The sequence below is a fragment of the Rutidosis leptorrhynchoides genome, chromosome 11 (assembly GCF_046630445.1).
Source record: "Rutidosis leptorrhynchoides isolate AG116_Rl617_1_P2 chromosome 11, CSIRO_AGI_Rlap_v1, whole genome shotgun sequence".
In the NCBI taxonomy this organism is placed as follows: domain Eukaryota; kingdom Viridiplantae; phylum Streptophyta; class Magnoliopsida; order Asterales; family Asteraceae; genus Rutidosis; species Rutidosis leptorrhynchoides.
This window is the reverse complement of record NC_092343.1, coordinates 134,237,384-134,309,472: the sequence shown is the minus strand read 5'-3', so window position 1 is coordinate 134,309,472 and position 72,089 is coordinate 134,237,384. Positions and strand designations below refer to the sequence as shown.

At 36.6% G+C, this 72,089-nt stretch overlaps 3 protein-coding genes across 3 annotated transcripts; 1 reads left to right on the top strand and 2 right to left on the bottom strand.

Annotated features, from left to right (window-relative positions):
• The first annotated feature begins 16,794 nt into the window (after nt 1–16,794).
• On the top strand, nt 16,795–17,824 carry LOC139874965 (uncharacterized). Its single transcript, XM_071862352.1, has 2 exons — nt 16,795–17,447; nt 17,551–17,824. The coding sequence occupies exons 1-2, from the start codon at nt 16,795–16,797 to the stop codon at nt 17,822–17,824; spliced, it is 927 nt and encodes a 308-aa protein (XP_071718453.1).
• Nucleotides 17,825–43,404: 25,580 nt separating this feature from the next.
• Nucleotides 43,405–63,646, bottom strand: LOC139874963 (receptor-like protein kinase FERONIA). The gene is made up of 2 exons (XM_071862351.1): nt 63,569–63,646; nt 43,405–43,872 (listed from the first exon to the last, which is right to left on the bottom strand). Exons 1-2 carry the CDS (start codon nt 63,644–63,646, stop codon nt 43,405–43,407), a joined length of 546 nt encoding a protein of 181 aa, XP_071718452.1.
• A 7,831-nt stretch (nt 63,647–71,477) lies between these two features.
• LOC139874962 (probable serine/threonine-protein kinase PBL28) lies at nt 71,478–72,080 on the bottom strand. The gene is made up of 2 exons (XM_071862350.1): nt 71,679–72,080; nt 71,478–71,522 (listed from the first exon to the last, which is right to left on the bottom strand). Exons 1-2 carry the CDS (start codon nt 72,078–72,080, stop codon nt 71,478–71,480), a joined length of 447 nt encoding a protein of 148 aa, XP_071718451.1.
• Nucleotides 72,081–72,089: the final 9 nt, after the last annotated feature.

The following is a 72,089-nucleotide window of genomic DNA, read 5'->3' as shown; positions in this document are numbered from 1 at the left end:
ATGCGAAACATACAAACTATGAACTCACCAACCTTTGTGTTGACACTTGTTAGCATGTTTATTCTCAGGTTCCCTAGAAGTCTTCCGATGTTTGCTTATATGATAGACAAGCTATGTGCATGGAGTCTTATATGGCATATTTTTCAAGAAAACGTTGCATTCACCAATTCATCATCATGTACCTTATTTTGACTGCATTGTCAACGGAAGTACTATTGTAAACTATTATATACGGTGATTGTCTATATGTAGAAATTATCAGATGTCGAAAACCTTTGATTTAAATATTCATTTATGGTATGCCTTTTCAAAAGAATGCAATGTTTACAAAACGTATCATATAGAGGTCAAATACATCGCAATGAAATCAATGAATGACGTGTTCGTCCATATGGATTTGGAGCGATCGTCACAATATCTTTTTCCTGGTGCCACTCATGTGAGTGGGATGCTGAATTATCAATAATTTTGTGACCTTCAGTTGCGGTTTTCTTCATAATGGAACCACCAGCTGCTGTGTCGATGTCTTTTTGTGTAGCAACATTGCATCCTTGGTAGAATATTTGCACTATTTGATAAGTGTCTAAACCGTGTTGAGGACATCCTCTCAATAACTTTCCAAATCTTATCCACGCCTCATATAATGTTTCATTTGGCTTTTGCGTGAACGTAACAATTTCTCCTTGAAGTCTCACGGCTTTAGATGCCGGAAAGAATTGTTTAAGAAATTTCTCAACTAAAACATCCCATGTGTCAATCGCTCTTTCCGGTAACGATTCTAACCAATCTTTGGCTTCTCCCTTTAAAGTCCAGGGAAACAACATGAGATAGATCTGTTCATCCTCAATTTCTCTGATTTTAAATAGAGTACAAATCCTATTAAAGGTTCGAAGATGTTCGTTTGGATCTTCTTTTGGCGTACCACTAAATTGGCACTGATTAGTTACCATGTTTAGGATTTGTCCTTTGATTTCGTAATCTGACGCATTAATGTCTGGTTGAGCAATGGCGTGACCTTGGCCTGTGCGTGTGGCTCTCATTCGATCTTCCATACTTAGAGGTTCCTAATTTTCCATGATTGAATTTGTTAAATCTGAATCACTAGAGGGTTCTGATTTAATGGTTTCTTCCTCGACAACATCTGGTTGAATGATTGGTGGTTCAAGAGGAAATATTAGCGGTTCAGGATCTCTGAATTGTCCTTGAATATCCTCCGAGTTCTCAATTGTGAGGTCGGGTTCAAAAAATGGATTATCGAAAATTTGAATTGGAGTACTCGTTCGACTAGATAATGATTCTAAAGAAAAATCAATGGCAACAATATTGGCTAGATGTCTTGATCGGGTTACAGATGGTGAACGTATGAAAAGTGGTGAACGTCTTGCTTGGTGCATTCACTACTTAACCTATTACAACTAAGAATAATCTAAAACTTATAAAACTAACTAATTTATTAATTTAAAAATTTTTAAAAAAAATATTTATTATATTTATTATTTAAACTAATCTTATATTTTAATACTAATTATCCTAAAATATCTAATTACTTAACTTAACAATTAAATAACCTAAATACTTATTATTAATAAAGTCAAAACCTAACTACTATTATTATTAATTAAAACCCTAAATAAAACTTTAATTATTATTAATTAAAGTATGATGACAGCACATGAATTCATTAAACTAAAACTTGCTTGTCCCAATATCAATTTTTGACCATAAAACTTGCTCGTCATTCAATATTGTCCAATTTTTTTTTTTTTTACATACCCTCTAATGCATTAGAATGCATGTATATATTAGTTACATGAAAAGCCTCAATTATTCCCTGCTACTTTGTCTTATTTTTATTGTTTTTCATAATTTTAATTAAAATTCGTGCACTAATTGACTGATTCCCAATTCTGTGTCAGACATACTCCCAATTGCGAGATGTGTTGGATTCGAACAGTAAGTTTTTTTTTTCTGTTTTGTGACCCTTTTTTTTATTGAAAAATATGGTTAAAAAAAATATGATTGACAAGGAACTTGAACGAATTTAGCTACTAAACGACAAAATGATGTGTTCCTTGTCAATCATATGTTAAATTTGTACTAAAATTATCTAAGTCTTTTATATATTTACAAATTAAATCCTAGATACCCTAGTTGACACAAAAAGTTCCCCGGCAGCGGCGCCAAAAACTTGATGTCTGTTTTAGGGGTGGCGAAACGGTTATCAGTTTTATATTATTTACTACAGGAAATTACCTAAAATTAAACTAAAACACACTAGGCAAGTATACCTATCGTATGGTAATATAGCTAAGGTAAAGTCCGGGAGGTCGATCCATGGACACTTTTATTAGGTGCTTTACTAGGTTATCTAGGTAAATTAAGTAACTAAGTTAGATTTAGTAATATATAGTAATTATACGTAACTTTGGGGGGATTTACCGTTTAACGACCGGTTTGTCTTTTTGGCTTTTCTTTTTAATTTAAACAACAAGATAATAAATTTAAACTAAATTATAGCAATGAAGTAAATAAAAATTACTGCGGTAAATAAATATTACTTTAACTAAACGAGATGAAAATACAATAAAAGAGTATTATGCTTATTTAACTTCCTTAGTTACGATGTTTGACTTTTACTTTTTTACTTTTTACCCTGGGTTAATTTTCCTTGCACCCGTAGAATATTTAATATGTCCACCTGGAGTTGTCCAGCGCAGTCCTATAATTACAAGCATCAAATGCGAGTGTCCTCGTCATTCTATCTTGTAACCACAGTTAAATATTCTAACTAAATACTATTTAGATGGTTTGACGCGGTTGTCACGTATGTCAATAATTACACCAGTTGTCACTGAATGTAACCCACCTTAATTTTAACTAGTCTTTTAACCATTAATCCATTCACGTGTCCGTTTCAATGAATAATTTACCATATATGTAAATAACCCGTTCTCCGTGTCCGGTCAACGTATGTGATTATTTATACATATAGTAAATTATAAATAGTGGTAATTTAACAAGTTGTCACTTAATTATTTTACCATACCCATTAATAGTTAAAACCCCAATCTCCCTTAAGGTCGTTCTTTATCTAAATATTAATCGTTGTACAAATTAAATCAACCTATTTTCTATTTTTAGTCAAACATAATAACTACTTGGGTTAAATAAGCATAATAATAAATTAGCTACTACACATGGTAAAAGGATAAATAAAACTTACACAAAAGTTCTTGGCTTCTATTAATTCAACGCGGTAGAAAACTTCAAATTACAACACCCGTACAAATTTATAATACAGTACACAATCTGAAACTTGGGAAAATGGAATATAAATCGGATGTGTGTGTGAGAATGTTAGTCAACTTCTTTTACTCTTGGAACTTGCTTAGCTCCCTTGTCCCCCCTGTGTGTGTTCTCTTTATAACCCAAATGCTCCATCATGTTGTCCCATAATTTTGTTTATTTATTCAAAGTGTAAAATAGTATGGAAACCACTTTCACTTGTCCCACTCTCTAAATTTAATATTGAAAGTAACCACTTTCACCTAATATTTTTATTATATTTCTTGGTGCTGTATCTTTAAAAAGCAACAACTCAATTTGAGTTTCCATCTTTGTGAATTATTACTCCGTATATCATCATAGCACTTGACAACTATCTCCATTATAAATTCTTTTGTAATTTTATAAAGGGAAGTTGGCATGATCTGGCCAAACTATTGTCACTCAAGTCTTCTTTTGATTTTATTAGAGCTCCTTAAAATAGCCACCAATGATGATTTGTAATTGTTTATTTACTCATGGATACTGTGTTAGATCCCATCAAACTGATCCAGACATTTTGTACATCTTGGAGTATAATTTGTACATTGAGCATTTTGACTGTTCTCTTCTTTGAATCTTCATTTTCGCACTCCGTCTTCACTTTTAGAATATTTATACATTTACAACCGAAAAGTGATACAAATACAAATACAAACTTATTATTTTGGACTGATATTGCGCCTAAATATATGTTCATTTTGAGCAATATCAATTACGAAGTATTTGTCATGCTTTGAAATGCGAAAAAGCTACACCTTGACGTTTGTGATACTATTCATGCGCTGCTTCAATGACATCCAAGTCATTAGCACCACTTTGCCAAAAAAAAAAAAAAAAACCAATTGATTGTAAATAGCAATAAAAACTTTGTTATCTCTTGACATTTTTGCCCATTTTTCGGTTATTTGATCGTTGTTCCTTTTGAGATCCGCGACAATATTATAGTCGTCTACAACCGTATTCCTAAACGACTCGTACGTTTGGTTTGTTCCAATTTTCGGATTTTCGGTAACATTAAGCCAACGTTCCGCCAAAATTTCTTCTTCTTCCGGAGTCCAAAGCATAATTTGACGTTTCGGCCGTTCATTTTCTTCGGACACTTTAGCTTTTCCTTTTCTTTTAATTTTTTGTTTTTCGGTTTCGGGTTGTGTTTCGGGTACGGTTTCAAGATTGGGTTGTGTTACATATTGTGGTATGTATGAGAGTTGTTGTTTTTGTGAATAGAATTGTTGTTGGTTAATAGGAAATTGTTGTTGTTGTGAATAATATGGATTCATGTTTTGATATTGTTGTTGAAATGGTAGTTGTTGTTTAAATGGTAGTTGTAGTGGTTGAACAAATTGTAATTGTTGTTGAATGGTAGTTGTGGTGATTGAACAAATTGTTGTTGTAGAGAAAAACTTGTTTGACTTTGGGATGAATTACTTGCTTGATTCGATGACGAAAAATTGGTGACGGGATTGGATTGTTTACCAAATGGTTGAAGAAATCATTATTTTGAGACATTTTTTTAAAGTAATTGTATGAAATGAGTGTTAAGAGTGTATAGTATATATATACATATAAATGGTTTATTAATTAAAAAAAAACAAAAAGTAGCTATTTGAGTCAAAAAGGAATTTCAAAAATTCAATTGGGCCCCACATTTCTGTCTGTTAACGCTCGTTGCAGGCCTCACTGGCGGAGCGCTGCTTATCTTTGGTGGTGGATGACGGTCTGTGAACCGGTGCGGTAACCAAAGATAGCGATCCGCCTCAGGGAACCAAAAGCATAAAATGTGTAGGTCTTTTAGTCCTCGTTAGGTTTGGGACCAAAGTGGTAATGATTTAAGACATGTGGTGAAATGTTCTTACCCAACTAACACCAAATATTCAAATGTTAACAATATGATATGCTAATCTACAAAAAAAAAAAAATAGTTCGTGCATTTATTACGTTAAATTTCAAGCCTATCGTTTCTTATTATATTTTTTTTGAACGGCAAATTTTATTAAGCTTCTAGCTAGAAACTAGAAGCAACAAAAGAACCACAAACACAATTACATAGGCTTTACAAGCCTAAGAGTTCCACGAGATATTATCTTTAGTTCTACAGAAAATATTCTAATATAATCAAAAATATCCTCCTTCTTCACCCTTTTATCCAAAAAAATCACATCATTCCTGAAACGCCATAAACCATTGCAGCAACCACAACTTGAAGTCTAATCTTCAATTGGGCAGATGCAGCCCACTGCAACAGCCACGAAATACAATTGGCCCAATTATCAAACATAGGAAAATCAATAGCTAACCACACTTTTATTTTTCTCCAGGCCTCTTTTGATACCACACATGAAAACAAAATGTGATTAACATCCTCTATTCCAGAGCTGCACAAAGGACATGATAAACTTTCCAGGTAAACATATCGAAGCCATAGATTAATTCTTGTTGGAAGCCTATCAATAGCCAAACGCCAAAGAAAAATATTAACCTTCATCGGAACTGATTTACACCAATACGTACTCAAATTCAAGGATGGAAGCAATCCATTATCAATCACCCTTCGAGTACCTGCTACAGAAAATACACCCTTATCACAATTGTGCAGTAGTGAAAAAGAAGCCTGGTTGAGAACATTGATCACATCATTAATCATTGATTCATTGCGGCTACCCAGATTATTTCGTGTCCACTGCCACCTCCAACCAGTCGCATCCCTTCTATCTAAAACGGTGCAATTTCGATCTGAGTAAAATAATATGTTTAACCTCTAACAAAGTGGAACGGAACCAATCCATACATCTGTCCAAAACTTTATTGTGTTACCATTCCCAAGTTTATATCGAATAGGAGTATCAGGTAGTAGTTTATTATCTTGAGCAGCTACAACATATTTAATCATGTTCTTCCAAACTCCAGTCATACTATTATTAAGACTGTCAATACCACCCTTTGCACCATGTATAAATTTCTTATTACACTACCAGACTGTATAAGTAATGGCTAAATATTACATTACATTCCTAAAACAAAATATGACAATATTAGTATATTACTGTCAAAATAAGCTACTAATAAGCTACCGAAGATCCTGAGTAGAGCTCTGGTTATTTATATGGAATAGAGCTCTGTTTATTTATGTGAAACAAACTTAAATTTTGATTATTACATTCTTACCTTTTAAAATCATACGCATTGAACTTGTTAACCGGATAAAACAAAAATGAGCGAACAAACATGAAAGTATATAGCCTACATCAGAACAAATCATTTTTGTATATAACCAACATCAGAACACAAAAGAAAGTATATAACACATTTGTAGCCATATAAAATTTAAAAAAATGTTAAAAAATTGATTTTACCGGTTTAGCAGGTAAACGGTCACCAATAGCCTATATTAGAACACTTTTTGAAATTATGTGACCTATACTGGTAATTTATTGGGTATATAGCCTACATTGAAAGAAAAGTGAAAGTATATGGCGTATTTATAGCTTTAACCTATAACTTTATTAGAATAATAAAATATTTACAACATAGACCTATAAACACATCATTTGGATCGAGAGGAAACTATTTAAAGACTTGAAGGTTCGGTGTAATCTTCAATTTTGGATCGCAAATGAAGTTAGATCAGAGATGGCCCTCTATTTCGGAGGGGTTGTCCAGTTCTAGGTTAGCATAACGGTAGCTTCATCTTCCCAATTAGCACGATCAGCAACTAACTTGCTTGTTAAGAATCCATTCGATACAATCTCGGGTATTTGTCTTTCAAAGGGACTTCACCACACCATTTGTCATTCCAAAAACTTGTTTCTCGACCTTTACCTATTATTTTAACAAACGCATTAGACAAGTCACATCCTAACTTAGTTAGGGTGTGTTCGATATTTAAGACATTAAACCATGTTCTACCAGAAAATTTTTTAAGATTGTTATCATTGTATGGGGTAATGCAACCCAACCCACCATTTTTTTTCCCCGTAAATTCTTTTAGTTATACGAACCCAAAAAGCGTTATTGTTAGTGAGGAATCTCCACCACCATTTTGTTAAAAGTGACCAATTTTTATGTTTTGGGGAGCCAACATTTAAGCCTCCCGAGTCATATGATAATAGGATTTGTTCCCATTTTACCCAAGCCAGGAGTGTCAAAATGTGTTCGATCAAATTATTACGTGACATGCGTTGTTCATATTCAACTCTTTCGTCCACGACCGTCTCGGGATATTTTTCTGGTCTTCCGCGATAGTCTTCTTCGAGGTCGCATATATTGCGTTCGTTGTCTTCGGTTATCATGTGGTGTAGTATAACACAAGTATACATGATTCGTCATATCTTGTTGATGTAAAATGATCTTGCGGTTGCCCAACGACCTTGAAGTACACCGAATGCTCGTTCGACGTCTTTTCTTGCGGCTTCTTGAAATTTTTTAAACTTAAATTTTTTTGGTTCGATTGGACATTCAAACGACTTGACAATTGTTGTCCACTCCGGGTAGATTCCGTCCGTAAGGTAGTATCCTTTTTTATTTTCTTGACCGCTGACATTGAAACAAGCCTCCGGAGCTCTATCATCCATTAAATAGTCGAACAAATCTGATTGTTTGAGAAAATTGATATCATCATTCGAAGCCGTTAGACCAAAGAAAGCGTGCTAAATTCACATATCGTAAAGCAATGGCCTCGAGCATTATTGTTGGACCTTCGTGAACCCCCTTGTGTAATGACCTTGCCAGGAAACCAGACAATTTATCCAAGGCCAATGCAGACAATATAAACTACCCAACATTCCAGGGAAACCGTGAATTTCCTCATGTTTAGCGTGCAATCGGCGAACGTCTTCTTCTATAGGTTTTCTTAAATACTCACGCGAATATAGATGAATAATACATTTACAATAATCATCCAAACAATCATACGAAGTTTGTTGGCCCATATGTAAATATTCACCAAATGCATCGGGTGTAATTCAGTATGCCAATTGACGTATGGACGAAGTGCATTTTTGATCAATATTAAAACCGAGTACGCCCATAGCATGATAACGTTGTTCAAAAAAAATGAAAATATGGTTTTAAAGGAACTTCATTGCAATTTGTAATGGCATAACAAATACGAAGAAATAACGATCTGCTCATTCAGAACCGCCTCCTGAAATAATTATCGGAAAAAGTTGGCTCATTTGAAAAGTAGTCGTTGAACAAATTATTTACGGTATTAATATAATTTCTTCTCAACTGACGGCTTCTAATAATTCTTCGAGAATTTTTAGCTTCGTCTTCTTGGTTTAATATATCGAGTGAATCGAGTACATCATTTTCCGTTGTAACCCAATTCAATCAATTCTTGATCGGAGTTGGAGTTTTCACTCGAGTCATCGGAAGAAAAAGAAGGATCCATTTGTTTAACTTTTTTGAAAGAAATTTGAGTGGAAAGTGTATTGATTGTGTGATAAAAATAAATAAGATGTGTATATATTTATAGTGGTGAAAGTGGTTTATTTAAAAAAAATTAAAAAAAAAAAAAATAAACCGTCAAAGTTACCCAACAGATGTATTCAAAATTAATTTGTTTTTTTTTTCTTTTTTTTTTTTACTCCCCAACAATCATTTGATTTAACAAAACGTGGGCCTCACATAAATACCGACATCATCTGTTGTTGGTATAGCTGGCGCGTCTCTTGACACGCTGGTGCCGGGTCCACACCATTTGTTGGCGCTGGTGTTATACCCGACTCGGGTAAGATGGGGACTCGCCTAATGTCATTTGTAAATATCATGAATTTTAGTAACTTGTTCCAGTTAAAATTTTTAGCAACAGTTCATTATTTTTTATATTTTTTATAAATTGCAAATTTTATAAAAGACAACAACCATAATCTCAATTGATGTTTTTTTTTTTTTTTTTTTGTTTAATGATATTTTTTTATATCTTGTGTTAGCATTCTCAAGTGCAGTCGTCAGCACGGAAGTGGTTGCAAGTGGCCTTACCAAGTTGTATGGCGTCGTACACCACTCCCTTTCGGATGACCATCCTTTCGCTTTCTAGTAATCGAAACCCCAACTGCAATTTCAGATTTGGATGTATGTTTCGCGGTGATTTCCGTTTAACTTATTTAGGGTTTCTAATTTGTGATCCTGGTTTTTTGATTTACAGGTCATCAATGTCAGAATTGATGATGTGTATATATGTGGCTAAAAAAAGATGATTACGTAGAGATTAACGAGCTGCCACGTAACGACATGTGCTGATGTGGACGTCTATGTGTGATGCCACAAGGTACTAACATGCTGACTCCACGTTCTATCTTTAGTTGTAAGTTAACAGTCTCTTAATTACACAGAACCTAACATTCGATCAAAATCCCTTGTAAATCTGCACATCTATTTAATCGAATTTTCTAATTCTCAAATTCAAATTCAAATTCAAATTTAAAAATAAAATAAACTAAAATTGGTTATTTAGTTTAGGGTTAAAGTCATAAATAGACCATATACTTTTATTTTTGTCTCAATGTAGGCTATATACCTCGAAAAATACCAATGTAGGTTAGATACTCTTTGTATCGATGTACACAAATTTAACAAGTTACCTGCTAAACCGGTAAAGTTAATTATTTAACATTATTTTTTGCATTTTATATGGCTACATATAGGTCATATACTTTTAGTTTTGTTCCGATGTAGGCCATATATTTTCAGTTTTGTTCCGATGTAGGTTATATACTTTCAGTTTTGTTCCGATGTATCACCAACGTTATTCTCCACGTAGGATGCCATGTCATCGTCTAGTTGTTTATCCGGTTAATAAGTTTTGTTCGTTCATATTAGTACACTTTATGAAAGTATATAAGATACATTGGTATTTTTTGAGGTATATAGCCTACATTGGGACAAAAATAAAAGTATATGGCCTATTTATGGCTTTAACACTTTAATTTAATATCACGTTGAAATAAGGTTTTGTCAAGTTTATACATATGCACATAAAAACACTCAACATATACAATCAATCCATCAATTGATTAGTTAATTCCTTCTTTGAGAATCCATGTAGCCATCATTTCTTGATTTGTAGTAGGAGAGCTTCTGTATCACATCTTTAAGTGTAGTGTTCTGGTCTGTGCTCATATTCCATACAAATGGCTTGTAGGATTTGGGTAATGATCCCAACATTAATAGTGCTAAGTACTCCTCTTCTATTATCACATCTGTTGGAGATATGGAGAACTTTAAACAATTAGAGGGAAGATTCTAGGAAACTCACACGAAGCTTCCACGAAGTTGTTAGAAAACTCACATGTAGCTTCTACGAAGTTGTTAGGAAACTCACATGTAGCTTCCACGAAGTTGTGAGAAAATTCACATGTAGCTTCCACGAAGCTGTCAGGAAACTCACATGTAGCCTCCATGAAGCTGTCAGGAAACTCACATGAAGCTTCAAGGAATTGTTTTTAGCTTACTCCTTAAATCATTTTATAAATAGACCCTCTTGTAACTCATTGTAAACACAACCACAAATATTCAGTAAATACATTCTCTAGTTGGTCCGTGGACTAAAGCAATCACAACGATTGCATATAACCACGTTATCTCTTGTGTCGATTTACATTTCTTGCATTTATAATCTTTCGTTCATTAAGTGGGTTAGTAAACTTGTAGAATTACTATCGGTGAGTGATCTTGTTGAATCACTTGTGTTGTTTTGGGTCCTAATATCCTTACAACTGGTATCAGAGCACAAGGTTTCGTTAAGGGAACGATGACGGAAGACGGAAAGTTTAGAATCGACCGATTCGATGGGAGAGACTTTGGCTTCTGGAAGATGCAAATTGAAGATTACTTGTATCAAAAGGAGCTACATCAACCTCTGTTAGAGACCAAGCCCGAAAGCATGAGCGATGCCGATTGGACGCTTTTGGATCGTCAAACTTTGGGTGCGATTCATCTTTCTCTTACTAAGAACGTTGCATACAATGTTGTGAATGAGAATACGACGTTTGCTTGCTTAAAAGCACTCTCTAACATGTATGAGAAACCTACCGCTTCTAATAAGGTTTTTCTCATGCGACAATTGTTCAATACGAAGATGAAGGAAGGTACGAGTGCAACGGATCATATCAACGAGTTCAACAACATCATATCGAGGTTAGCATCGGTAGATATTGTGTTTGATGATGAGTTAAAGGCACTAATCTTGCTTTCATCATTACCGGAAAGTTGGTCGGGTATGGTTACCGCAGTTAGTAGCTCTACGGGAACTACTAAGCTAGCATTTGAAGGAATAAGGGATTTAATTCTTGGTGAAGATACTCGTAGGAGAAACTCGGGGGAATCGACATCTGGTTCCTTGTTAAGTACCGACAACCGTGGTAGGAAATTTGATCCCGGTGAGAAGAAGGGTAGAAAGAAGTCTAAGAAGAGGTATCCATCGAAAGATAGAAGTGAAGTTGTTTGTTGGGGTTGCAATCAAAAGGGGCACTTTCAAAGGAATTGTAAAAATGGTCCGGTGAAAGGTGTGAACTTGACCGCGGAAGAAAGTGATGATGCACTTTTATGTAGTGTTGAAAATTCTATGGAGTCTTGGATTTTGGATTCGGGAGCTTCGTTTCATGCTACTCATGTCAAAACATGATGAAGAATTTCCGTTCATATCAAGACAATGTGAGATTGGCGGACGACAAACAACTCAATATAGAGGGCATTGGAGATGTTGTATTGAAGACTACTCTTGGCTCTAATTGGACCTTGAAAAACGTAAGGTACATTCCTAAATTAAAAAGGAAACTTATTTCGGTTGGTCAATTAGATGATGAAGGTAACGCGGTTACTTTTGAAAACCGCTAATGGAAGGTGGTTAAGGGTAGTTGTGTAGTGGCTCGTAGACATAAAAGGGGAACTCTTTATATGGTTGAAGTGTTTGATGAAGACACGGTGGTTGCTACAGTTAATGTTGAGTCTGAATCAACTCTATGGCACCGAAGACTCGGGCATATGAGTGAGAAGGGTATGAAGATGCTTGTTTCGAGTGGGAGAATTCCGGATTTGAAAAAGGTAGAACTTGGGTTTTGCGAACCATGTGTATATGGGAAGCAAAAGAAGGTGACTTTTGGGAAATCAGAAAATGCACCTAAGTTGGAGAAATTGGAGCTCGTTCATACGGATGTGTTTGGTCCAACCAATGTAGAATCAAATGGAGGTTCTTGCTATTATGTCACCTTCATTGACGACTCCACTCGAAAGGTATGGGTTTATTTTCTTAAAGCTAAATCCGATGTATTTAATACTTTTGTGAAGTGGAAAGCTATGGTAGAAAATGAGACTAATTTGAAAGTCAAGTGCTTGAAGTCGGATAATGGAGGGGAATATGGTAGTCTTGAGTTTAAAGACCATTGTGCAAAGTTCGGTATTAGAATTTTGAAAACGGTACCGGAGACACCGCAACACAATGGGTTCGCCGAACGTATGAATCGAACATTAAATGAAAGGGCTAAGAGTATGAGACTACATGCCGGTTTGCCTAAGATGTTTTGAGCGGACGCGGTTAATACGGCAGCTTATTTGATAAATAGGGGACCCTCAACACCGTTGGGTTTCCAAAATCCCGAGGAAGAATGGCAAGGTAAGAAGGTGAGTTATAATCACCTTAGGATCTTTGGGTGTAATGCTTATGTGAAGACCAAAGATGCGGATAGAGACAAGTTGAAGCTAAGTCAAAGAAGTGTACTTTCATAGGTTACAGGTCGGATGAAATGGGTTATCGTTGTTGGGATAACGAGGCTAGAAAAGTGATTTGTTCTCGTGATGTTACCTTTGATGAAGATTCGGTTTATGGCAAACCGAAAACGGGGAGTTCTAAACCGGGTCATGTTACTTTTGACGATGTTTCTATTGATGATCTTGCAGGTTCTAGTGGGAGTACGGGTAACAATGAATTGCCAATTAACGGTGAGGCGTCGAAAAATGCTAATGATGGGGATGGTTCGAAAAGCGGTGATGATTTCGAACATAGTGCGAGTTCTAGTGATGAGGAGGATACAAATGAAACCGGTCCAACCATTTCGGTTGCTCCTACACTAAGACGCTCAACTAGAGTGCCCAAACCTAATCCTAGGTATTCTCCATCAGCAAACTACTTGCTCTATACCGAGAATGGTGAACCCGAAAGTTACTTTGAGGCAAGAAAGACAAAAGAATCCATACAATGGGAGCTTGCCATGAAAGAAGAGATGGGGTCACTTGAGATGAAGAAAACTTGGTCACTAGTGAAGTTACCTCATGATAAAAGGGTGTTGCAAAACAAATGGGTATATAGAATCAAGAATGAGCTGGATGGCAAGAAAAGGTACAAGGCTCGTTTGGTAGTCAAAGGCTTTCAGAAAAAGGAAGGGGTTGACTACAAAGAGATATTTTCACCAGTAGTTAAAATGACTACTATCCGTTTGGTACTTTCTATGGTTGCATCCGAAGACTTACATCTAGAGCAACTAGATGTGAAGACTGCATTCTTGCATGGTGATCTTGTTGAAAAGATCTACATGAGGCAACCCGAGGGATTTGAGGTAAAGGGTAAAGAGAAGTGGGTTTGTAAGCTAAAGAAAAGTTTGTATGGATTGAAGCAAGCACCTCGACAATGGTACTTGAAGTTTGATGATTTTATGAAGAAGATTGGTTTCTTAAGATGTGAAGCGGATCACTGTTGCTACTTGAAGAAACTCAGGTCTTCTTATATAATCTTATTATTGTATGTTGATGACATGTTACTTGCATGTTCCAACATGTCCGAAATCAACAAGTTGAAAGGATTACTTTCCCATGAGTTCGAGATGAAAGATCTTGGTGGTGCTAGGCAAATACTTGGCATGAGTATTGTGCGTGATCGTGTGAAGGGTACTCTATACTTGTCTCAATCCAAATATATTGAGAAAGTTGTAGAGAGGTTTAACATGGAAAATTCAAAGGCTCGTTCTATGCCTTTGGGTAGCACGATAAAGCTATCGAAAAGTCAATCACCTAAAACGGAAGAAGACAAAATGGAGATGGAAAAGGTTCCATATGCATCGGCCGTGGGTAGTGTTATGTATGCCATGGTTTGTACAAGACCCGATATTGCTCAAGTAGTGGGAGTTGTAAGTTGTTATATGTCTAATCTGGGGAAAGAGCATTGGGAAGCGATCAAATGATTGCTTCGTTATTTGAAAGGTACTTCTAATATGGGATTGTGATTCTCTAAAAGCAATGTCATACTTAGAGGTTATGCGGATGCTAATTTAGGTGGATGTGACGATTCGGGGAAAAGCACTACGGGTTATGTTTTCACAATAAGGAAGACGGCGGTTAGTTGGATGTCTCGACTACAAAAGAGTGTTGCTTTATCAACCACCGAAGCCGAATATATGGCTATTGCAGAAGCTTCTAAAGAGCTTGTTTGGTTGAAAAACTTCTTAGGTGAGTTGGGTAAAAGACAAGACTATTGCGTCTTGAATTGTGATAATCAAAGTGCGGTTCATCTTGGGAAGAATCCGGTGTTTCATAGTCGTACGAAACATATCAAGATAAGGTATCATTTTATTCGACAACATATAAATGATGGTACTTTATTATTGGAGAAAATCCTTGGTACGAAGAATCCTGCTGATATGTTTACTAAGGTTGTTACGACAAAGAAATTGAGGTTTTGTATTACCTCAATTGGTCTTCTAATGAATTGATGAGAGAAGACCCCAACTAGAGAATTAGAGAGTTAATGTTTCAATTCTAACAAGTAGTGTTGAAGACCTTGTATCGAAAGTCTGCTCATCCGAAGTATGTGTTGAGTGTGCGTGTCCCAAATGGAGTTTGACGGTATAATGGTGGTTTAACGTTCTTGGTTAGATCGTTGATATTTTGGGTTGACGAAGGTTGGGTTTGTTCAAAGTCTCCAAGTGGGAGATTGTTGGAGATATAGAGAACTTTAAACAATTAGAGGGAAGATTCCAGGAAACTCACACGAAGCTTCCACGAAGTTGTTAGGAAAATCACATGTAGCTTCTACGAAGTTGTTGGGAAACTCACATGTAGCTTCCACGAAGTTGTGTGGAAACTCACATGTAGCCTCCATGAAGCTGTCAGGAAACTCACATGAAGCTTCAAGGAATTGTTTTTAGCTTACTCCTTAAATCATTTTATAAATAGACCCTCTTGTAACTCATTGTAAACACAACCACAAATATTCAGTAAATACATTCTCTAGTTGGTCCGTGGACTAAAGCAATCACAACGATTGCATATAACCACGTTATCTCTTGTGTCGATTTACATTTCTTGCATTTATAATCTTTCGTTCATTAAGTGGGTTAGTAATCTTATAGAATTACTATCGGTGAGTGATCTTGTTGAATCACTTGCGTTGTTTTGGGTCCTAATATCCTTACAACATCCATGTTAGACAACTCACAAACGAAGTGATTTGTTAAAATATCAATCTCGAGGCTGAATCTTTTTCCTTTTCTCATTGTATGATTAGTTTTTTTGTAGGCTTTGTGCATTGGGCTCTTGAGCTGGTTACTTGTTGCTGGGCTCAGCTGATGCTTTTGGTCATTGGTCTTGTTGGTTGTTAATGGGCTCATGGAAGGTTCAAGCCCATCTCTTATCTTGGTGTATAAATAAGAAGGTGCTGGTGGTTTTAGGGCAACACACAAAAATTCAGACGCTCCTCTCATCCATCGTTTTCTTTATCTTCAAAATTATCTTCTGGCTCATCAATTTTGGCCGGTTGTATTGGGTTGTATACCCATCCGCTGTTAATTTTAAGATTGATTCAATCTTGTTATTTCATAGTTCTCCGTTTTTATCACTCATCAAACAGTTGGTTCGATTGTTAAGCATATCGATCTTGCTTCTCTTGTAATAATTTTGATTCTAGATTGATTATTTTCGATTGGGTTTATCATTTGCTTGATTCTCATCTTCTAACATGGTATCAAGAGCTTAAGGCTTGATTCGGTGTTTGTTCTTCTGATTCTGCTCGATTTCTGTTTCTTGAAGGCGATATTGTAAACCCTAATTTACAAAATTAGGGTTAGGGTTCTGCTGGCTCGTTGATTTTCTCTTCTGGATTTTTTGTGGTGCTGCTGTTCTAGGGTTTCTGTTTGGGTTGTTTTGTGAACGAGTGACTGTTGTTACTCTGCTTTTCGGATATTACTAAAAAAAAACCCAGGCAAATTAGGGTTAGTGGCTGAACTTGTGTTTGGTTAAAAAAGGAAGGAAAAAAATTCTGATCCACTGCTGCTTCTTCTTTCCTCTATCAATTGCCGAACACCGCTGTATTGTATTCTTTTATCCTTTGTTTAACTTGTGTGTGCTGCATCTATTATTACTCTGCTCTTTATCTCTACAGGTTGCTCACTGTCTTATTACCCTTGAATTGTGTCTGTGTTGGATTTTGCTTTTGTGTGTTATCTTACTTGCTTTTAATTGTATTATTACTTGTTTTCTACTATGGGTGATGAAACTGCTATTACTCTTATTAGTAAAATAGACTTTGGTGACCCTCTCTATTTGCATGCTAGCGACACAACCAATACACCTTTAATATCTATTAAGTTAAAAGGGACTGAAAACTACAATGTTTGGAGTAGAGCTATGTTACTTGCACTATCTACTAAAAACAAAGTAGGGTTTGTTAATGGAACATGTCTTAAAAAAACTGATAATGATGTTCTTGCTGCCCAATGGGATAGGTGTAATTCTGTTGTGTTATCTTGGTTACTAAGTTCTATATTTGAAGAGTTATACTCCGGTCAAATATTCTCTGCTACTTCTTCTGTTGTATGGACTGAACTAAAGGAAACCTATGATAAAGTTGATGGGTCTATCACATTTAATTTACATCAAAAAATCAGCTCTGTGAAACAAAGTGGTTGTAGTCTGTCTGAATATTATCATAAACTTAACATATTGTGGAAACAATATGATGAAATGGTCAAATTACCTGCTTGTACTTGTGCTGCTGCTCCTGAGTTTCAACAACACAATAAAGTCTTAAAATTAATGCAATTCCTTATGGGATTAGATGATATTTACATGACAACCAGGAGTAATCTCCTACTTAGAGACCCATTACCTGATGTTAAGTCTGCATTTGCAATTCTGTCAAGGGAAGAATCACACAGGGGGGGTTTCTGGGGTTGGGTCATCTAAATCTCAAAATTCTACTTTTATTGCTCAAACCAATAACAATTCTTGGACAAACAGAAATAATAATAATGGTAGTTTTGGAAAAGGAAGAGGGTTTAATAGGGGTCCTAACCCAAATCTTAAATGTACAAAGTGCAATAAACTAGGGCACACCATTGATAGATGTTATGAAATTGTTGGATACCCCACTAATCATAAGAAACCTGTCAATGGACCTAAAAATAAGTCCACCACTTATGTGTCTAGTTGTGCTGCTTCTGATTCATTATCTGGCTCCACTAGTTCCTCTTCTAACTCTGGTGCTACTAATCCTTCTAATTCTGTTCTATGACTTTAAGTAATGAGCAAATGATGAAACTTTTAAGCATGCTTAATGATAAAGGTCCTCAAGCCACAGAATCTGTCTCAAACATGTCAGGTACTATAATGAATAACAATGTGTTCTTCAATAACAAATTTCACAAGTTTTTTAACTTTAATTCTGGGCTAAACAGAAGTCAAGGGTGGATTATAGACTCTGGTGCTAGTCAACACATGACTGCTTCTGAACATGGTCTAGACAACATTGTTGATGTGTCTGATTTAAATTTACAAGTGTCTCACCCCAGTGGTACTAAAGTTAAAGAAAAAAAAATTGGAAACCTAAGTGTAACAACCCAACCCGTTATCCAACCAATTACGCAGCAAGAATTTTTTTTTATAACAGCAGAGTGCGCGACGCGCTCCCTCTCTGTGCGTGGCGCGCACAGAGGCCTGGACAGTTCTGATCAAAATGTTCATTTTACGCGAAAAGATCTCCCACTTCCCGACACTTTTAGGCAAAAAGGCTTTCACAACATATTACAATAAGTAAAACTAACACGTTTTTATAATAAACAAGTTTTACGACTCCGGGCCCACATCGGACCGATTTCCCATTAAGTACGAAATACAATTTGACCATGTGAATTTAACACAAAATAAAGACCGAGCATGGTGAATAGGGATACGCTACCCAATCCTAATCAAATCCAAAAGCACGTCTTCTAAGCAACTACGCAAGTCCACTAGTTCCCACGCTTACCCGAGCCACCGCATCCATGCAAATCTATAAAAATGTAAACAACGAGAGGGTAAGCTAACGCTTAGTGAGTGAGAATATACTACATACATATATATGTATAAAATGGACACGCCACACAAATAATCAAATAACGCATACCGGAGCATCCATGTATAAGGCAAGCTAATCTAAGCATACCGTACGATCACTAAGCAACAAGCTAACAACATCAACGATAAAGTATGTTCACCAACAACGATGTGAACAACCCCAATAAGCTACACCCGGAGGGTTAGCTACAACACGACAATACAACAATATACATATACAATATATATATATATATATATATATATATATATATATATATATATATATATATATATATATATATATATATATATATATATATATATATATATATGTATATATGTATATATATATATATATGTATATATATATATATATATATATATATATATATATATATATATATATATATATATATATATATATAACAACGCGTAAAACACCCACGGTTAACCCCTTAACCTTAAACATACGAAAGTTGGCCGGACAACCCGAGCCTTAGTAAATTCGCACAACCCGAGATTCACTTCTTCACCAATATAACAACCGAGGTTGGCCGAACTACCCGTACCTTAGTGAATTCGTACTACCCGAGATTCACTACCTTGTCAATAAGATGACCAAACAACCTGAGTCATCATGAATCCGTACTACCCGAGATTCACTTCCTTAATATTAAAACCTTTCGCCATTGGGGTTATATAATCCATATCACAAACAAGTGTGATAATGTACACACACAATGTGCACCTCGCCAAAGGTGGTCAACCAAAACGTACAACCGTGCCAATTGGACCCATACACAAGTCCATCAAATCCACCTATATGTGAAGGGAGCTCTATAACCGAGAACCACTTTACCTGACCCGCACCCATCCTACACATACATATGCATATAGGATATTAACACATACCTTGTCGCCTTGATGAATGTAACCGAACAAATCCGCAACACGTCAATGGAAAGTACCTATTCCATTATCACAAAGACAACAACACACTTAGAGTGGATTTACAAACCAACTCAATTCGACACTTAGTGCAATTTCGACCAATTGCACTTCCAAACACAAAACGCGTCCAAACTAACCAATAATCACTAACACAAGTAAAAATGGTCCTAATATGTGAATTGAACCCAAACATAAGTGTTAAACACTTATCATACTCAAAATCACCTACAAACCCTAATTTTGACTCATTTCGAAATTAGTCTTTCAAACACACTAAAATGGGTTCTAACACTTCCATAATCACTAAACCTAGTGATTAAACCCAATTACAAGTTCTAATCATGGCCACTTTGTTCACCAACCTAAAATCCACCAACAACAAAAATTAACCTAATTTCTAGCAACACTAAACTCACTTCATGAGTTTAAATGGGTTTCTCAACAAACCAATTTCAAACCCTTATTTGAATATTAAAATCAAACAATGAAATTCGGAGTTAGAACTTACCACAACAACCAAAACGTAGCTAGGAATGAGATAAACAACTTTAACACTCGAGCTTTTGATCATTCAAGCTTCTTCTTCTCTAAAACCCCAATTCTCTCTCTAGAACTCTTCTCTCTCTAAGATGGTTGAGAGTGTTTGTGGATGTGAAATATGATCCAAAGTTGGATCCAATCCAGCTGATAAGGCCTCAGATCCGCCCACAAGTGAAAAGATCAAAAAGCCCCTCATTTAACTCTAATTAAAACGAAACAGGAAAACTGTCCCAGGTGGGGTGCGCGGCGCGCACCCTTGACCTTGTGCGGAGCGCACAGAGGTCAGAACAGCCTGCCAGTTTATTATTCGTTCCACGCTTCACACACTTAATGTACACCACAAATACTCTATGCACAATAAATATTTGGGGTCTTACAACTCTCCCCCACTTAGAATCGATCACGTCCTCGTGATCTTCGTCACTCATCCGATCGGAACCGCACTCTATGGTCCCCAACAACCGTTACAATCCAATTTCCACCACATTACACATTAACCCGAAGATTAATCCAATAACTAAATACACACTTGCACACATTTCGAGACGTGCAATACACACAACATCCGAAGTCTATAACGATCATTTAGAACACGCGAAATCGCCACGTATTCTTCCAACTCCTCTAGGCAATCTGATAATGCTAAAAACGAACACATATTTCATAGCATTATCCTTCAAGAAAGACAAGCTTTTAGTTGCAATTGTTCTATTTACAAGTGATATTTGTTTAAATAATAAAAGGTGAAGACAAAAGACAGATTCGATAAATTGAAGATGCAAATGACCAAAAAGTTAAAAAGTACAAAGTACAATCCAAGTGGTTCAAATTATTCATGAGAAACGTCTAAAAATTACAAGAGTACAAGCCGTGAAACACAAAGTACAAGATATTAAATTGTACGAAAAGGCGTTCGAAAATCCGAAACCGAGACATGAACCAACTTTCAGCGTGCGACGCAACGGACCAAAAATTACAAGTCAACTATGCACAAGAATATAATAAATATATAATTAATTATATATTATAATCATACGCAGCCCACGTTTTGAATTTGATCTATGAGTTGGATTCCAGACCTTCGCACTCGCGGAGCTTTGATGAAGAAAACCTCCGCACTCGCAGAGCTCAACAGTTAAACGTGGGCCTATAAAAGGCCGCGCATTCTGATCGATTCATTACCCCTTTTCTTTCTTTTCTATATACGTAAAAATATATATATATATTTTATAATTTTAATTTTAATTTAAGTTTAATAATAATAAGGTTATAGTGGTGAATGTTGTAAGTTTGTAAGTTGAAATTCTGTCCGTGTAACACTACGCGATTAATACTCATTGTAATTTATGTTCAACCTTTTTAAATTAATGTCTCGTAGCTAAGTTATTATTATGCTTATTTAAATCGAAGTAATCGTGATGTTGGGCTAAATATTAAAGACGGGGTTATTGGGCTTTGTATCATAATTGGGGTTTGGACAAAAGAACGACACTTGTGGAAATTAGACTATGGGCTATTAATAGGCATTATATTAACTAAACGATACATCGTTAATTTAATATAAAGATTACAATTTGACGTATCTATATATAACCACATACGCTTAATCGGGTACGGTGGGCGGGATATTTATAAATACAAATTATTGTTCATTTGACCGGACACGGGGATGGATTAATAGTTAATGGACTCATTAAAACAGGGGTGGATTACATTCAAGGGTAATTGGTGTAATTGTTAACAAAGTAGTAAAACCTTGGACTACACGCAATCGATAACCTGGTGTATTCATTAAACAAAGTATTAAGACCTTGTTACAGTTCGAATCCCCAATTAGTTGGAATATTTGACTTTGGACATAAGGATAATTTGACGAAGACTCTCGCATTTTATAATTATGACCGATGGACTATTATGGATAAAACTGTATGGATACATCGAATAATCCAGGACAAATGACAATTAACCCATGGTAATAAACTAAAATCAACACGCCGAACATCATGATTACAGAAGTTTAAATAAGCATAATTCTTTTATTTTATATTTTATCGCACTTTTAATTATCGTACTTTTTAATTATCGCAACTTTTATTTACTGTCATTTTATTTATCGCACTTTTAATTATCGTAATTTTATTATCGTTATTTACTTTACGCTTTAAATTAAGTTATATTTATTTTTAATATTTTACATTAGGTTTTAATTGTGACTTAAGACATAAAATCGACAAACGGTCATTAAACGGTAAAAACCCCCCTTTATAATAATAATAATACTACTTATATATATATAAATATATATATATATATATATATATATATATATATATATATATATATATATATATATATATATATATATATAGTTTAAAAATTTAGCGTTAAACTTGGGTAGCTCCCTGTGGAACGAACCGGACTTACTAAAAACTATACTACTGTACGATTAGGTACACTGCCTTTAAGTGTTGTAGCAAGGTTTAGGTATATCCACTCTATAAATAAATAAATAACTTGTGTAAAATTGTATCGTATTTAATAATATTTCGCAATAAAAATATAACTATTTCGTATACACCTCGCAAAAACATCAAGTATTTTTGGCGCCGCTGTCTTCCATACTTAGAGGTTCCAGATTTTTCATGATTGAATTTGCTGAATCTGAATCACTAGAGGATTATGATTTAATGGTTTTTCTTCCTCGACAATCTCTGGATGAGTGATTTGTGGTTCAGGAGGAATGATTAGTGGTTCAGGATCTCTGAATTATCCTTGAATATCCTTCGGATTCTCAATTGTGAGGTCGGCTTCAAAAAATGGATTATCGAAAATTTGAATTGGAGTACTTGGTCGACTAGATGAAGATTCTAAAGAAAAATCAACGGCAACAATATTGGCTAGATGTCTTGATCGAGTTAAAGGTGGTGAACGTATGAAAGGTGGTGAACATTTTGCTCGGTGCATTCACTGAATATCCTATTAGTTATAAAATATAAAAATTATATAAGTTATCAAATTAAGAGACTTTTCTGATTTTGCCCACGTTTCGAATAGCCAATAGATGCAGCAGGTAACCAGGACCCTTTAAATCGGAAGCCCACAACTAGCCACTAACAAATCCAACTATTACTACGAACCAGAAAATTTTGGATGTCTATCAATTTAACCGCTTAAAATAATTTTTCGTTTTGAAATTGTAGAGAAGAAATAGAAAATTCTATGTCCTAAAAACTAGAGCGTCGAGAAATAAGAAAGAAAAAGAGTGCGTCAAAAAACGTCGAAAAATAAAAGGTCGAAAAATAAGCGTCGAAAAATAATAAAATGCAGCCTCGAAACTTAAAAGCCTAAAAACTAAGAATTAAAACTTACGTCTAAAGGTATTAAAGCTTAAAAGAAATTCTATATCCAAAACGGCAATAACTTAAAAAGTACTAGAATCTTAAAACGGTGTCGCAAAATTCTAAAGCACCTAAATCTTAGTCTAAAGAAAAAGTACTTAAGGGATTTTATGGCAAAGCCTAAAAATCTAGAAATAAAAATAACTACGGCAAAATATTAGTTTTAAAACTAATTACGAATGATAACTATACAATTACGAATAAAAAGATACAAAATATAAAAATAAAACTTAAAGTTATAAAAATATTATTTTTATATTACTTATTGTATAAAAGTATCAATTTTATATTTAATAAAACTAATTAGACTTAATAATACTAATTAAAACTAAAAATAAAACTAAATTAAACTAATTAATATTTTAATTAAACCCTAAATGATTTAATTAATAATAATAAAAATTAAATTAAACCCTAAATCGTATTAAATGCTGTACCAGGTTTCAGTTGTCAAACATCTCCGCGAGTGCGGATTTCTTCAGCCAAATAACTCCGCGAGTGCGGAGGATCCAGATTCAGATGATGTGCAGGTTCAAATTACGCAGGTTCAGTATTTTTTTTATTTTTATTTATTTTATTTTTAAATTTGAATTTTCTGTTTTATAGTAAAAAAATAATTAAATAAAACTTATATATTAAAAATTACTTATTAATTTTTATAATTCTAAGAAAAATGAACTTTTTAATTAAAGCACCTAAATAGATATATATATTTGTTTTTATGTTTTTTTTTAATATTAAAACTTATATTTTTACAAAAATAGATTAAAACTTAATAAAAATCTTTTTTTTATAGCATTTCGCTTCGGCGTTGAATTTTTCCCCGGCAGCGGCGCCAAAAATACTTGATGTTAAAGCAGAGGGGTACGAAATAGTTATAATTTTATTACAAAATACTATTAAATACGATACAATTTTACACAAATTATTTATTTATTTATAGAGTGGATATACCTAAACCTTGCTACAACACTTATAGGCAGTGTACCTAATCGTACAGTAGTGTAGTTTTTAGTAAGTCCGGTTCGTTCCACAGGGAGCTAGCCAAGTTTAACGCTATATTTTTAAACTATATTTGTATAAATATATATATATATATATATATATATATAAGTAGTATTATTATTATTATTATTATAAAGGGGGGTTTTTACCATTTAATGACCGGTTTGTCGATTTTATGTCTTAAGTCACAATTAAAACCTAATGTAAAATATTAAAAATAAATATAACTTAATTTAAAGTGTAAAGTAAATAACGATAATAAAACTACGATAATTGAAAGTGCGATAAATAAAATGACAGTAAATAAAAGTTGTGATAATTAAAAAGTACGATAATTAAAAGTGCGATAAGATATAAAATAAATGAATTATGCTTATTTAAACTTTCGTAATCATGATGTTCGGCGTGTTGATTTTAGTTTATTACCAAGGGTTAATTGTCCTTTGTCCTGGATTATTCGATGTATCCATACGGTTTTGTCCATAATAGTCCATCGGTCATAATTATAAAATGCGAGAGTCTTCGTCAAATTATCCTTATGTCCAAAGTCAAATATTCCAACTAATTGGGGATTCGAACTGTAACAAGGTCTTAATACTTTGTTTAATGAATACACCAGGTTATCGACTACGTGTAGTCCAAGGTTTTACTACTTTGTTAACAATTACACCAATTACCCTTGAATGTAATCCACCCCTGTTTTAATGAGTCCATTAACTATTAATCCATCCCCGTGTTCGGTCAAATGAACAATAATTTGTATTTATAAATATCCCGTCCACCGTACCCGATTAAGCGTATGTGGTTATATATAGATACGTCAAATTGTAACTTTTATATTAAATTAACGAGGTATCGTTTAGTTAATATAAATCCTATTAATAGCCCATAGTCTAATTTCCACAAGTGTCATTCTTTTGTCCAAACCCCAATTATGGTACAAAGCCCAATAACCCCGTCTTTAATATTTAGCCCAACATCACGATTACTTCAATTTAAATAAGCATAATAATAACTTAGCTACGAGACATTAATTTAAAAAGGTTGAACATAACTTACAATGAGTATTAATCGCGTAGTGTTACACGGACAGAATTTCAACTTACAAACTTACAACATTCGCCACTATAACCTTATTATTATTAAACTTAAATTAAAATTAAAATTATAAAATATATATATATATATTTTTACGTATATAGAAAAGAAAGAAAAGGGGTAATGATGAATCGATCAGAATGCGCGGCCTTTTATAGGCCCACGTTTCACTGTTGAGCTCCGCGGGTGCGGAGGTTTTCTTCATCAAAGCTTCGCGAGTGCGGAGGTCTGGAATCCAGCTCATAGATCAAATTCAAAACGTGGGCTGCGTATAATTATAATATATATAATATATATAATTAATTATATATTATATTATATTCTTGTGCATAGTTGACTTGTAATTTTTGTCCGTTGCGTCGTACGCTGAAAGTTGGTTCATGTCTCCATTCCGGATTTTCGAACGCCTTTTCGTACAATTTAATATCTTGTACTTTGTGTTTCACGGCTTGTACTATTGTAATTTTTAGACGTTTCTCATCAATAATTTGAACCACTTGGATTGTACTTTGTACTTTTTAGCTTTTTGGTCATTTGCGTCTTCAATTCGTAGAATCTGTCTTTTGTCTTCACCTTTTATTATTTAAACGAATATCACTTGTAAATAGAACAATTGCAACTAAAAGCTTGTCTTTCTTGAAGGATAATGTTATGAAATATGTGTTCGTTTTTAGCATTATCACAATCCTTCTCAAAGAGTCACCATTAGCAACCAAATCGTCACTAGCGATTTATTAAAATCCACAAATCCGAGCACCAGAACTTGCTCAATCCCTCACATCGAGAAAACTCAACCAATCTTGTACCGAGATATCAACTCCTAGCGTACCATGCCAAGTACATTGCTAGTAACAACCACAATAAAGGCAACACCCGAACCGATGAAGATCGAAATGAAAGCGAATCATAACGGATAACACTTACCACTTAACACCCCTTGTAGTGTGTAACACGACTAACATGCAACTACCGCGAACACATGAGCAAAATACGATTATTGCATCACTATTCACACCAACATGGTCGAAACAACCCGAGCCTAAATACATATGGAGGATGGTTGAAACAACCCGAACCTTAGTGAATTCGCAACAACCCGAAATTCACCAACCCATTCCATATTTTCCACAACGAAATGACCGCACAACCCGAGTCATTGTGAATACGCGCAAACCGATATTCACTACCACCACTACATAGTATAACCGAGGATGGCCGTACAACCCGAGCCTTAGTGAATCCGAATAACCCGACATTCACTACCTCAAACTATGAGTCCAAACAAAAGGGACAATCGTAACCACCCGAAATATTGTGAATACGAGCAACTCGATATTCACGTCCCACGACACAACACATGAATGGTACTTCAAATTTCCCATCGGTGTTCCCAACAACCGTTAGTGTACAACGAAATATAACACTAACCCCTGAGTGGTATCGAACACCCGAACTTTAAACACACCCGTCACGTGAAATTTGGTATCGAACGCCCGAACTTTAAACCCACACTTCACGCCCACACACATATATGACATGGTATCGAACGCCCGAACTTTAAACCCATATCATATATTGACCCAATGTGGTATCGATCGCCCGAACTTAAAACCCACATCGAATCCCGTACAAGTAAATACATTATATACACACATGTATAATCATTCCACTCACTTGGAATATTTTCACACGCATTATACGTACGTGGGCACATCACCATCACAATCGAGCAAGAAACCACCTATATGTGCATAGGCAAAAACAATAATTCTCTGAAAGAGAATCGGACACGCACATCCCTTAACCGAGGGATCCCACCTAGCTCGTCGAACACATCCATTTATCTTCTAACGAGATTTACCACGTTACCACCTCGGTGATAATTTAAATCCAAAAACCATAAGTACAATTTATTCCAAATCGTACTTTTACCACAATCGACCAACGTAGGTCTCAACACTAGCTTCGAATCCATACGAGCATCGTCCAAATATCACCACACTAGAACACCTTCGTGCGAGAGTACAAACTCCCTCACTTAGAACTCCGTTCCGTAACCACATCGTCAAATAATAGCAACCCGTGGAATGACCACTTATCAACATACACAACCAATATCCTTATTGGTCATAGTCCTCGAATTCTCACGAATTCGTCTTCAACAATAAATCCCGACGATAAACACATGCTCACTCTCACAGAAAGAGTGACCACTAATCCAACAACTAATGCGCCATTCGCATTATCATAACTCCTAAAAGGGAGATGAGGTTCACCCATCTTGCATATCTTAATACGCACGTCACCAAACCTTGCTCCAACCTTGAGCATATGAAGGATTTTAACCTATCCTTAAACACTTCGAACGAAGAGTTTACTACAAACTACACAAACTTAAATCTTCCAATCCTCTGATTGCTCTAGCTTGTCAAATTTCCACCTAGTCACTCATGTACCTAAGGGTTTCTCTCTGGTACCCTAAGTACAATGTAACCGCAACACCATCGGAGTCGAATACCACGCTATTAGGTATGAAAGAGGCACCTAATGTTGCATCCCGTAGAATCCATTACCAACATACATCGAGACCCAGAACACTCGATCTCAAGGGTTCTATCCACCCGTCGAACCTCATGGTTCAACAACTTCAACGCCCATACCTATGGCTTGGTAGAAACATTTCCCAACACTAAGGAATGCTTGGTTGCACCAAGTCTTACGCCCCTTGCCCATCAATCAAAACGTCACCATAGGGTACTTCCATTGGGAACTTCACCGATAACAATAAAACGCGCAACACAAAGCATTCAACAAAACCGTACACATCGGCACACAATAAATATTCAAAGGACTTATTCATTAAAACGAAACGTACCTCAACGTCTCCTTGTGGCATTTGCCGCCGCTAACTCGGGACAATCCGGCTTGCGATGTCCCTCTTTATGACAATAGTAGACCATTCATCATCACTTCTCGGCATTGTGCACTCCCGTAGCTTGTGGTCCCTAACACCACAATTGAAACATCTAGGCGCAAGAGAACTCGTCATTCCTTTCTCCACATTTCCCATACTCGCACTTGCACCCTTAGCTTTCTTACTTGGAGCACCATACGAATCAAGCCTTCTCTTACTCGAAGGTTCACCAATTATCGATCGCGAATGCGATTCGAAGCCCCTAGCCACGACGAATAACTCTGCGAACGAGTTCACTTGACCAATGCAAATTTTGTTCCGCAAGTCATCATTCAAAGTTCGACATAAATCTTCCATCAACATACGATCATTCCCAATATACTCCGGGCAAAAACGAGCCTTTGCCATAAAGGTCGTCTTGAGAGTATTCAAATCCATAGAACCTTGTTGCATATTTCGTAACTCATTACACAAATCTGACAAATCGGCTTTAGTCCGGAACTCCTCGAAGAATTCCTTCTTAAAATCGTCCCACGATAACCCCATAAATGCTTCACCACCAACAATGTCAATCTTACCATCCAACCAATCTCTTGCCCTACCCCGCAACAAGCTAGTAGCGAGCCTCGTCCTCTTCTCGGGAGGGCAATCAATAGTACGAAAACACCCTTCGAAATCCGAGATCCATGTTGTGCTTATCAAAGGATCCGGTTTCCCGTCATACATCGGAGGTTTAGTCCTCATGAAGTTCTTATGACAACACACCATTTCACCACTACTTCGAAAATTGGAATACATCCTACCCATTTCTTCTCGAAAATCGGAATACATCTTACCCATTTGCTCCGCAACGGCGGCCGAAACTCTAGCATTAAACTCAACCTCATTCTTCTCGATCCCATTTCCCGTCACCATTCTAAGGAATGTAAATATTAGATCATGAACGTATGGAAACCACACATGCAACGTCGCCCCATCTTGCTCAATAATCGTCTTACATTACTTGTTAGACACGATTTGCCCCCGTATTAATGATAGCTAGTCATTAATACGCGAATGCGTCGCATCCACTCGTTAGTACCACGATCATCTCACTTGATGATATTCAAAAACGCAAACATAAACACAAAACAACGCATTAGTATATTAATAACATCCGCATATTAATATAAACGTTAATCCACCTATAAACTAGGTCACTAACCAAATTTCCATTCCGACCCGTAATCCTACAAGTCCCGCAACAATTAAGCACACACAAAAGTCTAAGTCTAGGCACCTATCTCAAGTCACCTAAATCCCTTAGACCATGCTCTGATACCACTTGTAACAACCCAACCCGTTATCCAACCAATTACGCAGCAAGATTTTTTTTTAAACAGCAGAGTGCGCGGCGCGCTCCCTCTCTGTGCACGGCGCGCACAGAGGCCTTGACAGTTCTGATCAAAATGCTCATTTTACACGAAAAGATGTCCCACTTCCCGACACTTTTAGGCGAAACAGCTTTCACAACATATTACAATAAGTAAAACTAACACGTTTTTATAATAAACAAGTTTTACGACTTCGGGCCCACATCGGCCCGATTTCCCATTAAGTACGTAATACAATTTGAGACCATGTGAATTTAACACAAAATAAAGACCGAGCATGGTGAATGGGGATACGCTACCCAATCCTAATCAAATCCAAAAGCACGTCTTCTAAGCAACTACACAAGTCCACTAGTTCCCACACTTACCTGAGCCACCGCATCCATGCAAATCTATAAAAATGTAAACAACGAGAGGGTAAGCTAACGCTTAGTGAGTGAGAATATACTACATACATATATATGTATAAAATGGACACGTCACACAAATAATCAAATAACGCATACCGGAGCATCCAAGTATAAGGCAAGCTAATCTAAGCATACCGTACGATCACTAAGCAACAAGCTAACAACATCAACGATAAAGTATGTTCACCAACGACGATGTGAACAACGCCAATAAGCTACACCCGAAGGGTTAGCTACATCATGACAATACAACAATATACATATACAATATATATAACAACGCGTAAAACACCCAAGGTTAACCCCTTAACCTTAAACATACGAAAGTTGGTCGGACAACCCGAGCCTTAGTAAATTCGCATAAATCGAGATTCACTTCTTCACCAATTCAACAACCGAGGTTGGCCAAACTACCCGTACCTTAGTGAATTCGTACTACCCGAGATTCACTACCTCGTTAATAAGATGACCGAACAACCCGAGTCATCATGAATCCGCACTACCCGAGATTCACTTCCTTAATATCAAAACCCTTCGCCATTGGGGTTATATAATCCATATCACAAACACGTGTGATAATGTACACACGAAATGTGCACCTCACCAAAGGTGGTTAACCAAAACGCACAATCGTGCCAATTGGACCCATACACAAGTCTATCAAATCCACCTATATGTGAAGGGAGCTCTATAACCGAGAACCACTTCACCCGACCCGAACCCATCCTACACATACCTATTCCATTATCACAAATACAACAACACACTTAGAGTGAATTTACAAACCAACTCAATTCGACACTTAGTGCAAATTCGACCAATTGCACTTCCAAACACAAAACGCGCCTAAACTAACCAATAATCACTAACACAAGTGAAAATGGTCCTAATATGTGAATTGAACCCAAACATAAGTGTTAAACATTTATCATACTCAAAATCACCTACAAACCCTAAATTTGACTAATTTCAAAATTAGTCTTTCAAACACACTATAATGGGTTCCAACAGTTCCATAATCATTAAACCTAGTGATTAAACCCAATTACAAGTTCTAATCATTGCCACTTTGTTCACCAACCTAAAACCCACCAACAACAACAATAAACCCAATTTCTAGCAACACTAAACTCACTTCATGAGTTTAAATGGGTTTCTCAACAAACCAAGTTCAAACCCTTACTTGAATATCAAAATCAAACAATGAAATTCGGAGTTAGAACTTACCACAACAACTAAAACGTAGCTAGGAACGAGGTGAACAACTTTAACACTCGAGCTTTTGATCGATTCAAACTTCTTCTTCTCCAAAACCCCAATTCTCTCTCTAGAACTCTTCTCTCTCATTCTAAGATGGTTGAGAGTGTTTTTGGATGTGAAATATGATCCAAAGTTGGATTCAATCCAGCTGATAAGGCCTCAGATCCGTCCACAAGTGAAAAGACCAAAAAGCCCATCATTTAACTCTAATTAAAACGAAACACGAAAACTATCCCAGGTGGGGTGCACGGCGCGCACCCTTGACCTTGCGCAGTGCGCACAGAGGTTAGAACAGCCTGCCAATTTATTATTCGTTCCATGCTTCACACAATTAATGTACACCACAAATACTCTATGTACAATAAATATTTGAGGTCTTACACTAAGATTAAACAAAGACATTTTGTTAACTGATGTGTTAATTGTCCCTGTTTATTGTGTGAGTCTTTTGTCTGTCCATAAACTGGTTAAAGAAAATAAAATGTGTTGTTGGTTTTGATGCCTTTAACTGCTATATTCAGGATTTGAAAACAAGAACTACCCTGAGGATTGGTAGTGTGAATGGTGGCTTATATGTATTTGATTACTTGAAAGGTGATCCTCTTATGTGCAATTTTGTGCATGCTTGCAATTTTGAATCTGTCCTTTTATGGCATAACAGGCTTGGGCACCCTTCTAGTCCTGTTCTCAACATTCTTAAACACAGACTTTGCAACGACCCGACTTTTTCGACTTGCTTTTGTGCCTTGTGTTTTAGCGAAACTGCGTATTTATGCGTACTGTGCTACTTTATACTCTGAAACCTTTATATACATGGTTTACTTTCATTTATATGTTAAAACATGCCTTAGAGTAAGTAGGGTACTTAACTTGATCACCGGATGCTTTATGACCGTTAGTGTCACTTAACGTTTCGATTAAATCGCGAACTGCGCGCACGTTTAACTTTTGTCGTAATCGGAATATTATGACTACGAAATATTAATTATTATTTTGTAATAATAATTACTTAGGTTTTTGGATGCTTAATTATGCATAGTAATTTAATTATGCTTACTAGTTAGTCTTGTTGGACTTTCTACCTTGTTGGACTTAAGCCCACTCTACTCTAGCTAGTAGTCCATTTATTTAGCCCACTTATTAACTACTAGTGACCCATTAATAAGTAAGACAAATGTCCATTTATTAGAGGGAACATGCTAGCATTTATGTCAAGTATTACCCTTAATGTTGCATGGGATCCCAACATAAGCACCAACTTTAGACAACCATTAACTAAAAAGCAACTTTTTATCCCCCTTTGTCCCCCTCCAAAATTTTGGCCATCACCACCACCCCCTCCCTCATTTCACTATAAATACAAGCCTTATTCCTCTCATTTTACACTTGCTTTCATTTGTTATTCACACATACTCACTCTCTAATTCTCTCTAGTTCTTTCTCTTTCTAAAAGTGTAAGTATTTTGAACTTTTCTTCTTCTTCTCCTTCTATTATTTTCGTGACCATCATCAACATCAAAGGGTCTTGCTTTTTAGCTTTGATCTTTATTACATCTTGTAGATTCAAACTTAGATTTGAATCCTTCAAGAACATGGAAGATTCAAGCTTTCTAGCTTTGAATCTTCACCCACTTTGTAGATCTATATTTTTTAACTTTAATGTTGTTATTTTGTTATAAAGATTCAAACTTGTGTTTGTAATCTTCATGTAACTTAAAGATCCAAGCTTTATGCTTCAAGATCTTCAAGAACAATCAAGATGCAAGCTTTCTAGCTTGGATCTTCATATCTTTTGTTGGATCTAAGTTTTCTAACTTATGATCTCATTATTTTGTTATAAAGATCAAAACTTGTGTTTATGGTCTTCATGTAACTTAAAGATCCAAGCTTTATGCTTCAAGATCTTCAAGAACACTAAAGGTTCAAGCTTCCTAGCTTTGTGACCTTATAACTTGTGTGAAAGGGATCCAAGCTCTCTAGCTTAGGGTTCCATCACCTCATTGAACTTAGATTATGTTCATACTTGTTTGATTGATGTAAAGTTTGTAACTTTGTTTGTAAATAGGACTTGTATTTGTGTTATGACTAAGGATATGATGTAACCTTGGTTCATCATCCATCTAAGACTCTTAAATGAGTTGTGTCATTACTTAGTCTTAACATATTGTGTATTGATGGTATAATCTTGGTCAAAAGTGATGCTAAACCATCATCGAGTTGTACACTTGAAGCTACAAGCATCAAGGATGAGAACCGTGATAAGCATCAAGCACCAAGAACCCCACCGGAGCACTTGTTTACTATTTTTTAGGATCTGATCAGTAACCTGGGCTACAGTAAAGTTGATTTTCAGTTAGTTCGGTTCGATTATATGATTTTCCATTTAGGCCTCGTCTAAATCCGAGTTACGGTTTAGGATTTATGGCCCTCCGAAAGTCACTACGCCCTTGTAACGTTGTGCTAAAATTTCTGACCTACTCGCACTTAAACTGTCGCCACGGTCAAACAAAGATGAGTTAGGTTCTGAAAATTGGTCAGCGGTTAGAGGACTCACATACGGAGCCATATCCACTGACTACGCGTCTTTTCGATTTACATAGAGGTTGTCGCAGCTGATCCAAGTCAGCCTATTGTTTTGAACTCTATACTTGATTAACTTACTTAGCTTTTATGATGATGAATGATGATGATGATGACACTTAAACTTATTTTATGCACTATTAGAACTTATAAAGACAACCTACTGACCTAGTAACCTCTGATTTAGGTTGACGACCTTTCGGACCGACTTACTACTTGCACACTTTCATTACCGACTTTACCGCTTTTATCACTGTGAGTTATAGCATCCCTTTTTACTTATACTATTTTTGGGACTGAGAATACATGCGCTTTTATGTTTTACTTACTTGACACGAGTACTTAAACTTTACATATGTGTGGGTTATACAACGGCATAAAGATTCCCCTTAGCACGGTAACGTTTAACTATTGGTTTTTGAACCGGTAGACGCGAATATTAGATATGGATCCATAGGGTTTGACATCCCCACTCGGGCTAGTCGCGCTAGCATTTAACGGGTGTTTAATACTTCGAGGACATACGCACTCGCCAGGTGTACTTTTAGGGGGTGATATTTATATTTACATTAAGTCTAGTTACCATGTGCCCACGGTTATACATATGCTTTTCACACTATTTTGAAACATTGAAATCTCGTGGTCAATCTTATATTACTGTTACAATTTAAACTATAACTCTCCAACATTATTGTTGACGTTTTTAAGCATGTTTTCTCAGGTGCTTAGAGGTTTGTTGCTTCCGCTGTTAGACTTGCTGTCATGCTGTTTAGACTTGCTGTTAAGGACCTGCTGTGTTAGATAACCGCTGCATTACTTAGAGATGTCACAATCATGAAACTTTTATTTTGCATTCGCAACTTATGTTATTTGAATAATGGCTTTGTAATGACCTCTGTGTCACGTTATCTTTTGTAAACACTATGTTTTTATGAATGCAAACTGGTTTTCAAACAGCATGTAGTATTCAACCGTGTAAAGATCCTGTTGTTGACGAATCGTACACGATGGTTTTGTACGGGGCATTACAGACTTAACCTGGATAAGAATGTTGATGACCTTCCTTGTGAAACCTGCCTAAAAGCCAAACAAATTAGAGAACCTTTTCCCTTAAGTGACCATGTCACAAAAGAACTAGGTGAACTAATGCACATGGACTTATGGGGCCCATATTGAGTTACCAGCAGGGAAGGGTATAAATATTTATTGACCATTGTTGATGAGTACACAAGGGCTGTGTGGGTTTATCTGCTTAAATCAAAAGATGAAGTTTTTGAAAACTATCTTAACTATGCAAATCTTTTATTAAATAAATTTGAGAAAAGAATCAAAGTGATTAGAACTGATAATGGGAATGAGTTCTTAAACAGTCAAATGAAAACCTTTACAAATGAAAAAGGTATTGTTCATCAAACCACTATAGCCCACATACCACAACAGAATGGGTTGGTAGAAAGGAAACATATACACCTCTTAAATGTGGCTAGGTCTCTTATGTTTCAAGGGGGGGGGGATTCCCTTATATCTATGGACTAAATGCATTTTAATTGCCACTTATTTGATCAACAGGATTCCATCTAAGGTGCTTGCAGGCTTGTCTCCTTTTCAAAAAATATATGGTTCAGAACCAACTCTCCCCCACATCAGAAACTTTGGATGTCTTGTTTTTTCAAAAATCTTAGATGAGTCTGACAAATTCAAACCAAGGTCTGAAAAATGTGTTTTAGTTGGTTTTGACTCCATCTAAAAGGGCTATAAATTATGGAGTCTTGAAAACAAAAAAAATTGTATTTTCTAGAGATGTCAAGTTTTTTGAAAATATCTTTCCTTTTAAAAATTCAAAACCAAACAATCTTAAAAATGAGTCTGCTGATCAACTCAGCTTCTTTGATCTTTTTTCTGTCCAAAATGACACCAATGTTTCTGAAAATCCCTATGATGAAGGGAGAAGTCATCCTGAGGGGCCTTCTGTAATGGCAGACACTCCTTGTGTCCCAACAGGGAGTGGAGGTAGTCACAGTAACCCTAATGAGGATGATGGTCATGTTAATGATCTCCCTGAGGGTACCTCAAATGAAAATCATTCTGAACCTACAAATGATGAGCGTGCGCCCTTAGAAGATCAAGTAGGCAAACTGCCCTTCCTAGAAAACTTAGTGACTATGTGGTTGAGGGTAAGGTCAAATATGGGCTAGAAAAGGTTATTAATTATTCCACTCTTAGCAAAGAAAACTACTGTTTTGTGTCTAGCCTAGACAAAAGCATAGAGCCCACCTCTTATGACTAAGCCATTAAAGACTCTAATTGGATTAATGCAATGAATGATGAAATGAAAGCATTATTAGAAAATAACACATGGGTTCTTACTGACCTACCTATTGGAAGGAAACCTGTTGGATGCAAATGGATATATAAGATAAAATATAAGTCCACGGGTGAAATTGATAGGTATAAGGCCAGACTTGTTGCCAAAGGGTACAGTCAAAGGGAGGGTCTAGACTATGATGAGACTTTCTCTCCTGTGGCTAAAATGGTAACTGTGAGATGCTTGTTAACCTTAGCTGTTAAGAATGACTGGAAATTATACCAACTAGATGTTAACAATGCTTTTTTATATGGTGATCTTGTTGAAGATGTCTACATGGAATTACCCCAAGGCTATTATTCTGTTAATGAAACCAAAGTATGCAAGTTAGTTAAATCTCACTATGGCCTAAAACAAGCCCCTAGGCAATGGAATGAAAAATTTTCTATGACCTTAAAGGAACATGGTTTTGTGCAAAGTATGAATGACTATTCTTTATATGTTAAGGAATCTGATTCTGAGTTTTTAGCTGTCTTAGTCTATGTTAATGATATGATTGTGATTGGAAATGATGAAAATGAGGTTTGTAAAGTTAAAAGTTTTTTGAAAACTAAGTTTCATATCAAAGACCTTGGTGAATTAAAGTACTTTCTTGGAATTGAAGTTTTAAAAACTAAAAATGGTATATGTTTATCTCAAAGAAAGTATTATGTTGAATTGCTTGATGAATTTGGTTTGTTGGGAAGTAAACCTGTCGGTGCCCCTCTTGAGTCCAACCTTGTGATTAATTCTGACCCCACTGATAATGACAAAAGGCTTACTGATGTTACCAAATACCAACAATTAATTGGGAAACTTATATATCTTACCATGACAAGACCAGACATATCTTTCACTATTCAATGCCTTAGTCAGTTCATGCACGACCCCTTACAATCTCATCTCAAGATTGCATTAAGACTTCTGAGATACTTAAAGGGCTCTCCAGGTAAAGGTATTGTCATCTCCAAATCTGACACAACCTCTCTCTCTGCCTATGTTGATGCTGACTGGGGTAAGTGTCTGACCTCTAAAAAATCCATTACTGGTTACTCTGTATTTTTTTGTGGATCGTTAGTCTCTTGGAAAAGCAAGAAACAAAGCACTGTATCTAGATCCTCCACAGAATCTGAATACAGGGCTATGGCTTCTGTTACATGTGAACTTTTGTGGATTTTAAAAATTCTAAATGATCTTAAAGTCAAAATTCTTTTACCAATTGATCATTATTGTGACAATAGGTCTGCTATTCAAATAGCAGCCAACCCTGTTTTTCATGAAAGAACGAAACACTTTGAAATTGACTTACATATTGTAAGAAATAAATGTAACTCTCGAGTTCTTAACATTATCAACATTGAGTCTGAAAATCAAATAGCTGACATTTTTACCAAAGGGTTGGGCATTAGTCAACATTCTTTCTTATGTGATAAACTTGGTCTCATGGACTTATTTCAGGCTTAGATTGAGGGGGGATGTTAAAATATCAATCTCGAGCCTGAATCTTTTTCCTTTTCTCATTGTATGATTAGTTTTTTGTAGGCTATGTGCATTGGGCTCTTGAGCTGGTTGCTTGTTGCTGGCTCAGCTGATGCTTTTGGTCATTGGTCTTGTTGGTTGTTAATGGGCTCATGGAAGGTTCAAGCCCATCTCTTGTCTAGGTGTATAAATAAGAAGGTGCTGGTGGTTTTAGGGCAACACAAAAAAATTCAGAAGCTCCTCTCATCCATCGTTTTCTTTATCTTCAAAATTATCTTCTGGCTCATCAATTTTGGCCTATTGTATTAGGTTGTATACCAATATGCTGTTAATTTTAAGATTGATTCAATATTGTTATTTCATAGTTCTCCGTTTTTATAACTCATCAAACAGTTGGTTCGATTGTTAAGCATATCGATCTTGTTTCTCTTGTAATAATTTTGATTCTAGATTGATTATTTTCGATTGGGTTTATCATTTGCTTGATTCTCATCTTCTAACATGATTAAAAGTGTCTATATGGTCACTCAAGTCATCTCCTTCTTCCAGTTTCAGAAAGTACAAATCCCTTTTCACACATGATCGATCCTTCAACGACCTATCCCAAATATTCTTCATTTACATATACATTCACTACAGGAAAACAGCTTTTCCCGGACGACTCTTGGGGACGATTTTTCGTCCCAGAAAGTCTTTCCGGACGACACATCGTCCGGGATTAGTCGTCCCGAAAAGTTCGTCCCGAAATGTTTTTCCGGACGGCATTTTTTCCTTCCCGGATGGGGGATGGGGCCCACATTGACTTCCAACGCTTGACTTCGTGGACGCTTTTTCCGGACGACACTTCGGGACGACAAATCGTCCCAAAATAAATAATATTAAAATAATACTAATTATTTATTATTAATTATTTATTAATAACAGAAAAAGGAAAAAAAAACAAAACCCCGGACGACTCTTCCTGGACGACAAATCGTCCGGAAAGCCTCCTACTCTTTCGGGACCAATTCGTTTCTTCTTTTTCCAGCGGTATTCGATACGGCACATTTCAAATATCCAAACCTGCTACATAAATAAGATTATACTTTCACAAAATACCACAATAACATTAAAATAATTATCCAAACATTTTAAAATCCGGAAAAACTACAATATCGTTTACAAATCAACTAAACTTAACATAATTGTCTTGCAACAACCGGAAAAACACCCAACAAAAGCATACTTGTCTTCAAACACACCAAACAAATTACAAACCGGCAAATGGATCGTCATACAAATCATCATCATTGTTACGGCTCGGGCGCGGAGTATTGGAATTGGAAGTACCGGTAGGATACCCAAAATTTGGTTGAATATCGGGAGGGACTTGAAGATTATTAAAACGAAAGATTTGTTCAATTTGACTTGTCGTGTAGTATGGTTCCATTGGTGGTTGGTGGCTCCGACCGGTAGAAGATGAAGATGCGGAATTACTTGCCGACTTTGGTAACTTTAGCCCCACTCCGTGTTGGTGTCCGGTTCGCTCACCCAAAACTTCATCCCTAATATCGATCTCGTCTCTTCCTGGTTGTTCATTTAGCAATCGCTTCATTTCTTTCTACAAGGTTAAACAAATATTAATATTATATATATATATATATATATATATATATATATATATATATATATATATATATATATATATACATATACATATACATATATATACGACTATACTTATATATACACGTTTCGGGACTTTATATATATATATATATATATATATATATATATATATATATATATATATATATATATACATATATATATATATACACACATATATATATACCATTTGACTTATATTTATATTTATATGTAGTACACCAAAATCTATGAAAATTTATTACTTACGTAATCCTGTTTTGGTTTGAAAGCGTTAGTCCACGTGGTTCCGTCCTTGGGTTTGTGCAAGAGCTTGTAATTTTTGATAGGACCGAAAGGTTTCGGACTGTGCTTTACCTTATTATCGTTCTACAAACACACACAAAATAACTTAAATGTATATAAATCAAATAACATATTTTCTAACAATTTATCATTTATGTAAAACATTAAAAACAAGGAGGTTCAAGTAATTTACCAAATGTTTAATTATCGATTTGCTTCCATGCAAACTGTGGTATTGGACACAAGACCGGTTTTTTGCATTTTGCTCACAACGCTTTTGGTATTCTTCGTTAAGCATCAAGTCAACAAAAGGATTCCAGAGATCGGCTTCAACGTCCGGTGGTGGGTGGGAACGAATAAAATTCATATCATTAGGAAATTCATTTACAAGGTCTTTGTAATAACCTTGTTGTTCACTTTTTGCGTTTTTCCATCTATCCCCCGCTATCTTGTTAATAGCAGCTCGGACTTGTTGTTCTCTCTCCGATTGTAGCCAAGTTTCAATTTTAAAGAAATTCTACTTAAAATCAAAGTCAATGTCGAGTGGTCCGTGAGCATCTCTTCTTTTTCGTAAACCTATGTTTTTTGTTTTTCCCCGTTTACCCCTTGCATTAGGTTGGGGATCGTCATCTTGGCCACCGGCCCCAGCACCGATCATTAGGAAAATGAGAGCAAATAAATTCATCTGCATAAATACAAATAAAGTGAATAGAACAATGATATATACATTTACATTTATATATATATATATATATATATATATATATATATATATATATATATATATATATATATATATATATATATATAAATACATTAAACTATAGTGTATGTATTTGTGTGTGTATACATATACATATATTTCATGCGAAAAATTTAAAAAGACATTCATAAAAATATTAAACATTTGATTACAACAACAAGCGTTTTTTGATAAATGACAAGAATTACACATCAATAATCATCATCATCGCTAGAGTAAGCTTCATTTAGAGGAATTTGGGGATTTAGCTCATCGTCAGCCACCACATCATCATCATCATCATCACAAATGTCATCATCATCATCATCATCATCAACTTCATCATCATCATTAACTTCATGTGTTGGTGGATTAACTTCATGCGTTGGTGGATTAAACTGAATTGGTATTGATTCTCCGGGTACACTCATACTTGTATAAGTCATATTATCTAAATCAGCATCAAGGCTAAGATCGGATGAATTGGTTTTGTGTACAACATCCCGTTGGTGGATTTACATGGGCAACTACACTTACCGTGCGAATCCAAATTGTTCTTACACCTCTCAATAAATGCATTAAGACCACTAATAAAGTCAGAATTAAATGTATGTCGTATAGTAGTCCACCTCTTATCAATCGTCATAGATATTCCCTAATTAAATCAAGTTTAAAACAGCAAAAAACTTTAAAATTAAAAACACTTAATATATGTATAATCAAAGTCGGGTGGTCCAACTATGGAAGGCAACCTAACCCACTTTCTGAATATTTTGTCTCAACTATGGATGCGCACAACTAATTTAATAGTTAGCAAAAATTCGGCAGCATTTCCCCTAAACTCCCCAAATATGTCGTATTAAACGCATATTTGTAGGAGTAAAAGGAAAATGTGTACCAAAATTTTTGTAACTAGTAAATAAGTTATACGCATCCACATCCTAAAAGAGACAAAACACACAGAAAGCAGTCCCAAAAAGGGGACCTTCCAAAGTTAATTTCTAATAAATTAACCTTGGATGGGTATTCTATAGGATTGATTAATTTTGAACCTAAGGTACAACTATTCCGAAATTAACCACTAAACCTAACAATGTTCATAAAACAATAAGCATAAACATAAACAGAAACATAAACAATAACATTTACACTTATACTTATACTTATACTTATACTTATACAATGTTCATAAAACAATAAGCATAAACATAAACATAAACAATAACATTTATACATAGACTTATACTTATACTTATATTTATACAATGTTCATAAAACAATAAGCATAAACATAAACATACAACTATTACTAACTAAATATATACTTAACTTTCTAATTTACTAACTAAACATACAACTTTCATCACAAAACCCATCAATTTACTAACTAAATATATACTTAATTTTCTAATTAAAAAAATACATAACTAAACATAATCAACATGCATAACTAAACATAACTTAATTTTCAGTTTATATTAATTAAGAAAATATTAATTTTCAACATACATAACTAAACATGAAATTAACAAACTAAGCATGAAATTAACCCCATAATTTTGACATACATATGCAAATTAACAAACTAAGCATGAAATTCATGAGCCTAAACATAATCACACACAACAATCTTCAAAATATACTCCAAAAAATTCGGATTTCATAGATATAACTCAAAGCACCAAACTTTAATTTTTTAAAAATAAATCAATAACATACCTTTGTTAGTGTTTTAGGAGTAAGATTAGGTTGGATTTGGTGTGTAATAGCTATCAATTGCTCGAAAATGCTCAAAATCGCCGGAAGTTTCTTAGATTTGGGAGTAATTTGTTTTTGATAGAGTGAGATTAGGTTGTTTTTGAACCTGGTTCAGCTTTTTGTAAAAAAACATTCCCGGACGACTTTTTCCGGACGATTTGTCGTCTGGGAAGGTCGTGGAGGGAAACGAAAACTGGCCCGCCATTTTTTCGTGGAATTTCGTGGATTTTTTTTTTCCGGACGACATTGGGTCGTCCTGGAAAAGCTGGTCAACCCATTCAGGAAAAAGCGAACGATAAAGCGGAAAATTTTGTCGGATTGTGGCTTTTTGCGGACGACTTATGTCGTCCGGAAAGCCCCTGTCCGGAAAAATGATTTTTCTAGTAGTGATTAGTAAAAAAGTTTGTTATTTAATATTCATGATGAAGATTTATACAGATTATTTCGAGATAGCTTTCATTTGCAAGTTATAATTTTTTACTTAATTCACTGATACAAAAAAAATCGTCGTTAAAAAAAAAAGAAAGGTAAAACCTAGAAAATTATGAAATCCTACTTGGAATTCCAATGCTTTCTTGAGTGGCACAGCTACTTCTTCAGCTGTTGGTCGTCTTTCCCTCTCTACATGCAAGCATTGATATGCTATCTTTCAAAATGTGACTAGTGATTTCGATGCAATTTGTCCCTTAATCCCATCAAACAATATCTCATCAAGTCTTCCAGCTATAACATGGCTGTTAACTAAAGAGTCTATAAACTCATTAGATTCACCGAAGTCACTGGGACATGCCACTCTTCCGCATAACATTTCAAATAAAACAACACCAAAGGAATAAATATCAGATTCTTTAGTTTAGAAACTAGTTTCCTTGTAGGCGGGATCACTATAGCCGGACGAGCCAACAACATCGTTAACCACATATTCCATCTCTTGATTTTTTGGATTTATCAAGGAATACTCGAAACCACAAATTTTTGCATGCCAATCTTCATTTAGTACGATGTTAGAACTTTTAATGTCTCTATGGACAAATGGACAATCAGTTGTTGTTTTGCAAAACTTCCATGAAGATATTTTAACCCGTTTGCAACATCTATGCATATCTCTAGTCTCTTTGTCCATGTAAGTCTATGGTCTTTCACATAGCTATCGAGAGTACCCCACTTAGACACATTCTCATAAACAACAACCTTTTCATCCATCTCCTTACAGTAACCTACAACTTCAAGGATATTCTCGTGTTTTAGCCCAAAGAGAATTTCAAGCTCTTTTAGAAAGTTATGCTCTTCACGCAATCTGTTAACATTCATAACAACGGTCTTGCGTTCATTACCGTAAGGGACATCTCCTCGGTATAACATCCCATTTCCTTCTCTTACAATGATTTTTTCGTCACTGAAGTTTTCTGTACCCAATATTATGTCATCTAGTGATAATTTGAAGATGTCTTTTCGTTTCTCCTGTAAGTCATGGAATACTTGATTATATATCGTATGACAATTATGTAATGGATTTTCCTAATAAAATAGTATTTGTATTGTATATAGTACTCCGCGATAGCTCGTTTTCGTGTTAAAAGGAAAAAAGTCCACCCTTTGATTAAAAGTCACTTTATTAAACATGTGTGGAGTGAGAAAAATATGAAGCGTAACCGGCGCCGGGATAATTTTCGATGGCATGAGAGATACTTTATCGAGAATGTGATGAATGATTCGGAAGAGAATATTGACTGTTGCTCATGCTGCTCTTCATGTGCGTCATCGGACTCGAAAACATAATTTATTTTAGTCTCGTGTCGTGTTGCATCTAATATCCTCGTGTTTGTGAGTCCATTATAGTTTCGTGATTACGGGTGTGTGTTCGTTTTAATTGTGCGGTTGTGGGTTGTCTCGTGTTATGTCTAGCTCCTTGCTAGTTCTTATCTCGTGTACCTTTTATATTTTTTAATAAAACTTACTTGCCTTTCAAAAAAAAAAAAAAAAAAGGTACTCCGTTATAAAATAATTATTTGTATATAACTAGTTTTCAAGCTTATCATTTATCGTAACAAGCTTCAAAATTTTGACCATTTAATGTCCGATATAACGAGTAAGTTTTCATGTTCAGTCTATTTAGAAAATGAAATATTTTTTCTCAAATGTACGTAGCGACCTAATCAAATTATTTTGTGACTGATTTCAACTCTTTCCTTGACCACCCCACAATATTCTCCTAGTTAATTTTGAGCTTGTGAGTTATGACCTCTTGTCACTCAACTAGTAGGCTATTTTACCATAACATTAGCCTTAGATCAACTAAACAAACAATTCTTTTCAATTTAATTGCCTTCCACACATTTAAATATATAAAACAAACACCGCCTAAAGATATTAATGGAGTTCCTTTTCAAAAAAGTTTTTTTTTTTTTTTGTTTTTTTTTTTTTTTTTTAACAAAAAAAACAAGAAGAATTATATAAATAAACAAAGCTTAGCCATCAAATTGATGTCTCGGCCCATTACAATCGTGAGTCTCTTATGGACCATTACAATATTGAAATAGTAGCCCAAAAGAACTACACATTTAACACTAATTAAATACAGCAAAATAGCCAACATGGCATGTAACATGATGTTAGGTCTTTAAAATAGATGTAATTTGAGACTAGAATCATTTTTGTAAGACTGTGGTATGTGTCATATAAATACCACACTTAGACTAGAATTTAGAGTTAACCCTCCACAATTTACCTCACCCTTGCACCTACACTTTTACACACTTAACACACTCTCAACCTTACACTCTCAACCTCACACTAGTAATCACCTACACTTAATCGATTGTAATTTTACACACTAAACAAACACTCTCAACCTCACACTAGTAATCACCTACACTTAACCAATTGTAACTTGCAGTGATTTTCAGATTTAACACACATTCATAGCATCTTCATATTCATATATACAGATTCATATACCTATACATATACGAACACATATACATACACTTACATAATCATAAACATGAGTTGAAGCAGAAATCATACTCTACACATGATTCTAGTGATCGACAGTAAGAATGATCATGCATATATTTTCCATAAGGTCAATATGCCTGTTCAATGCGTAAAAGGGGGGGTTTAAGGATCTTAGAACAAGGCTCTCCGGTCCGGCTACCGTGAATAACCCTGGCCGACATGATGATGTCGGCGGGGTGGTCAAGTGATTAAGTCCACCTTCGATAGTAGTCGCTGACCAGAAGGCCCCAAATAAAGTTGTAGGTGCTAGTTTAATAAAGAACTAACCTGTTAACCTTGAGAGATGATGCTGATTACGTAAGATGAGTAACAGATAATGGTTACGTAACGTGGTGATCCTAGAATGATAATTAGGGTTAGTATATATAGGAAAACCCTAATTATGAAAAAGATATTTACTTGGTAACCAAGTAACCGCTGTACCGGGGACAAAGGCATTCGATACGAATCCGCATACCGCATGTCGCATACAAGTGCACACATACGCATGCTAGCGAGTTACGGTATCATTATGTCCCCCCAGTTTGATGTTATATGGCGCAAGACATATGATATCAAACTATTAAGCGAAAAAGAAAAAACAAGAAAACGGGTAGCTTTTAATTTTCCGCGTGCGTTTCGATGTCAGTAGATGCCTGTCACTGTCGCAGAAACCCATTCAGTTGACAAGACGTAAAGTGGCAGTTGGCAGGCGCGTGTCAAGCCACGCACACCTATTGAATCATACCCAACTGACATCCACGCGCATACATAAAATGCCACCCGTTGATTGCGTTACATGTGTACAGCCACGATCACTCCATTCCACCCCATGACTCCCAATCTTCACTATAAGTAGACCCGATTCACACACATTTATGTTTTTCTGCCACTAGCTTCTCCGACACGCTGCCAATTTCCATTCCGATCAAAATCCAAACATTCCGGCCAACATTTAAAGGTTAGTACTCCTCCAATTACTCATAGAAAATGACTAAGGCTAACGAGACTTATGTAGATAGTGTTAGATCGATCATAGAGCAGAAACATATTGATTCCTTAGTTAAGCAATATCCACCGTTAGCAAAGTACAATCCGGTGCCACCCCTGTCCAATCAACGCGCCTGTAGTGACCCGAACTTTTCCATGTTTATATATATTAATTGAGATTGATGTTTACATGATTAAATGTTTCCAACATGTTAAGCAATCAAACTTGTTAAGACTTGATTAATTGAAATAGGTTTCATATAGACAATTGACCACCCAAGTTGACCGGTGATTCACGAACGTTAAAACTTGTAAAAAAACTATATGATGACATATATATGGTTATATATATAGTTAACATGATATTATGATAAGTAAACATATCATTAATTATATTAACAATGAACTACATATGTAAAAACAAGACTACTAACTTAATGATTTTGAAACGAGACATATATGTAACGTTTATCGTTGTAACGACATTTAATGTATATATATCATATTAAGAGATATTCGTACATCATAATATCATGATAATATAATAATTTAAAATCTCTTTTGTTATTATAAACATTGGGTTAACAACATTTAACAAGATCGTTAACCTAAAGGTTTCAAAACAACACTTACATGTAACGACTAACGATGACTTAACGACTCAGTTAAAATGTATATACATGTAGTGTTTTAATATGTATTTATACACTTTTGAAAGACTTCAATACACTTATCAAAATACTTCTACTTAACAAAAATGCTTACAATTACATTCTCGTTCAGTTTCATCAACAATTCTACTCGTATGCACCCGTATTCGTACTCGTACAATACACAGCTTTTAGATGTATGTACTATTGGTATATACACTCCAATGATCAGCTCTTAGCAGCCCATGTGAGTCACCTAACACATGTGGGAACCATCATTTGGCAACTAGCATGAAATATCTCATAAGATTACAAAAATATGAGTAATCATTCATGACTTATTTACATGAAAACAAAATTACATATCCTTTATATCTAATCCATACACCAACGACCAAAAACACCTACAAACACTTTCATTCTTCAATTTTCTTCATCTAATTGAACTCTCTCAAGTTCTATCTTCAAGTTCTAAGTGTTCTTCATAAATTCCAAAAGTTCTAGTTTCATAAAATCAAGAATACTTTCAAGTTTGCTAGCTCACTTCCAATCTTGTAAGGTGATCATCCAACCTCAAGAAATCTTTGTTTCTTACAGTAGGTTATCATTCTAATACAAGGTAATAATCATATTCAAACTTTGGTTCAATTTCTATAACTATAACAATCTTATTTCAAGTGATGATCTTACTTGAACTTGTTTTCGTGTCATGATTTTGCTTCAAGAACTTTGAGCCATCCAAGAATCCATTGAAGCTAGATCCATTTTTCTCTTTTCCAGTAGGTTCATCCAAGGAACTTAAGGTAGTAATGATGTTCATAACATCATTCGATTCATACATATAAAGCTATCTTATTCGAAGGTTTAAACTTGTAATCACTAGAACATAGTTTAGTTAATTCTAAACTTGTTCGCAAACAAAAGTTAATCCTTCTAACTTGACTTTTAAAATCAACTAAACACATGTTCTATATCTATATGATATGCTAACTTAATGATTTAAAACCTGGAAACACGAAAAACACCGTAAAACCGGATTTACGCCGTCGTAGTAACACCGCGGGCTGTTTTGGGTTAGTTAATTAAAAACTATGATAAACTTTGATTTAAAAGTTGTTATTCTGAGAAAATGATTTTTATTATGAACATGAAACTATATCCAAAAATTATGGTTAAACTCAAAGTGGAAGTATGTTTTCTAAAATGGTCATCTAGACGTCGTTCTTTCGACTGAAATGACTACCTTTACAAAAACGACTTGTAACTTATTTTTCCGACTAGAAACCTATACTTTTTTTTGTTTAGATTCATAAAATAGAGTTCAATATGAAACCATAGCAATTTGATTCACTCAAAACGGATTTAAAATGAAGAAGTTATGGGTAAAACAAGATTGGATAATTTTTCTCATTTTAGCTACGTGAAAATTGGTAACAAATCTATTCCAACCATAACTTAATCAACTTGTATTATATATTATGTAATCTTGAGATACCATAGACACGTATACAATGTTTCGACCTATCATGTCGACACATCTATATATATTTCGGAACAACCATAGACACTCTATATGTGAATGTTGGAGTTAGCTATACAGGGTTGAGGTTGATTCCAAAATATATATAGTTTGAGTTGTGATCAATACTGAGATACGTATACACTGGGTCGTGGATTGATTCAAGATAATATTTATCGATTTATTTCTGTACATCTAACTGTGGACAACTAGTTGTAGGTTACTAACGAGGACAGCTGACTTAATAAACTTAAAACATCAAAATATATTAAAAGTGTTGTAAATATATTTTGAACATACTTTGATATATATGTATATATTGTTATAGGTTCGTGAATCAACCAGTGGCCAAGTCTTACTTCCCGAAGAAGTAAAAATCTGTGAAAGTGAGTTATAGTCCCACTTTTAAAATCTAATATTTTGGGATGAGAATACATGCAGGTTTTATAAATGATTTACAAAATAGACACAAGTACGTGAAACTACATTCTATGGTTGAATTATCGAAATCGAATATGCCCCTTTTTATTAAGTCTGGTAATCTAAGAATTAGGGAACAGACACCCTAATTGACGCGAATCCTAAAGATAGATCTATTGGGCCTAACAAACCCCATCCAAAGTACCGGATGCTTTAGTACTTTGAAATTTATATCATATCCGAAGGGTGTCCCGGAATGATGGGGATATTCTTATATATGCATCTTGTTATTGTCGGTTACCAGGTGTTCACCATATGAATGATTTTTATCTCTATGTATGGGATGTGTATTGAAATATGAAATCTTGTGGTCTATTGTTACGATTTGATATATATAGGTTAAACCTATAACTCACCAACATTTTTGTTGACGTTTTAAGCATGTTTATTCTCAGGTGATTATTAAGAGCTTCCGCTGTCGCATACTTAAATAAGGACAAGATTTGGAGTCCATGCTTGTATGATATTGTGTAAAAACTGCATTCAAGAAACTTATTTTGTTGTAACATATTTGTATTGTAAACCATTATGTAATGGTCGTGTGTAAACAGGATATTTTAGATTATCATTATTTGATAATCTACGTAAAGCTTTTTAAACCTTTATTGATGAAATAAAGGTTATGGTTTGTTTAAAAATGAATGTAGTCTTTGAAAAACGTCTCATATAGAGGTCAAAACCTCGCAACGAAATCAATTAATATGGAACGTTTTTAATCAATAAGAACGGGACATTTCAGTTGGTATCAGAGCGTTGGTCTTAGAGAACCAGAAAATTTGCATTAGTGTGTCTTATCGAGTTTGTTAGGATGCATTAGTGAGTCTGGACTTCGACCGTGTTTTCTTTAAAAATGATTGCTTAACATTTTTGTTGGAAACTATATATTTTTAACATATGAATATTATGTGATATATTAATCTCTTAACGTGTTTGATATTATGTGATAGATGTCTACCTCTAGAACAAGTCCCATTGACTCACCTAATAATAATGAAGAGTCAAATGTAAATTGGAATGATTTGTGGACTGATTCACAAGTTCCCGAAGAGGAACCGGAAGAAGAGTCGGAACCGGAAGAAGAATCGGAACCGGAAGAAGAATCGGAACCGGTGGGGGAAATAATAAAACGGTTAAGTAAAAGAAAATCCTCAACCAACCGACCAAAGTTAATTATGGTCAATGGTGTTTCCGCCAAGGAAGCAAAATATTGGGAGGATTACCAATTCTCCGATGAATCGGATTCCGACGAGAATTCCGATGATGTTATAGAAATTACCCCAACTGAATTTAAAAAGGCAAAAGAAAATAATAAGGGAAAGGGCATAAAAATAGAGAAATCTAATTCCAACCCCGATGAACTTTATATGTATCGTCAACCCCCGAAGTCCTTAAGTTGTAACAATGACCCGGGAACCTCTAAACCACCAGGTTTTTCTAAACCAATGTGGACAACGACGGCTCGTATTAGGGGAACATCATATATCCCTAGAAACTTGGCAAAACGATCCAAAACCGAAGAAGAAGAAACGAGCGAGTCGGAATAAGATAGTTGTATTCGTGTGGTGTAATATATGGAATATAATGTTCTTATGCTTTATGATATATGTAAAAATTGCTTGTATTAATAAGTATTTTTTTTATGAATCTAACTCTTGTCTATTTTACAGTTTAAAAACACAAAATGGATAGACAACCCAATATTTTAAGAGACCTACCCGGAGACATGATTGATGAAATCTTGTCTAGAGTCGGCCAGAATTCTTCGGCACAACTATTTAAGGCGAGATCAGTTTGTAAGACATTCGAAGAACGTTCCAAGAATGTCTTGGTTTATAAGAGACTTTCGTTTGAAAGATGGGGGATATCACATTGGGAAACCCATAAGTTACGATGTGTTTACTTTGACGCATATATTGCGGGGAACCCAAATGCTATTTTACGCAACGGGTTAAGAAATTATTTTGACTCAATATATCCGAATATTGGACTTCGTGATTTAGAAAAAGCGGCTAACATGCAACATAAAGAAGCATGTTATGCTTACGGATTAGTAATGTTCGCTTCTCACCAAAGTGAGAACAAGAACATCGGGCTACAACTATTAAACAAAACGTTTCCACAAGTGACGGAGTCGGTAATTGGGGTAAGAAATGAGGTTTTTAGATTATTACGGGACTGTTGGACATTACGTAACCCTCGTCCCTTTGATGACGTTACAACACGCTGTCTTATCAACGGCCATAACGGTTATGTTGCACAAGACCAAGGATGGGAAGTAGTCCTAGTAAAACCAGAATGCATGACTTGTTTCTGGACGTATGAATTACGTGTCTTTATTGCCTTTGCTGAACGACTTGTGTACTAGCTAGAATTGTCTTCACAACTATCTTGTATCAAAGTTATTGTGTGCTATATTTCATGCTTTATGTAAAATAAGCGGTATTGTAAGTTTGTAAAATATTGTATAAAAGTTTGAACGCGAAATATTATTATAATCAGTTTTTCATATAGAATTGTAGTAGTTGAATTGTATATTAGCTACTAAGTATGAACTTAACGGGTAGGTACTACCCGAATTTAAACTTATAAAACGCTAATATGAAGAAAAAGCTTTTATAAATGAGTTCATATTATGCTACGAAATACTATTAACTACTCTTAATATTCTGTATGATTAACTTGTTCCATTTAACTATTTTGAAGGAAATGGCACCGACTACTCGACACACTGTGAATATGAATGAAGAGGAATTCCGTACTTTTCTAGCTTCAAACATAGCCGCAGTACAGGCTGCGCTACATACCAACAATAACCTTGGATCTAGCAGTACAGGAAATCGTGTAGGATGCACCTACAAAGAATTCACTGCCTGCAAACGTTTGGAATTTGATGGAACCGAAGGACCGATCGGATTGAAACGGTGGACCGAGAAGGTTGAATCGGTGTTTGCCATAAGTAAGTGTACTGAAGAGGACAAAGTGAAGTACGCTACGCATACCTTCACAGGTTCTGCGTTAACATGGTGGAATACCTATCTAGAGCAAGTGGGACAAGATGAGGCGTACGCACTACCGTGGTCAGCATTCAAGCACTTGATGAACGAGAAGTACCGTCCCAGAACCGAGGTCAATAAGCTCAAGACAGAACTTAGAGGGTTACGAACCCAAGGATTTGATATTACCACGTACGAAAGACGATTCACAGAATTGTGCCTATTGTGTCCGGGAGCATTCGAAGATGAGGAAGAGAAGATCGACGCGTTTGTGAAAGGATTACCGGAAAGAATCCAAGAAGATATAAGTTCACACGAGCCCGCCTCCATACAACAGGCATGTAGAATGGCTCACAAACTAGTGAACCAGATTGAAGAAAGAATTAAAGAACAGACTGCTGAAGAGGCCAATGTGAAGCAAGTCAAAAGAAAGTGGGAGGAAAACGGTGATAAGAATCACCAATACAACAACAACAGCAATTACAACAATAATCGCAACAATTATCCCAACAATCGCAACATCAATCGCAACTACAACAAACGGCCCAACAACAACAACAACAACAACAACAGCAACTACAACAATCATCCCAACAACAATAATAACCGCAACAACAACAACAATCAGAAGCAACTATGCCAAAGGTGTGAAAAGAATCACTCGGGGTTCTGCACCAAATTTTGCAACAAGTGTAAAAGAAATGGTCATAGCGCGGCGAAGTGTGAGGTCTACGGACCAGGGGTTAATAGAACGAAAGGAACAAATGGTGTCGGAACGAGTAATGGCGGAGCAAGTAGTGTCGGAGCAAGTTATGCCAATGTAGTTTGTTATAAATGTGGAAAACCAGGCCACATTATTAGAAATTGCCCGAACCAGGAGAACACGAATGGACAAGGCCGTGGAAGAGTTTTCAATATTAATGCGGTAGAGGCACAGGAAGACCCGGAGCTTGTTACGGGTACGTTTCTTATTGACAATAAATCTGCTTACGTTTTATTTGATTCGGGTGCGGATAGAAGCTATATGAGTAGAGATTTTTGTGCTAAATTAAGTTGTCCATTGACGCCTTTGGATAGTAAATTTTTACTCGAATTAGCAAATGGTAAATTAATTTCAGCAGATAATATATGTCGGAATCGAGAAATTAAACTGGTTAGCGAAACATTTAAGATTGATTTGATACCAGTAGAGTTAGGGAGTTTTGATGTGATAATCGGTATGGACTGGTTGAAAGAAGTGAAAGCGGAGATCGTTTGTTACAAAAATGCAATTCGCATTATACGAGAAAAAGGAAAACCCTTAATGGTGTACGGAGAAAAGGGCAACACGAAGCTACATCTTATTAGTAATTTGAAGACACAAAAACTAATAAGAAAAGGTTGCTATGCTGTTCTAGCACACGTCGAGAAAGTACAAACTGAAGAAAAGAGCATCAATGATGTTCCCATTGCAAAAGAATTTCCCGATGTATTTCCGAAAGAATTACCGGGATTACCCCCACATCGATCCGTTGAATTTCAAATAGATCTTGTACCAGGAGCTGCACCGATAGCTCGTGCTCCTTACAGACTCGCACCCAGCGAGATGAAAGAACTGCAAAGCCAATTACAAGAACTTTTAGAGCGTGGTTTCATTCGACCAAGCACATCACCGTGGGGAGCTCCTGTTTTGTTTGTCAAGAAGAAAGATGGTACATTCAGGTTGTGTATCGACTACCGAGAGTTGAACAAACTTACCATCAAGAACCGCTACCCACTACCGAGAATCGACGACTTATTTGATCAACTACAAGGCTCGTCTGTTTATTCAAAGATTGACTTACGTTCCGGGTATCATCAAATGCGGGTGAAAGAAGATGATATTCCAAAGACTGCTTTCAGAACACGTTACGGTCATTACGAGTTTATGGTCATGCCGTTTGGTTTAACTAATGCACCAGCTGTGTTCATGGACCTTATGAACCGAGTGTGTGGACCATACCTTGACAAGTTTGTCATTGTTTTCATTGATGACATACTTATTTACTCAAAGAATGACCAAGAACACGGTGAACATTTGAGAAAGGTGTTAGAAGTATTGAGGAAGGAAGAATTGTACGCTAAGTTTTCAAAGTGTGCATTTTGGTTGGAAGAAGTTCAATTCCTCGGTCACATAGTGAACAAAGAAGGTATTAAGGTGGATCCGGCAAAGATAGAAACTGTTGAAAAGTGGGAAACCCCGAAAACTCCGAAACACATACGCCAGTTTTTAGGACTAGCTGGTTACTACAGAAGGTTCATCCAAGACTTTTCCAGAATAGCAAAACCCTTGACTGCATTAACGCATAAAGGGAAAAAATTTGAATGGAATGATGAACAAGAGAAAGCGTTTCAGTTATTGAAGAAAAAGCTAACTACGGCACCTATATTGTCATTGCCTGAAGGGAATGATGATTTTGTGATTTATTGTGATGCATCAAAGCAAGGTCTCGGTTGTGTATTAATGCAACGAACGAAGGTGATTGCTTATGCGTCTAGACAATTGAAGATTCACGAACAAAATTATACGACGCATGATTTGGAATTAGGCGCGGTTGTTTTTGCATTAAAGACTTGGAGGCACTACTTATATGGGGTCAAAAGTATTATATATACCGACCACAAAAGTCTTCGACACATATTTAATCAGAAACAACTGAATATGAGGCAGCGTAGGTGGATTGAATTATTGAATGATTACGATTTTGAGATTCGTTACCACCCGGGGAAGGCAAATGTGGTAGCCGATGCCTTGAGCAGGAAGGATAGAGAACCCATTCGAGTAAAATCTATGAATATAATGATTCATAATAACATTACTACTCAAATAAAGGAGGCGCAACAAGGAGTTTTAAAAGAGGGAAATTTAAAGGATGAAATACCCAAAGGATCGGAGAAGCATCTTAATATTCAGGAAGACGGAACCCGGTATAGGGCTGAAAGGATTTGGGTACCAAAATTTGGAGATATGAGAGAAATGGTACTTAGAGAAGCTCATAAAACAAGATACTCAATACATCCTGGAACGGGGAAGATGTACAAGGATCTCAAGAAACATTTTTGGTGGCCGGGTATGAAAGCCGATGTTGCTAAATACGTAGGAGAATGTTTGACGTGTTCTAAGGTCAAAGCTGAGCATCAGAAACCATCAGGTCTACTTCAACAACCCGAAATCCCGGAATGGAAATGGGAAAACATTACCATGGATTTCATCACTAAATTGCCAAGGACTGCAAGTGGTTTTGATACTATTTGGGTAATAGTTGATCGTCTCACCAAATCAGCACACTTCCTACCAATAAGAGAAGATGACAAGATGGAGAAGTTAGCACGACTGTATTTGAAGGAAGTTGTCTCCAGACATGGAATACCAATCTCTATTATCTCTGATAGGGATGGCAGATTTATTTCAAGATTCTGGCAGACATTACAGCAAGCATTAGGAACTCGTCTAGACATGAGTACTGCCTATCATCCACAAACTGATGGGCAGAGCGAAAGGACGATACAAACGCTTGAAGACATGCTACGAGCATGTGTTATTGATTTCGGAAACAGTTGGGATCGACATCTACCGTTAGCAGAATTTTCCTACAACAACAGCTACCATTCAAGCATTGAGATGGCGCCGTTTGAAGCACTTTATGGTAGAAAGTGCAGGTCTCCGATTTGTTGGAGTGAGGTGGGGGATAGACAGATTACGGGTCCGGAGATTATACAAGAAACTACCGAGAAGATCATCCAAATTCAACAACGGTTGAAAACCGCCCAAAGTCGACAAAAGAGCTACGCTGACATTAAAAGAAAAGATATAGAATTTGAAATTGGAGAGATGGTCATGCTTAAAGTTTCACCTTGGAAAGGCGTTGTTCGATTTGGTAAACGAGGGAAATTAAATCCAAGGTATATTGGACCATTCAAGATTATTGATCGTGTCGGACCAGTAGCTTACCGACTTGAGTTACCTCAACAACTCGCAGCTGTACATAACACTTTCCACGTCTCGAATTTGAAGAAATGTTTTGCTAAAGAAGATCTCACTATTCCGTTAGATGAAATCCAAATCAACGAAAAACTCCAATTCATCGAAGAACCCGTCGAAATAATGGATCGTGAGGTTAAAAGACTTAAGCAAAACAAGATACCAATTGTTAAGGTTCGATGGAATGCTCGTAGAGGACCCGAGTTCACCTGGGAGCGTGAAGATCAGATGAAGAAGAAATACCCGCATCTATTTCCAGAAGATTCGTCAACACCTTCAACAGCTTAAAATTTCGGGACGAAATTTATTTAACGGGTAGGTACTGTAGTGACCCGAAATTTTCCATGTTTATATATATTAATTGAGATTGATGTTTACATGATTAAATGTTTCCAACATGTTAAGCAATCAAACTTGTTAAGACTTGATTAATTGAAATAGGTTTCATATAGACAATTGACCACCCAAGTTGACCGGTGATTCACGAACGTTAAAACTTGTAAAAAAACTATATGATGACATATATATGGTTATATATATAGTTAACATGATATTATGATAAGTAAACATATCATTAATTATATTAACAATGAACTACATATGTAAAAACAAGACTACTAACTTAATGATTTTGAAACGAGACATATATGTAACGTTTATCGTTGTAACGACATTTAATGTATATATATCATATTAAGAGATATTCGTACATCATAATATCATGATAATATAATAATTTAAAATCTCTTTTGTTATTATAAACATTGGGTTAACAACATTTAACAAGATCGTTAACCTAAAGGTTTCAAAACAACACTTACATGTAACGACTAACGATGACTTAACGACTCAGTTAAAATGTATATACATGTAGTGTTTTAATATGTATTTATACACTTTTGAAAGACTTCAATACACTTATCAAAATACTTCTACTTAACAAAAATGCTTACAATTACATTCTCGTTCAGTTTCATCAACAATTCTACTCGTATGCACCCGTATTCGTACTCGTACAATACACAGCTTTTAGATGTATGTACTATTGGTATATACACTCCAATGATCAGCTCTTAGCAGCCCATGTGAGTCACCTAACACATGTGGGAACCATCATTTGGCAACTAGCATGAAATATCTCATAAGATTACAAAAATATGAGTAATCATTCATGACTTATTTACATGAAAACAAAATTACATATCCTTTATATCTAATCCATACACCAACGACCAAAAACACCTACAAACACTTTCATTCTTCAATTTTCTTCATCTAATTGAACTCTCTCAAGTTCTATCTTCAAGTTCTAAGTGTTCTTCATAAATTCCAAAAGTTCTAGTTTCATAAAATCAAGAATACTTTCAAGTTTGCTAGCTCACTTCCAATCTTGTAAGGTGATCATCCAACCTCAAGAAATCTTTGTTTCTTACAGTAGGTTATCATTCTAATACAAGGTAATAATCATATTCAAACTTTGGTTCAATTTCTATAACTATAACAATCTTATTTCAAGTGATGATCTTACTTGAACTTGTTTTCGTGTCATGATTTTGCTTCAAGAACTTTGAGCCATCCAAGAATCCATTGAAGCTAGATCCATTTTTCTCTTTTCCAGTAGGTTCATCCAAGGAACTTAAGGTAGTAATGATGTTCATAACATCATTCGATTCATACATATAAAGCTATCTTATTCGAAGGTTTAAACTTGTAATCACTAGAACATAGTTTAGTTAATTCTAAACTTGTTCGCAAACAAAAGTTAATCCTTCTAACTTGACTTTTAAAATCAACTAAACACATGTTCTATATCTATATGATATGCTAACTTAATGATTTAAAACCTGGAAACACGAAAAACACCGTAAAACCGGATTTACGCCGTCGTAGTAACACCGCGGGCTGTTTTGGGTTAGTTAATTAAAAACTATGATAAACTTTGATTTAAAAGTTGTTATTCTGAGAAAATGATTTTTATTATGAACATGAAACTATATCCAAAAATTATGGTTAAACTCAAAGTGGAAGTATGTTTTCTAAAATGGTCATCTAGACGTCGTTCTTTCGACTGAAATGACTACCTTTACAAAAACGACTTGTAACTTATTTTTCCGACTAGAAACCTATACTTTTTTTGTTTAGATTCATAAAATAGAGTTCAATATGAAACCATAGCAATTTGATTCACTCAAAACGGATTTAAAATGAAGAAGTTATGGGTAAAACAAGATTGGATAATTTTTCTCATTTTAGCTACGTGAAAATTGGTAACAAATCTATTCCAACCATAACTTAATCAACTTGTATTATATATTATGTAATCTTGAGATACCATAGACACGTATACAATGTTTCGACCTATCATGTCGACACATCTATATATATTTCGGAACAACCATAGACACTCTATATGTGAATGTTGGAGTTAGCTATACAGGGTTGAGGTTGATTCCAAAATATATATAGTTTGAGTTGTGATCAATACTGAGATACGTATACACTGGGTCGTGGATTGATTCAAGATAATATTTATCGATTTATTTCTGTACATCTAACTGTGGACAACTAGTTGTAGGTTACTAACGAGGACAGCTGACTTAATAAACTTAAAACATCAAAATATATTAAAAGTGTTGTAAATATATTTTGAACATACTTTGATATATATGTATATATTGTTATAGGTTCGTGAATCAACCAGTGGCCAAGTCTTACTTCCCGAAGAAGTAAAAATCTGTGAAAGTGAGTTATAGTCCCACTTTTAAAATCTAATATTTTGGGATGAGAATACATGCAGGTTTTATAAATGATTTACAAAATAGACACAAGTACGTGAAACTACATTCTATGGTTGAATTATCGAAATCGAATATGCCCCTTTTTATTAAGTCTGGTAATCTAAGAATTAGGGAACAGACACCCTAATTGACGCGAATCCTAAAGATAGATCTATTGGGCCTAACAAACCCCATCCAAAGTACCGGATGCTTTAGTACTTCGAAATTTATATCATATCCGAAGGGTGTCCCGGAATGATGGGGATATTCTTATATATGCATCTTGTTATTGTCGGTTACCAGGTGTTCACCATATGAATGATTTTTATCTCTATGTATGGGATGTGTATTGAAATATGAAATCTTGTGGTCTATTGTTACGATTTGATATATATAGGTTAAACCTATAACTCACCAACATTTTTGTTGACGTTTTAAGCATGTTTATTCTCAGGTGATTATTAAGAGCTTCCGCTGTCGCATACTTAAATAAGGACAAGATTTGGAGTCCATGCTTGTATGATATTGTGTAAAAACTGCATTCAAGAAACTTATTTTGTTGTAACATATTTGTATTGTAAACCATTATGTAATGGTCGTGTGTAAACAGGATATTTTAGATTATCATTATTTGATAATCTACGTAAAGCTTTTTAAACCTTTATTGATGAAATAAAGGTTATGGTTTGTTTAAAAATGAATGCAGTCTTTGAAAAATGTCTCATATAGAGGTCAAAACCTCGCAACGAAATCAATTAATATGGAACGTTTTTAATCAATAAGAACGGGACATTTCAGTTGGTATCAGAGCGTTGGTCTTAGAGAACCAGAAAATTTGCATTAGTGTGTCTTATCGAGTTTGTTAGGATGCATTAGTGAGTCTGGACTTCGACCGTGTTTTCTTTAAAAATGATTGCTTAACATTTTTGTTGGAAACTATATATTTTTAACATATGAATATTATGTGATATATTAATCTCTTAACGTGTTTGATATTATGTGATAGATGTCTACCTCTAGAACAAGTCCCATTGACTCACCTAATAATAATGAAGAGTCAAATGTAAATTGGAATGATTTGTGGACTGATTCACAAGTTCCCGAAGAGGAACCGGAAGAAGAGTCGGAACCGGAAGAAGAATCGGAACCGGAAGAAGAATCGGAACCGGTGGGGGAAATAATAAAACGGTTAAGTAAAAGAAAATCCTCAACCAACCGACCAAAGTTAATTATGGTCAATGGTGTTTCCGCCAAGGAAGCAAAATATTGGGAGGATTACCAATTCTCCGATGAATCGGATTCCGACGAGAATTCCGATGATGTTATAGAAATTACCCCAACTGAATTTAAAAAGGCAAAAGAAAATAATAAGGGAAAGGGCATAAAAATAGAGAAATCTAATTCCAACCCCGATGAACTTTATATGTATCGTCAACCCCCGAAGTCCTTAAGTTGTAACAATGACCCGGGAACCTCTAAACCACCAGGTTTTTCTAAACCAATGTGGACAACGACGGCTCGTATTAGGGGAACATCATATATCCCTAGAAACTTGGCAAAACGATCCAAAACCGAAGAAGAAGAAACGAGCGAGTCGGAATAAGATAGTTGTATTCGTGTGGTGTAATATATGGAATATAATGTTCTTATGCTTTATGATATATGTAAAAATTGCTTGTATTAATAAGTATTTTTTTTATGAATCTAACTCTTGTCTATTTTACAGTTTAAAAACACAAAATGGATAGACAACCCAATATTTTAAGAGACCTACCCGGAGACATGATTGATGAAATCTTGTCTAGAGTCGGCCAGAATTCTTCGGCACAACTATTTAAGGCGAGATCAGTTTGTAAGACATTCGAAGAACGTTCCAAGAATGTCTTGGTTTATAAGAGACTTTCGTTTGAAAGATGGGGGATATCACATTGGGAAACCCATAAGTTACGATGTGTTTACTTTGACGGATATATTGCGGGGAACCCAAATGCTATTTTACGCAACGGGTTAAGAAATTATTTTGACTCAATATATCCGAATATTGGACTTCGTGATTTAGAAAAAGCGGCTAACATGCAACATAAAGAAGCATGTTATGCTTACGGATTAGTAATGTTCGCTTCTCACCAAAGTGAGAACAAGAACATCGGGCTACAACTATTAAACAAAACGTTTCCACAAGTGACGGAGTCGGTAATTGGGGTAAGAAATGAGGTTTTTAGATTATTACGGGACTGTTGGACATTACGTAACCCTCGTCCCTTTGATGACGTTACAACACGCTGTCTTATCAACGGCCATAACGGTTATGTTGCACAAGACCAAGGATGGGAAGTAGTCCTAGTAAAACCAGAATGCATGACTTGTTTCTGGACGTATGAATTACGTGTCTTTATTGCCTTTGCTGAACGACTTGTGTACTAGCTAGAATTGTCTTCACAACTATCTTGTATCAAAGTTATTGTGTGCTATATTTCATGCTTTATGTAAAATAAGCGGTATTGTAAGTTTGTAAAATATTGTATAAAAGTTTGAACGCGAAATATTATTATAATCAGTTTTTCATATAGAATTGTAGTAGTTGAATTGTATATTAGCTACTAAGTATGAACTTAACGGGTAGGTACTACCCGAATTTAAACTTATAAAATGCTAATATGAAGAAAAAGCTTTTATAAATGAGTTCATATTATGCTACGAAATACTATTAACTACTCTTAATATTCTGTATGATTAACTTGTTCCATTTAACTATTTTGAAGGAAATGGCACCGACTACTCGACACACTGTGAATATGAATGAAGAGGAATTCCGTACTTTTCTAGCTTCAAACATAGCCGCAGTACAGGCTGCGCTACATACCAACAATAACCTTGGATCTAGCAGTACAGGAAATCGTGTAGGATGCACCTACAAAGAATTCACTGCCTGCAAACCTTTGGAATTTGATGGAACCGAAGGACCGATCGGATTGAAACGGTGGACCGAGAAGGTTGAATCGGTGTTTGCCATAAGTAAGTGTACTGAAGAGGACAAAGTGAAGTACGCTACGCATACCTTCACAGGTTCTGCGTTAACATGGTGGAATACCTATCTAGAGCAAGTGGGACAAGATGAGGCGTACGCACTACCGTGGTCAGCATTCAAGCACTTGATGAACGAGAAGTACCATCCCAGAACCGAGGTCAATAAGCTCAAGACAGAACTTAGAGGGTTACGAACCCAAGGATTTGATATTACCACGTATGAAAGACGATTCACAGAATTGTGCCTATTTTTCTCATTTTAGCTACGTGAAAATTGGTAACAAATCTATTCCAACCATAACTTAATCAACTTGTATTATATATTATGTAATCTTGAGATACCATAGACACGTATACAATGTTTCGACCTATCATGTCGACACATCTATATATATTTCGGAACAACCATAGACACTCTATATGTGAATGTTGGAGTTAGCTATACAGGGTTGAGGTTGATTCCAAAATATATATAGTTTGAGTTGTGATCAATACTGAGATACGTATACACTGGGTCGTGGATTGATTCAAGATAATATTTATCGATTTATTTCTGTACATCTAACTGTGGACAACTAGTTGTAGGTTACTAACGAGGACAGCTGACTTAATAAACTTAAAACATCAAAATATATTAAAAGTGTTGTAAATATATTTTGAACATACTTTGATATATATGTATATATTGTTATAGGTTCGTGAATCAACCAGTGGCCAAGTCTTACTTCCCGAAGAAGTAAAAATCTGTGAAAGTGAGTTATAGTCCCACTTTTAAAATCTAATATTTTGGGATGAGAATACATGCAGGTTTTATAAATGATTTACAAAATAGACACAAGTACGTGAAACTACATTCTATGGTTGAATTATCGAAATCGAATATGCCCCTTTTTATTAAGTCTGGTAATCTAAGAATTAGGGAACAGACACCCTAATTGACGCGAATCCTAAAGATAGATCTATTGGGCCTAACAAACCCCATCCAAAGTACCGGATGCTTTAGTACTTCGAAATTTATATCATATCCGAAGGGTGTCCCGGAATGATGGGGATATTCTTATATATGCATCTTGTTATTGTCGGTTACCAGGTGTTCACCATATGAATGATTTTTATCTCTATGTATGGGATGTGTATTGAAATATGAAATCTTGTGGTCTATTGTTACGATTTGATATATATAGGTTAAACCTATAACTCACCAACATTTTTGTTGACGTTTTAAGCATGTTTATTCTCAGGTGATTATTAAGAGCTTCCGCTGTCGCATACTTAAATAAGGACAAGATTTGGAGTCCATGCTTGTATGATATTGTGTAAAAACTGCATTCAAGAAACTTATTTTGTTGTAACATATTTGTATTGTAAACCATTATGTAATGGTCGTGTGTAAACAGGATATTTTAGATTATCATTATTTGATAATCTACGTAAAGCTTTTTAAACCTTTATTGATGAAATAAAGGTTATGGTTTGTTTAAAAATGAATGCAGTCTTTGAAAAACGTCTCATATAGAGGTCAAAACCTCGCAACGAAATCAATTAATATGGAACGTTTTTAATCAATAAGAACGGGACATTTCAGCGCCCACCAACCATCGGAGAAGAAGGTGGCCATTTACGAACATGCGTTTAAGCATGGAAACTTTAGGGTTCCTCCCTCCGACTTCTTCCTAGGCGTTTTAGATCATTTCAGAGTAGGATTAGGGCAACTACACCCTTACGCCATAGGGAAGATAGTACTGTTTGAGCTGTGGTGCGTTGCACTCAACAAGGTACCCTTGGTTAAGGTATTCTGCCATCTATACCGCTTAGCCAACCACCACAAATCCTGGTTCACATTCTTCGCCCGTCAAAACTTCACCAAAACCCCGAAATCGAATACGGGTCACTGGAAAAAAACTTTCTTTTTCATTGCCAATCTGTAGTTAGTGCCAATTTTCCGCAAACGCTTATCTGGTGCGAAAATGTGGAGAAGGACGTGAACAAAACCCCGGACCTTGATGATGAGGAAACAAAGCTATTATCGGAGTGCACTAATGCACAGCTGGTGCACCGGTCATATGGGAACGTGATGCTGCGGTTAGGAAAGATATCCGCACACTGGCCATGGAAGGACATGCGTCCAGCCATAATCGGGCCGAATGGAAAGGGTAGGAATAGTATAATCACGTACTAACATAACAGTTTGCTATATATTTATATGTTCTAACGCATGCGTGTATGTTTGCAGAGATGAAGATGAAGAGAGTACTGACTGCGGAGGAGATTGCGGGCATCTCCTTCCGCAAGCAAGATGTGAACCAGCAGTTAGAGCAGGAGAAGACTAGCGAGAACGTGGAGCCAGAACCTTCCACCTCGGGTAACAAGCGCAAGGCCGCCGAAGCCCCCAAAACCCAGCAGAAGAAGAAGAAACTCACTCCCAAATAGAGGGTGGACATGCGGAATGACTACTTCATTCCCATCGAGCCACGTTCTGCGGACCTACCTCCCCCGCCTTCTGGTAAGCGTTCCTCCCCTGCGTGTATACCGCACACTTAAGTTTACATGTATTTAACCATTTACTAATACGCAGAGCATGTCGAGGAGACGCATCAGACTCCACCGCAGGTCAATCCGGAGCTCGAAGCCACCGCCACATCGAGAGATAAGGCGATACATCTGGATTCTGACTCTACACCAACTCCTCCCCGCGGTAGCTTCCGCCTTGCCAACCTCAATCAACTCACTCAATCCTCCGTCGAAAACGCCGCGGGGCAGTCTACCTTTATGCAACAAATATTTCCTGCAGAGTTCCGCGAGCAACTAGCCACATTGCCCTTCAACCAAGCGCACAACGCCTTCGTCCAAAACGGCCTTGTGTTCTTCGGTATGTTTGCGGATCAGGCCCGCCGCTCCACTAATTTATACCAAGTGGCCCTGCATAAAGAAACAGAACTAGGGTTGCTGCAAGCGGGGGTTGATCAGGTTAAGAAAGACAGGGATGCCGTGGAAGAAGCGTACAAGGCGGTAGAGTTGACTGCGGCGGAAACCAAAACTGCGCTGATTGAGGAAAGAAAGAAAAACCGCGAGTTGGTTGGGGCGGGTGACCAGTCCAAGGGGGAGGCGGAGCACATGCGGATGGAGCTGGAAAGGGTTACTAGGGAGAAGGATGACGCGGTGACTGGCCGCGAACTGGCAGAGGCGGACTTAACAAAGCTTCGCACCGCCCTTCCTACCATTGCGCATAAGGTGATGGATTCTGGGCCCGTATCCGACAAGTTCAACGCCTAGATTGATGCGGTTAAAGACCACGAAATCAACAAGGCAGTGCTGGAGGTGATCCAAGCTTGCGGTCTGACACCGCCGTACCCTGACATCGTACAAAAGAAGCTAAAGGAGGGTACGGCTGCGGTGCTAATGGAGGCGGAAGAAGCCATCACAGCTATCCCTATCCCCTAATCAATGCGTTTACTGCGGACCCGAACATGTCGATTGATGGGTTCCTCAAAGAGGATTATTAGTGTTAGCTTGTAACCGTTTGCGCCATAAGTCCTATGTTTAGGCAGGCAATTTGTAGAAAAAAATTTTAGGCCCTAAGTCCCGTGTCGGGCAGACGTTTGAAACAATTGTCATATGTAATAACTTAATTTTGTATATATTATCGTGTTATGCATGCGTAGTGTATTAGTTTGTTTATATATCGCGAATCAAAACAAAGGATGAACCGCATGCCCATGCGCATAGTTAACCAAAACTCATGTGTATGCGCAGGTACTGCGTAAAATAAACCAATACTTTAGCAATTTTACCTTTAACAATTTAGACTCAAAAGCTACTGCGTTATTGCTTTGTCATGTATTAGAGGTGCACTTTAGCTGTATGGTAAGCAACGCAACTAAAAACAAACCAATGCTTTTATGCTTAAGAGTTCCTCAAGCAAACCAATGCGAGAGTAATTACGCACAAGCAAACCAATGCTTGTATTTTTAAGTCAACTTGGCAGCCATCTAGTCTGCGTGGCACTTGGCTAGGGAAAAACCAATTCCCTTCGCCTGCCGTTGATGTCTAGCCTTGTAACCAAACAGGCTTCTGCCGCACGGGGGCTAGAGGACACCCCTTAAGTAGGCAGGAACCGCATACAAAAAAGAAAGCAATAAACAACAAAAGTATGCGCGAGTAAATATTTAATTGACATTAATCATGATTACAACCGCGACACATCCAAACGGACGGAAAATGCATAGAAAAAATAATGTGCTAAAATAAATAGGAGTGATCAGGTCCATCCAGCTACATATAACATTTTTTCAACAATGTCGCGTGCCAAGTGCGTTTCACAGGTTTTCCATCTAATGTCTCGAGATGGTATGCCCCGGTGTTGCTTGCTTTTGCTACCCTGTATGGACCTTCCCAACGGGGGCCCAATTTCCCAGTATCCTCCGCATGACTTGCGTCGTTCTAACGCCAAACTAAGTCCCCGCACTTATAAGAGCACGAACGCACACGCTGATTGTAGTACTTTGCAATTTTCTGCTTATTATTGGCTTCGTTTATCGCCGCAGAGAGTCTGCATTCTTCCAGCAAGTTAAGATTTTCCCGCAAAGCTTCTGAGTTATTTTGCTCGTCAAAATTCTGTATGCGGAACGTTGGTACCCCAATTTCTGCGGGCACAACAGCTTATGACCTGTAGACCAAACTGAAAGGAGTCTCACCAGTGCTTGCTTTTGGTGTCATTCTATGCGCCCATAAAACCTTTGGCAATTCATCCACCCAACCAACTCTACCATGGCCCAATCTAGCTTTGATTCCAGCCACTATGTCCCGGTTGGTGACTTCACATTGGCCATTCGCCTGCGGATGCGTGATGGATGTAAAAGTTTACCTAATATTAAGCTCCGCGCACCAGCTGCGGAAAGGATCGCCCGCAAACTGCGTACCGTTATCACTAACAAATTCGTTTGATATACCGAATCGACAAACAATGTCTTCCCATACAAAATTACGCACCCTTTTTCCTAATATTTCTGCTAGCGATCGTGCTTCAACCCACTTCGTGAAATAGTCGATTGCAACAATCAAGAATTTGATGTTTCCTCGGCCCTTTGGAAATGGTCCGACTATGTCAATTGCCCATTTGCAGAATGGCCAAGGTGAGGAGACTGGTATCATTGGATGCGCAGGTGCTCTGCTGATAGGTGCATGTATTTGGCAAGATTCGCATTGTTTAACTATGCGCGCTATATCTGCATACATGGTGGGACAATAATAACCCAGTCGCATAATCTTTAACACAATAGACCTGTGCCCCGAATGAAGATCGCATGCACCCTCATACACCTCGCGTATAACTTCCTCTGCTTCTTTCGAGCCGATGCACCTTAAATGCGACCCCAAATAATTTTTGCAATATAGGACGTCACCCTCAAAGGAATAAATGTGCCTTAGTGCGGACTTTCTTTGCATCCAAGGAGTCCGCAGGCGAGGTGCCGTCCCGCAGAAAAGCAATAATGGGCGTCATCCACGTTGAGCTGGATTCCTCAACCGGCGCTACTAAAGGCATCATAACAATGGATTTCGCATGCAATTCTTCTATAAGAACTTTCTTCCCCAGATGATCAAAGGCCAAAGCAGCCAATTTGCTAAGCGCATCCGCCTTCTTATTTTACGCCCGCATGACGTGGGAGATTTGAAAAGCCTCAAACTGGTCAGCGAGGTTATGAACAAGCGATAAATATTGCTGCATGGCTATGTCATGCGCTTCAAAGTCTCCACTGACTCGACTGCATACCAGCTTTGAATCCACATAAGCGTGCAGCATTTTAACATTTAACTTATGCGCAATACGCATACCTGCTAACAAAGCCTCGTATTCTGCTTCGTTGTTCGTAACAGCAAAATTAAACCGTAGCGCATATGTATGCTCTTCGCCATCTGGGCCAGTTAAAATTACACCTGCACCCGCGCCGGCTGCGCTGCAGGCACCATCAGTGTATAAATCCCATGGTGACAAAGGTGGCACAGGCGTATCCTGATGTTCTGCAGATGCTTCAACATCCGCAGGTAACTCTGCAAGGTAATCCGCAAGTATTTGACCCTTAACCGCGCTTCGCGAGGAAAAATTTATTTCATGTTCTCCTAACTCAACTGCCCATTTAGCCATTCGGCCAGAAATCTCAGGCTTGTATAACACCTGAAAGAAAAATGATTGCGTTAGTCAATGCGGTAACCCCAGACATTGCCGCAAATTAGGCATGTACCAACCTGTTTGATCGGTTGATCAGTTAGAACCACAATTGGATGTGCTTAAAAGTATCAGCGCAAACGCCGCGCCGTGTGGACTAGGGCATATACTAGCTTTTCTATTGGTGAATAGTTTACTTCGCTTGATATCAGCGTCTTGCTTACGAAGTAGACCGACATTTGCGTCTGAGAAAACCTCAGCGTTAAATTTCTGCGAAATAAATAATGCATCTAAATAAAAGTAGATTACCTTTTCGCGATCTGCGATAAGAACTGAGCTGATAGCCTCTTTCGATGCCGCAAAGTACAGCGTAAGCGTTTCTCCTGTCACTGGCGTGGTGAGTGTTGGTAATTCAGTGAGCACCTTCTTCATATCCTGGAAGGCTGTTTCTGCTTCCTGAGTCCATTCGAAGTCCTTTTTCTTCAAGCAATTCTTCAAAATATTGAAGAATGGCAGCTGTCGCTCTGCGGCTTTCGACAAGAACCGCATGATCGCCGCAAGCTTCCCGGTTAGACTATGCACATCCTTCTTTATCTTTGGAGATGGCAGACTATCAATAGCCTTAATCTTTTTTGGATTCGCCTTGATCCCCCGCGCCGTCACCACATGACCTAGAAACTTGCCTTCCTCTTCCCCAAAACTGCATTTGAGCGGGTTAAGCTTCATGTTGATCCTGCGCAGAGACGCAAACGTTTCTAGGATGTCTGCGAGCATTTCTTCTTCGGTGTTACTTTTAATTACCAAGTCGTCGACGTATGCTTCAAGATTTCTGCCAATTTGGTGCTTGAAGGCTGCGTCAATTACGTGCTGATAGGTTGCGCCTGCGTTCTTTAATCCGAAGGGCATCTTCGTATAACAGTAAATACCTTGTAGCGTATGGAGAGCAGTTTTGTCCTCATCTTCCGCAGCCATTAAGATTTGGTGATAACCCTTGTATGCATCTAGAAAACACTTGTACCGGAAACCTGACAGTGATTCTGCCTTCCAGTCTATCTCAGGGAGAGGATAGTTGTCCTTGGGACACGCTTTATTAATGTCTTTAAAATTGACACACATCCGCCAATTACCATCAGCCTTTTTCACCAACACAGGATTAGCAACCCATGTCTGGTACCGCACTTCCCGCAGGATTTTTGCTTTGGCAAGGTTATCTACCTCTGCACACAACCAATCACTGCGCTCAAGAGCCATATGGCGCTTCTTTTGTCTGACGGGTGTAAGTGATGGATTAAAATTCAACTTATGTTCCGCAATATCACGCGGGACCCCAGTCATGTCTGACTCATGCCATGCAAAAACATCTGCGTTCGCGGATAATATTCCATGTAACTTAGCCTTGGTTTCGGCTGACAATCTTGCGCCGATTTTGTTACGCTTGTTCGGATGCAAGCGGTTAGCTATAACCGCACTGCTTGCAAGTTGCTCTCCCATGCTGGGAATGTTTATAGGCACAACTGAACCACACAACTCAGTTGTTTGATGTAACACAATTGTGACAACCCCTCCCTTTGTGGGAAACTTGATCAAGCCATGCACCACCGACGGGATGATGTTAAAACGTCGTATGAAATTTCTCCCAAGCAACGCATTATATCGCGAAGTTGAACGAACCACATAAAAGTCAACCAACTCGTGCCTGACCAACTGTGGATTCTTATCATCTGCAAGCTCTATTATTAGCTCTATCCGGCCTAGCGGCCATGAGCTTTCTCCGGAGAACCCAGACATCGTAATATCAGACTGGGGTAACTGCGTTTTTACTTCTATAGGGAGGAAGCGATAGCAATGCTCGTACATGATATCAACGCCACTCCCAGTGTCGACATGCATGCGTTTAATTTGTACTCCGCAAGTAGGGATGCGACACTTGATGATAATAGGCTCGTTAACTGTGTCGATTGACATCACAGGAGGGAAAGTGATTGGGAGAAGTTCCCAATCCTGGTGATCATTGTACTTTCTCCGCTGGCTAACTTTCTCTGCGTCGACCATATTAATTGTTAAATCGGCGTTTTTTGTTTTGTCAACTTTTTGCCATGCGAAAGTTTTAGTCTTCGACCCCTCCTCTGCAGCTTTTCCCTTATCCTTCTTAGGTGGTTTTAGGTGATCCAATTTACCTGCGCGCAGTGCTTCAAGTACTTGTTCCATCAAGTTTTTGCATCGATTAGTGTCTTGACCGTAATCGTCATGAAATTCGCAATACTTTGTTTTATCCCGCTTACCAAATTCTGTAAGTGGAGTTGGAACCGCAAAGGTCGCGCACACTGGTTCGGTGGCCAAAATTTCTTTTGGCGTTTTAGACAAACTTTTGAGCAGCGCATAGTTCTGATTATTGATGTCGCGCTGATTATTGTTTCGATAATTTCCACTTGTATTCACTCTATCATTCCTGATAGGACCACCGCTGGGATACCTTCCGCGAGAATTACTTCCGCGGCTTTGATCACGCGATCGATCATCATCGTCTTTTCTTTCATTGCGCGAGCTAGCGGTGGGAATGTCATTATCTTCGCCACTCCGCATATAATCATGGCATTCTTTAAGTACCTCAGCATAAGTTGTTGGTACCGTATGGCGCAAACGCTTGACCAGCGTCGGGTGACGCTCTGAATTTATACAATGTATGAGCCCGAAAATCTGCTGCTCTGGCTTAAGATCTGGTATGCGCAGGCACTCATTAGTATATCTTGTGAGAAATTCACCCAAAGATTCTTTGGACTTCTGCACGATATCATGACATTCAATATGAGTGTGTTTGCGTGGTCTCTGATTCTGATACTGCAGCAAAAACTTCGTCCGCAGATCCATGAACCCGGCTATACTACCCGCCGGGAGTTTATTAAACCATTCACGAGCAATACCCTGCAGTGTCATAGGAAATATCTGACACGCAACCGGATCCACCCAACCTTGAGTGCGCATTGCGCCTTCGAAACGCTGTAAGAAGTCATCTGGATCAGTTAAGCCATTGTAAGTACCTAACGTGTGAGGTATCTTTGGCTCTGATGGAAACGGATATGCAACATAGGACTTGAATCCCAAATATAAAACTAACGAGAGTAACACAATTTCGTGTTTACGGCCCATTCAAACGATTTTCCCTTGACCTTCTTGACTATCATCGTCCAACATGTGAATTGATTGTTAAAAGTGCATTATTTCTGGACACCGAGTATGAACTGTTTATTGCAGGAGACCAATAAACCGAATCCGATTTATTTTATACTAATACCACCTGAGCTAGTTCATTAAGTAATAAGTCGTATTCGGTCGCGTCGTATTCGGGAGATGGGAATGCCATGCTCAATAACCAACCTGCACTATTATCTAGCACGGACTGTTGGAAAAATTTTGCTAAAAAATTCATTATACGTTTTCAAAAAAGTTTAGTTACTTGTATCATACTAGTTCTAAATGTGTTCAAACTGCGTGGCATTTTTCCCAGTAATTCTAGACTAAAGAAAAATCAAGAATTTCATAAACTCATATATTAAAGGTATTCAAAATAATTAGTAATCAATTTTGTGTAATTTGTATCAACATGTTTTACAAACAAATCAACATCTTAACATTAAGCATACGAAGAGGAAAAAATGTCGTAATGGACTTACTTGAAGATTTAATGCATTCTGAAGTCCCTCAATGACGACTTTCATTGTTGGGCGCTTATCTTGAGTTATTTCCAAACATCTTATTGCTATATTTGCAAATACTTCCAAAGACTCTTGGTTGGCTCCTATCTTTAACCCAGAGAGATTATCATCCACTTCTTCCACTAATTCAGGATCTATTATGTTTTTTAACGCTCCCTCATTAAATCGCTTCCGTGTAACCTCTGCATGCCCTTTGGTACTTTCCGCAACATATATTTGATCATAGGCCACTCTCCCTGACAATAGTTCAAATAACACAACTCCTAAAGAGTATATGTCTGATTCATTTTTTAATTTACCCTTCTCCGAATATTCAAGATCTAAGTAAACCTCAGTACCCACAATCGTCTTAGTATTCATAGTGCTCTC

Coding starts and splice junctions, on each gene's coding strand:
- LOC139874965 (XM_071862352.1), top strand. CDS start 16,795: ATGGGTGATGAAACTGCTATTACTCTTATTAGTAAAATAGACTTTGGT. Junction 17,448..17,550: donor AAGTCTGCATTTGCAATTCT/GTCAAGGGAAGA, acceptor TTGGACAAACAG/AAATAATAATAATGGTAGTT.
- LOC139874963 (XM_071862351.1), bottom strand. CDS start 63,646: ATGGCAGAATACCTTAACCAAGGGTACCTTGTTGAGTGCAACGCACCA. Junction 43,873..63,568: donor AGTACTATCTTCCCTATGGC/GTAAGGGTGTAG, acceptor CATGACTTACAG/GAGAAACGAAAAGACATCTT.
- LOC139874962 (XM_071862350.1), bottom strand. CDS start 72,080: ATGAATACTAAGACGATTGTGGGTACTGAGGTTTACTTAGATCTTGAA. Junction 71,523..71,678: donor AGAATGCATTAAATCTTCAA/GTAAGTCCATTA, acceptor ATTTTTCTTTAG/TCTAGAATTACTGGGAAAAA.